This window comes from Vanessa tameamea, chromosome 3, assembly GCF_037043105.1.
Source record: "Vanessa tameamea isolate UH-Manoa-2023 chromosome 3, ilVanTame1 primary haplotype, whole genome shotgun sequence".
Taxonomy (NCBI): domain Eukaryota; kingdom Metazoa; phylum Arthropoda; class Insecta; order Lepidoptera; family Nymphalidae; genus Vanessa; species Vanessa tameamea.
In genome coordinates, this window is record NC_087311.1 from 8697528 (window position 1) to 8769616 (window position 72089).

The 72089-nt window shown below is 30.8% G+C and overlaps 5 non-coding genes across 5 annotated transcripts; 2 read left to right on the plus strand and 3 right to left on the minus strand.

The window, feature by feature from the left end:
- Positions 1-4868: 4868 nt before the first annotated feature.
- Positions 4869-4957, plus strand: Trnay-gua (transfer RNA tyrosine (anticodon GUA)). Its single transcript is given in 2 exon segments — positions 4869-4905; positions 4922-4957. It is a non-coding gene; the product is annotated as a tRNA-Tyr (tRNA).
- Positions 4958-17505: 12548 nt separating this feature from the next.
- On the minus strand, positions 17506-17591 carry Trnay-gua (transfer RNA tyrosine (anticodon GUA)). Its single transcript is given in 2 exon segments — positions 17506-17541; positions 17555-17591. It is a non-coding gene; the product is annotated as a tRNA-Tyr (tRNA).
- Positions 17592-18970: 1379 nt separating this feature from the next.
- Positions 18971-19059, minus strand: Trnay-gua (transfer RNA tyrosine (anticodon GUA)). Its single transcript is given in 2 exon segments — positions 18971-19006; positions 19023-19059. It is a non-coding gene; the product is annotated as a tRNA-Tyr (tRNA).
- Positions 19060-21577: 2518 nt separating this feature from the next.
- Trnay-gua (transfer RNA tyrosine (anticodon GUA)) lies at positions 21578-21664 on the plus strand. The gene is given in 2 exon segments: positions 21578-21614; positions 21629-21664. It is a non-coding gene; the product is annotated as a tRNA-Tyr (tRNA).
- An 8030-nt stretch (positions 21665-29694) lies between these two features.
- On the minus strand, positions 29695-29783 carry Trnay-gua (transfer RNA tyrosine (anticodon GUA)). Its single transcript is given in 2 exon segments — positions 29695-29730; positions 29747-29783. It is a non-coding gene; the product is annotated as a tRNA-Tyr (tRNA).
- Between the last annotated feature and the right edge of the window lie 42306 nt (positions 29784-72089).

The following is a 72089-nucleotide window of genomic DNA, read 5'->3' on the forward strand; positions in this document are numbered from 1 at the left end:
TTTTAATTATTTTGTATGTCACAGATTTCATCGATTGATTATCTGGTACTTAAAAGAATGACACCGTAGAAGTAGATGAAGTGGTGGCGACTGTATTAGCGTCGGTCATAGGTTGACAGTCGACATTGAAAAATAAAGGAATTATCAAAAGAGAGTAAAATATTATTTGAGTTTGCTACGTTATTTCATTCATCTAATTACGAATATGATAACGAGGTCTTAATTTACCTCCGTTACATATATATATATATATATATACATATGTATATAAATATATATATGTATATATATATCTCATCTGTAAATATTAACTATATAATACTGAACTGACAAATTACAAAATCTTCTAAGTCAACGGTATCGGTTCCGACAAGGTGAAGAAATGTTATGAAGAATCATTTTATTTTTGTCCACTTTTCGGATTCTTTCGCGCTAGATCAAGTAGAAGTTATATAGAGCATATTATATTGTATATTATGTTTTTTTGACAATTTAAATTCGTACCAATAATCGAATCGATAATCAAAATGTTATGTTGCCGAATCACTTCCTACAGTTCCATCATTAAAAAGTTAATTACTGTTGGACAGGACGTAATTCAATTAGCAAATTTTTATGTTATGTGTGTCTTAATTGTATTTTGCCTCTCGAGTCGGTTACAAATATTCTCTACAGTAACGTTTTCAAAAATCTTTGTACATAAGATAAGGAAATCATGTTAGTTTGTATAATATGCATACGCATAGTCATGTTCTCCAAAAAATATATTATGAAGGTGAATTGTTCCATAGAAACGTGCCTACTGCCTATGACTACGTTACACTTTGCAGAAGCGACCTGTTTGCAGCGCAAATAGCGATCCCGAACTATTGACGAATCCTATTTTATTTCTATAGGGATGTTAAGAAGCCTATCGACAACAACCATAAAAAACTCTACATATACTTATAATAAAAAAAAAGTAAATGGGCTATTTTTACGTCCGGATTCAGATATAGATATTTTTAATATAAATAAAATGTATAATAATTATTATTAATTCAGAGAAATATTACTCATTCGCTACGTATATAAATGCCAAAATAAAAGATAGCTTCGAGTATATAACTTCAAAATTGAACATTGGTATTTTTCGAAAGGATATTAGGATATGTTTCTTCCGATATAATGTTGTTCTAATAAGCCACTGGTAATTTGACTTGAATATCGAAGAAGACCACTTGGATTTTAACCTGAGGTCGTGGGTTCAATTCCTGGCGACCATCGCTGATTAATCATGCGGCTATATTTTTGTATAGAATTCACTTCAATACGGGAAAAAAATTGTATGAGTGTCGTACATATATATGTATGTCTGTTATTAGAGTAGCGTGGTCAAATAAGCTGCAACTCATCTCTTCAAAAGGCGGGGAGGCCTTTGCTCCGCCAAACTCATTGATGGGTTACTTTTTTTATCGTATATACAATAATTATACCATAACAAATATTAAATGAAAGATTTAACCATCTATCGATATTCGTCCATCACTAGCAGTTTGATTCGCGAGGCATGCGTTACATTGGATCACGGTGCGTTGGTTGCAATGAACGTGAGTCTTTTTCACAAAAGCCTGAATGTTGAATGGTGGTTTAATATTTATAAATAATAGATACATATATAGAATGTTTGAACTTTTGTATTGGAATGAAGTAGAGGCAGTTGAAAGTGACATTGTTTTAGTATTAAATATATTTTATGATAAATTTGAATTATCAGAAACAAAGCAACTTCATTTAATTGAAACATATCATAGATATAAAAATAATTAAAAGTATATTTAAATCCATTGTATTTAAATCTGTCTAGGTTACTATTTTTTTTTACAAACTTACATAGTTAATTTTATTAAAGTATTAACTAAGTTAAATTATATTTTGATCATGATTAATTCAATTATTGTTTTTTGTTCCCTTTATTATAAAAAGTAAACATATATATATATATATATATATATATATATATTTGTCAAAAAAAAAGTTGTTCAATTCATGTATATCAAAAGTAAATGTATTTCTTATGCGCGGTTTTTGCGAGGAGGAAGTGCGTGAAATTCGCTCTAAACTAAATTATTCAAAGTAGATCGTGCGTGTTTACGATACTCGACAACAATTTAAGGCTGATTCTACACGAGCACGTTTATTTTATTAAGAAATTTAGAAGTTACGCGTGAAAATACATACAAAGTATTGTTATACTTTGTGTGTATTTTCTTTATTAATTTACCCACAAAGTATTGTTATACTTTGTGGGTAAATTTATGTACTGTTTGTATCTACGAGTACATAATTATACAAGGCATGATAGGCAAACTTAGCTTATGTTTATGTTGTTATTAGTTACAAAAACTTTAGTTTATTATTAAAATATAACATTATCATAATGTAAACACTATAAAATATTCAAATACTATCTATAATAATTTATTTATTATATTGTATGGAATGAATAATTCATATATTATTAATGATCGTCCTATGAGTATATATTAGTATGTATAAAAATATTTGAACTCAATTTTATGTGTTTGTTTTTTAATGTCGCATGTAATAATGCCAGCTGCTTTTTATTTGTTTATATAGCGATGTGTCTTCTCTCCCTTAAGGCTGTCTAGCAGAAATGCTTTTTAGCAATAATATGACCCATTTTCACAATATATCTTCAAAGATTTCACATATTTTTTTAAGTTTATTTAGTATTTTTGTTTAAAGTTAAGTGTTTTGTCATTATTATTAATAACATCTTTTAAATGATTTCGTTGTGAAAAATCATTAATTATGCTTAGACAATATTTCCTTAGTTTAATTATAAGATCATCTTGATGGTAACATATAATTTAAACTAATATAAAAGTATACAAAATAAACACAACAGAACGAAGAATAAAAATTAAGAAAAACAAATTCATACAACTAAAGTCAAGCACGCGAATTCAAACCGCTATTACTCGGGCGACAACAGTGCACAACAAAAGGGCTATAACATTTTATAGCGGCAATCGGTGTCTGTAAACCGCGAGATAGTCTCCCGCCGACAATTAAACAGGGCTGATATAGCAATCCTCGACGACTCCTTTCGTTACAAGGATTGCTATTCATGATTTTATGGACATCGATCCTTATCGGATTTTCCGCTAGAATTTACCCGTTTCTCTAAGGCGCTAGGTGCTGTTTAAAATCGAGGTTATACTTTTTTAAATGTGACAGTTGGCGATAATAATCTTAGTATAGGCGGGTAGAAAGCAAAAGATACCTACCTATATGTTTTACAACAACATACATATATAAAATTAATACATTATTACTTACAACTACAAAAATAGCATCGTTTGTCATTATGGTGATGTTGATACATCATTTAAATGTTATAATTAATTTAATTTAATTTGCATATTATTTGTCTATTTCGCAATCATATCATATCATATTCTGATATGTCACGATCGTGTTCTGTGGTGAGTTTCGTTTTTGATCTTGTTCTAAAAACTGAGCTTACATTTACTAATAACAGAACAAAGATATTGAAAACATATATTTTTTAACCTCATTAAACATTGCCTCGCTCTGCAGGTACTGGCTACGACTGGATTTCAATAGATAAATTCTAATAAAAGCCTTAATCTATTCTTGTCCGCCTAATGTCGGACGTCTGGCAATTCTACACGATCGTAGAGAGATCACAGCGGCTTTACACGTTATCTGAGGCACGGGAGTGTTACAGCTAACTTCCAAACTTAAAGTTGATATTATGAGAATTCTGACAGAAAAAAAGATCTGTGCCGGGATTTGGAACGCTGCACATTAAAAATTATTACTAAACCAATAAGAAGGAGTAATAGTATATAGTAGGGATAGTAATTATAACATTTTATAAACACAAATAAGAAAATGCAAAAGAACAGAGAGGAAATAAACAATTAACGACTCAATTATTGTGAAAATAAGCTATACAGGTGATTGAAAATTTAAACCTGTTTTTTTTTAAACGTCGCGACAAGTCAGAGTTTCTGTTGGCAAAGCAATTACCACGGCTGTATAATTACAGCTTTGGCTTTGAAACGTAGTTATTCACTGTGCCCGGAAATTATGGTTTTTATGATTCCGATTGTTATTTTACGATATAGTCATTTATATTTTAGTTTCTAAACGATTAATGAAACGACGGTTATATTTACGCTCACCATTAAACGTATTAGGTCTTTATATAAAAATTAAGATAAAGATCTTAAGTAGAAATCGTAGTTCTTTTGAATGAAATATTCAATTTAATTACCAGGCATAGATGCAAAATATAAAAAACGTCTTAAATAAAAAACATACTCATCTTTCTACAGTATGTAGCTTTAAATTTGTACTGTTATAAAGATTATTTACATTAATATTTAAATTGATTTCTACCACGATTAAATTATGTTGTTTTACACTAGAAGCACCTTTTCGAATTTATCATGTGTATTCAAGGAAATAGTAACTATGGTCAAGTTATTATAAACAAACAAAAAAAATTTTGTCTATTTCTAAAAATCACTGATCAGATTTAGTCGGATACTTTACGTCTTATGTTATGTAAATAATATAAAGCTGCAAGTTACGTTGTTATACATATACAATATGTATACATGTTATAATATGTATAACAACGTAACTTGCAGCTTTATATTATTTACATATATATATATATATATATATTATATATATATAGTTTAAAAACATATATATATATATATATATATGTGAAGTCTAACAAACGAGACTAGAATTATATAAAATTGATAAGCAGTCACTTTCACTTTTGTTAAAAAACGTATGAGAATAAGAGTACACGTATCATACCTTCGATAGCTCAGTTGGTAGAGCGGTGGACTGTAGATAGCCGTTAGTTGTAATCCATAGGTCGCTGGTTCAAATCCGGCTCGAAGGATTTCATTTTTGGATTTATAATGCTTTGAACCTCGAGTTATTTATTATTATCTAGAATAAACGATAAAAATATTTGTTACACATATGACACAAACACAAAAAAATATTTATTTAAATTATACAAAGTAAAAATTAATAAAAAAAAAAAATCTAGTTACCATAATTATCATTTATTTATATTATATTGATTAACAATTTTTGTAGGTTATAAATAGTCAAGGGAGATAAGCGGTATTTAATACGTATTATTTTATCGCCTTTAACAATTTAATAAAGGTTTGCTCAAAATGATTAAATATAGTCGATTCTTTGATCGAGTACAATTCAATTTTAAGCGAATCCCAGAGTGAGTGGCCGTAATTAACAAAGAGATGCATTAAATCAATTACCTTTAATAAATTCCAACAGCGGAGGCCATTTACATGATCGGCTAATAACGCTAATTTCGGGTCGGTATTGTGCGTAACAAAATTTTATTAAACATTGTCTGAATCCTGGTGTCCCCTTTAATTGTGTATTTAAATGAATTGCTGATATCTGTGGATGTATTGATAACGTTGCTTTATGATAGATATTGTTCTATAACGTTGAAAAGAAATAAAGTAACATTTTATCTGTGCTGTATTTATCCATAAGGATTATATAGTTTAAAAACATATATATCCAATAATTGGACGTTGAATATTGGATGATACACGTAAGAAATAAGGCAAGCTGCATACATTTTATTATATTTACTTATATATTTAATTTAGTATACTTTAAAGCGGAATTTGTCCAAATTGCTACTAAACATTGATTTGTTTTCTATAAATATTTGTTATCAAAGTCGCGTGAAAGTATCTACACCTTATCACGCATTACAGGCAGTGTATGTAGTATATAATTTTATAATAAATTTAAAATTAATATTCATTTTGTAGTCCAATAAAATATTCTTTTACAATTTGTTAATTAAATTATTACGAATCCATTTTGACATAATATCCAATATTTCACATGTCTGGCGATGTTTGTTTCGTTTATTTAATTATAGTACTTTATTTTGCAAACATATTTATTAATTACAATACATTATTAAATTTTGTTCTCCATTTCCTTACTGAATCAATTATTTGATACACAAATATCAGTTGATGGCTTCCGTTATTGCAGATACATGAAAAATATGCCCGTTTCAAATCGAATCACCTATACTAATAATATAAATGGGAAAGTAACTCTGTCTGTCTGTTTTATACTATTTCAGGGCCGAACCAATGAACTGAATTTTATGATATTTGGTAAGTTTATGAGCTTGATCCTCGAGGTAATACAACGGCTACTTGATGATCAACTTATAAAACGCGGACGAATCCGATGGCGACAACTAGTAACATAGTAAACACTAAAAGCGTCATTAAAATAGGTTTCTACTAGACCTTTTATTTTGCAGAATGTTCGAACAAATCGTTAATTTATAGTTTTAATAATACAAATACCCTTAAATAAGACATACGTTTATGTTTTTATTATTATCTTCTGAACGTTACAATTAGCGGAGTAGATTGAGCGACAAATCCTTTCAACCCGTGTTTTCCTACAAGTTTTCCTAATGGGTGACTTTCACGCTCAGTCTTCTAAAGCGGCACGCACCCCCTTAGTGACACGGATTTCCAATAGAATAACTTCATTTACAGGGGGCTCGTTCTGGTTGTTGTGCACCCATAATTAGTCAAGTATAAAATAAATACACACAATCAGGTTTGTAATGATTATTGTTTAATTAATTCGTTTTTATTATTCTCAGTTTCATGTTTTGTAAAATCCTATAAACTTTATATATTGTTTATTTATTTGAACCCTTTCAATTAACTTTAAATACACTAATATATTTTTATTGTGTAATGAAATAAAAAAAAACGTTATTTTTTTACCAGGAAATTGGCTTTAAAACATGAGCGAAGCCCGGGATAACTATTAAGCAATAATAAAAGTAGAGAATGCTTTATAAAAAAGTTATCAGAAATTTAATAGCATTCCCGACTAGTAGGCACGGCCAGTGACTTTGATATTTTCGGCGGCATTAATTAAAAAATTATAAAGCTTCCCCTCTCCTCCCACGCGCTATTGTTCGACCCCCACAAAGCATTTATATCGGGGAAAAAGATAAATATGCGAGACGCAGGTAATTGCGCTCGCTTTTATTGAGCTGTTGTTTGATTTCAAAGGCTTTTATTGTATCACAATGCAGACTATATGTTAGTGTTTGCACTTTTACGCCCCATATAGCTTTCATAAGGGATGTAAAAACATTTATTTCTTTCCACCAGAGTGTATGAACAAGATGCTCGTACGTTGACATTACAAGAGAAGGAAGAACAAAAAAATCTAGTATCTTAACAGGAAAATGGAAATATCAATATTTTAAAAATCTCCGAGCTCCAATTTTATTAAATCATATTATGAGGGAAGGTGGTTGTGATTTTCTGCAACAATGGATCCCAGGATAGACCGCGGTAATTATGATTGAGCGGGAAACGGATAAAAATAAAGGCGGTATTGTCTCAGTCGTAATTAGGGTTTGTGGTCCCGTCGGGGCTCGGATTGCAAGTCACAGAACCTAACACGGATTTCATATTTCGATAATCATTAAATATGAGGATGTCTACTGGAATATATTATAGGTTATAGCTTAACAATAATATTTATTTCAGTTAAGAATAAAATACTTTTAATACATTTGAGTTGAATAATAATATTAAATTAGCTGTTTTATGTTTTTTATTTTATTTTAATCTAAGTATGTAGTTAGTTATTTAACCTGTATCAATAATTATAGGAACAAAACATTTATAAACCTTAAATTCCCTATCAGATATGCCAAAATAAATTACCATCTCAAGTCTCATCGTCGTAATGACATTCAAGGAGCAATTATGAATATTTATACGGCGGCGACACTCTAGGTTAGCGGCTTAACGCTAATTCAGACAGACAAACCTACGCTTGACAGTTTATGTTAAGTTCATATATAGCGAATATAGTATTAGAAGATGATATATTTAATTTATACAACATAAGATATATGACAATCGCTAAACATATATCGTTTATAAGTAAGACCTAGTAACGTATTTTATGTGCAAACCTTTGTCGTCTGGTTGATATTGACAAGATTTTAATTAATATTTGACGACAATTATAGTATTAGTTATACTGTTTAGTTTTGTTTTTAACAAACGTAATATATAGAGTAAAACTTTAACTCTACTAATTCAATCCGACTTGGAACTTCGATCCTCGTTGCTGCTGAGATAAAACCATAATTAAGAGCCTTCTCGATCGATTAAGTTAAGCCGAGTTTAAATAGACATTAACTCCACGCGAAAGGTTTACTCCGCCGTGAAATGGCATTAGGTTTTCGCGCGTTTTATGCCTTAGACGAGACGAGTCGCTAAGAAAAGGGGATTTTATGGGAGATTGACTTAATTAGGCCTTCATAAATTAGTAAAAGTATTTTTAATAGACACGCCTTTAAGAGATTTGTTAGATATTATCTTTCTTATAACATCCATGACCTTCACAGCTCTATCAATATTTAGACAAATTATGTTAGAATACATGTATATATACATGAATTTGATTCAATTTGCAACAAATGTTTAAATTAATCTATTCGTAAATGCGCAATTTAAGTCAAATTAATTCAATTGTTCATATTAGAATTATTATATTATTGATTACAGTTTTGCCTTCGTAAATATATTCGAAATTCGCCTCTAAATCTGGCGACTGATTTGACATATCGTTATAACAATGAGTATGATACGTTTCAACTACTGTTTCAACAACAAAATGTACGCTACTTACTCGTGTAGCAAAGTGTAAATATTATAGGAACGTTATGTTATGCTAGATCGAAATTCAAAGTGTAACTTGTACTCGCAACGGCGGTACTGCGTACTTGTATCTTGTAATATAACACTCAAAGGAATTCGTCGAAAACCGCTGTGAAACACGCTGTACTCGAGGCGAATAACTCAACTCGATATACTAATTAGATTCGAACGGTCATAACATTATATTCTTTAAACATGTTTAATTTAATACTTTATTACGTTTAAACGATACAGGTCACTCGGAAGAGAGTAATTAGAGTACTTTTTTTAGATAAGATTTTTTTTTTATACACATTATTAATTTAATTACTTCGTATATAGAATAATATACAAGGCATATAAGGCGATACCAATAATGAAGTCATTTAAGATAATTTTTCATTTAGTATTTCTTTTTTTATACGTAAATAAGTATTTCACGTGATGTAAAAAGATTGAAATTAAAGTATCTCTTAATGCTTAAAAAAAATTCGCTTTCCGTCGTCTGTACCTGATATTTTGAATTATACAACGAATTTTAATGTGGTTTTCATCAATAAAAAAAATGAATCAAGAGAATGGTTTATATGCATATACAGTAGAGAAAAACAGAAAATTTCATTTTTCCGAGTCGGTATTTTTTTCTTTTCTTGTTTGTTCTTCAATCTAAAAATATATATAGGCCCTTTTTGTACTCGTATGAAACCTGACCGGTTCTTAGTTATGTTATAAAAAGCTAATTTGATTTTAAATCAGAAAAAAAACCTCAAAGTTGTTTCTTATAACAGATATCGATGGGTCCTATGTATAACGGCCAATATGAAAATTGATAACTTTTCAGTAGACGCTCTCAAAGTTTCAATTGGTTATAATTTTTACATGCTTCAACTTATGTTATTAAAATTTTGCACAGTTATTATGACACCTAATGTTAATTTTTTTAGCTAGTTTGATTTATTTATGTATTATTAGTTTTTTAGTTAACGTAGATATGACTATATACGTGACTTTTTTGTATAGTAATATACTGATAAAATAATAATAAAAAGGCCAATCAGCCATTTTGGTCGATTTACTCGCCAAAAACTAATTTTAAAAGAACACGTATTTTAAATTTTTTAAGGTATACATATTTATAAAAAAAAGGTTTAAAATAAATAGATAACTTAAATTGATAATAATTATATAATAACTTTATGATATATTTCACATTGACACTTATACGTTATTTTATTTAGTGTTATAAAATTATTAACCCTCAGTTAGGTCACAAAAATAAAAACAAATAAAAAATATTAACATCTTTTTTTTTTAATCAATACTAAATGTAAAACCCTTTTCAAAATCACGTTGGAAATCAACAAACTTATAAAAATAAAAATATATTTAACATAATTAAAGGTTCTTAGTACACGGCCTAAGAGGAAAAAATAATAAAGTCAAAATTAATAAAATCCTTAAATGCAGAAATTAAACATTTAAAAAACAAAACAAAATCACTCGTTGTCATCATTATCAGTAGTAATAATCATTGAATTATATCTTGAAGCTTTCTCAATTGTGGCATGTATGGAATCACCCTCATTCTGTGTATGTCCTTTTTCAAGGAAAGTGTGTTTAATATCAATACTAAGCTGTTTAGCTGCATAGAGGTACATAAAAAACATTATCCTATTTCTATTTTGGTCAGTACAATTATTTGACCAAAATCTAAAGTCATCACAGCCCTCTTTAGTCTTAAGTTTAATAATATCGTAAATACAGCTAGCTATTTCCTTTGAACCCTTCATGGCTATTTGTTCATTCCACAAATAACAGGTACCAACCAAGTGCCCAAGATCTAGACAATTTTTTGTTCTTGATGTGATTTTCAAAGTTTTCTTGTATTTCCGGCGTTATTGGATTGTTTTTATAAGATAGACAGACATGACATTGATCCTTTTTGGGTTTGTGAAATGACAGATTGATATTTTTATTCACCACATCTCTATACTGCCTTAATGACTCGCATTTGCTACCATACTTAGTTGAATCAAACCACTCTTTATATAAATTAAAAACTTAATGATCCGTCTAAATAAAGTTTATTACTTTCTTTACGAAAATAGTGTGAATCAACCGGTTCGAATGAGTTCACGTGATCACAAATACTTTTGATCGTATCTGGGTCTGTAGATGTTTTATGGTGACTATGCCTACCTCTATTGTCTACTAAAGCAAAGCTACCGGTGTCACTTGATTTAGATATTGCGGTTCTTATCATCTTGGGTCCACAGCTAAGAGTATTTAAAAACATTTGTTTGCAAACAATTAACTTAGAATTTTGATGGTTTTGAATATAAGGTAAATGATAAATGTATGTAAATGATCTCCGAGATTCACCGTCTGTAATTGTTCTTTTTTTATTTATTTTAACAACATAGTTACTAATAAAATCGTACTGTTTTGAATGGTCACCGATTTCCCAAAACTTATTCAAAATTTCAATTCTTGTGTCGTCATCTAGCTTTTGAAAACATTTCAATTTACACGTGTTTTGACATGGTTCTCCCAGTTTTTTTCCTAATCTTATCTTACCATTTCGACTATAGTAAGACTTTCCTGTATTTTTCAGTCTTTTTCTCTTTGAATCTATACATTCATGACAAAATGTTTCCCGTAATCTTCCGCTGTCTCTTTTTTTTGTAAATCTTCTTTTTCTGGAACTTAATGGAACAGGAACCTCTCCGGATGAGTATTGTGAAATCGGATAGGACACATTGTCATCCGTTAGTAAAGATAGAACTGATGGAATTGTTTCTTCATTACCAAAAGGGTTTATACTGCCATTGGGTGACGGCATAGGAGTATGTTCGCTACGGATATCGCTCATTTGTAATTTCAATTAGGTCTTGACTGTCACACCCATGAGAAGTGTGACTAATTTCATCCAACGGGTTAGTAGTTGTTATAGGTCTATTTAAGGACACATTATCGACAGTGGGTTCATTTGGCTCATGGTTATTTAGGTGTGACATATCAGTATAATGTTGTTTATCCAGGGATTGAGTTAGTTAAACAGGTGCTATGGAAACATTTTGTGGCAGTGTGTTGTTTTGATGGCTTTGATTTAACTCTTTATCGTCATTAAAGATATCTTGCAACAAATTTAGATTTCTATAATCGTTTAATATCTCATCAGCTTCAAATGGTAATGGAGAAGCTGAAAAAGAATATGTTTGTACACTATGTAGTAATGTGGATAGTACTAAATAAACAGTAAGCTACTTAAATCTCTTTCGGTGTGCAAGAATGGTAAATAAAACAACTCAAGTTAACTAATTTGAACTAGAAACTGAAAGAATAAAAAATAAAAATATATGGCCAATGTGTCTGTTTTCAAATTAAAACAAGTATAAGGGCCAAAGTAGCACATTGGCCCTTCTACCCAGAATACGGGATTTTTTTTAATTATATGTACAATAATTAACTATTGATTAGGTAAAAATCAATATTATTAATACATGATAATACTATAAAACAATGAAATGCTTACAAAGATCAGTGTGTTTATTTTCGTCGTTTTTATAACCTAGTTGCTCACTCGATTCACTATTATTTACATTACCAATCGCTAAATTTACTAAATTCCGACTTCTACTATACTTAGATTAATGTTTGGACGTCATGTTACACTAAATTATATCTTATAACACACATAATATTCACTAAAAAATTGATAAATTATTATTACAGCACGACATCGTTCCGTGTTCGGATTTCCCCGCGTATACGTCTCGAATTACCGTTTTGCCTTTATACGTTTAAAATTATGTCACATAAGCTCTTTTACAGTAGAAAAAAATAGTATTTGCACCTATAAATGTGTATTTTATTTTAATGAAACTTGTTAAATAGACTAAAAGGAAGCATTTGACACAAAAAAGTGAAAATACTAAAATTGTTGCATTGGCCCATGTACGTAGGACCCATCGATATATGTATTATTATTTAAAAACCAAGAACAAGAAACTGTTCGTTTTTATAAAACAAAAGTAAGTCCATGCCTGTGTAGAATAATTTACTCAATTCAAATGTTTTTAATAAATAGAAAAAGAAAAACTTGCAACGGAAATGGATTTCGTGATTGCATATATTTATAGAATGATTGTCTGATAAATAGACTTGCCCGATTAAAAATCCCACAGAGAGTGCTATAAAAACTCGTATCATTCGTGAAGATCTCGTTACAACGTATTTATAGAAGAGTGGGGCGTATATTAAATGCGTTTCATGCCAAACAGCAGTTAGAATGACTGTAATAATTAAATCAGGCATTCTTCCTAACTCAAGGATAAATATTTTAGTGTTGGCTACGACAAGGCAATTCCGTTTGTAGTACTACCCTTTTATTTAACGCCAAGCATGTGACTATTGAAAGATATCGATAAAGTGTGCTTGTTGAAAAATTCTATGGGTAGCTTTATCATTTTAATTGAACTTTATTTTATTATTAGAGATAAAAGTGTATTAATCTTATTGGAATTAAAGGTAATAATAATTTTATTTATTGTTTGTTTTATTCATTGAAAATGATATTGTATATTTATACAATATTGTTAATACATATATGTACTTTATATTTTATTAATTAGAGGTGCCAATTTCCTTGAAAATCAAGTGGTTTTTGGGTGAATGTTGAACAATAAGTCATATATATAGGCTGTATTTTAGGTTATACTCATAGTAATAATCATTGCTTGGACCGATTACCAAACACTCCAACCATAAATACAATGTAGCAATCTTGACCTCCAGGGAAGGACATAGGCTATGCATAACATCTAAAAAACAACCCCTAAAACGAGCGAAGCCGCGGGCGACAACTAGTATAATATATGTCTTTAAATTAATTTGATTTGAATTTATATGTGTGGACGCCTGTTAATTGAATGAAACCGGCAATTTTTTTTAATTAATATTATATTAAAATGATTATATTAATTAGGGGAATCTTGTAAAATGCTTCGACATTTAATCATTGTTTCAAAAGATGTACGTTACATCTTTTGAAACAATGATTAAATGTCGACAATCGATAGTTGTGTGTGCCATTCACTATAACCAGTCTCGCGTGACGCTTGTTTCCGTACAATGTTATGAATTGGCGTCGACGTAAATGTTGTTCGAAATGTCAGTTTGACCTTATGCTAAGTGTTGGGCCCTGCTGAATTATTTGGCAAGCTCATGTTTGATCTTTGCAGTGCCCTTTACTATGATTGCTGTCAATTTAGCGCGTAAATATTTTATACATATTCAACGATAGGGCTTTCAAAGGCACATTATGTATCACGCTATGTCATTTAGAACTTATATTTATTTCGAAATAACAAAAATACATTGAAACAGCTGTTTAATATTTAATTATCGCTATATCTTCAATTACATAACTATATAATATAGAAACCACCAGAAATATGTATAATATTTTTGTATTTTTTTTTTATGTCAGTCAATAATTAAGTTAGCATCTAATCTAATGTTTGGAGGACAGACAGACGCAGGCAAAGGAAATCTTATAACGAACACGATTTTGCATTATATGCACTATGTCAGCATAACTGAGGATAATAGGAGACTACAACGACTACCGTGGCCTAATTCGGTCTGAATGACATTGACATCATCATCGTCAAATATATTTGACATCTTTCGTATGCGCTTGACAGATTGAGTAAGAAATTATTAAATAATCAAATGATTAAACGCTTACATTATTTATTGTATGTTTTGATCAATTCTGTAATAATAATAATTAATATTTAAATTAATTTTGAATTGTATTGATGGCATTGATATTAAATAAGCCGCTTCTTTGTCACGTCTGTTCATTATCGTAGAGTAAATCATGTGATTTGTAGTGAAGTCTATATAAGTGAAGGAAGCTCCTTATAGAACACTTTTTCTTGGACCAGCAAGGGATTAACTTTTAGGGTATGATATTATTTTGTAATAAAGTATGTTTGTTATTACTTGTTAAATTATTGATAAAATATATGAATTCCTTTGCAATTATCAAGACACAAAGTTAATATTAAGGTGATTAGTATTAATGTAAATATTAATTAATATAATATTACGATTACTACAGCTATTATAATGGTTAAATAAATATCTGTACTTCATATAATTTAAAGTAATAAAGAAATATAAATTCTTCTTAAAATATTCTAACCTTATGTGTTAGTTCGTTCAAAATAAATCTAACACGCTTTTGTGATATATTGTAAATTGAGTGATCGAGGTAGGCTTTTTCGGATATTATTTTGTACAACATTAGATTTTCTTGTACATTATTAAAGGAATTGCATGTAGACATTTCACAAAATTTCCATTCCCCTCTAAAAGACCTAAGCAGTGCAGGATGACGGGCCGGAAACCCGCTTATCGCGATGCGACAATACTATTCAAATTAGGTACCGGTATCTTTAAAGCAAACGATACTTTAGATATTTGAACGTCCAATGATTCCTGTAATAGTAATGAATTATTTTCATGTATAAGTCAAGACGTAATGTATTACTTAAATGAGGTAAATATCTATATGGGGTTGAATAGAAAGCTAAATGACATGACACGTTTGGTTACTAACGAAGTCCCCGTTACTAATTTAACTACTATTATATAGTAGAACCTTATTTGTTCGTATTTTATTTATAAGTTTTTATACTATGGGCCTGTGTTTTGATCGTTGTGAATAGCTGTGCTGCGGTTTGAAGAGTATGACTGACAATTACAGGTATTAATATTTAATGGTTGTTGGACATTGACGGTGTAAATAGTGAATTATAATAGGAGTGAATATGTCTATGGCTGAAGATAACTGCTTTCAGTAGATCATAAAATAAATTTAAAAACATTTTACTATTGTACTTTTTAAATAAGTCATTATTTTTATAAATATATATCTATATTTCATAAATTCAACCGCTACTTAACTCTGACCTAGACAATGATAGACGATTAACTGATTATATTCAAAATAATTGAATCATTAGTGCACCACTCAGTAACACTACGCAATCCAGCCGTGAAATATTAGTTGAATAAATCAAAGTTTCAAAATGTATTGTTATTAATCTTGTAAATTTATTAAATATGAGAAGTTTATTTATGGCCAATGAGAATATGTAGTTTACATTTTTATTTGTATAATATGAATTATGTATTTTTTACCAAAATTGTATATAAAAAAAATATATAATTTTGTTAGACATGCTATCCAGCATTTTATTATTGTGACTCGAACAATAATACGTGAAAAAATAAAGATCTCTGACGTCACTTTAGCTCGGTGTAATGTTAGGCTATGAACTGCGGGCATGTATTTTGTCTTTCATTGTTGGCGTTGTATGCAAACTGAATCGAAATAATATTTGACAGATTTTTACGGCCGGCTGCCTGAGTGACGCCACCTCTCCTTGTATATGCTTTTATTGTTGGGCTAGTTTCCCGCCAATAAATAGAAATAAATAAAAATGAAATTCTTTAATGCTTAAAGCTTTAACTTCTATTTGGAAATTTAGTGGTCCAATTAGTTCAGTTCAGATTCAATTATGTACTTCTGTAAGGATGTATGTACCTGTGTGTTGATGTTTTCATGATTTTTTCTTTCATCTAGCATATTTTGAAATCAATGATGATATCAATTTTATCCGACATGTAAAACCATAATAATCGAAATAATCTATAATTAAATTCATAGTGTTTCATAATTATTTAGCCACAATTACAGAAGTAAAGCATTTTATTGGATAAAATATCATCAATAAACATATCAGAATATGGTGGACCATCTTATAATATATTATATTTCTCAACATCTCGAGAAAGTTACAGCGCATAAAATAAGTATGGCCTAGATCTCGCCTTATTTATTTATTTTTTCAATGATTTCCTAAAAACTATATAAATTTAAAACATACTACAACAGTAGCCCCTGGTTTTACTTGGTACCACCTACTCAACATATAATCTACCGCCAAACAGCAGTACTCAGTATTGTCGTGTTCCAGTTTCGTGAGTGTGGGGTGAGTGAGCCAGTGTAACTACAGGCTCAAGGAACATAACATTTTAGTTGCCAAGGTTGGTAGCGCATTGGCGTTGTAAGAAATGGTTAATATTTCTTACAGCTTTTATTATATCTACCCACATTAATTATCTACCAAGGAACGTAGAATTTCTAGATACACAATGCCAGTCAATCTAACTTCAATTCATAATGGCAAACACCATATAGGTTGTTAATATTGGTAGGTCCACCGTTCACCTAAATCGCACTTGATATGATTTCTTCTTATTTTTAATCACATATTTTTTGATCGACTTGACATTTCCGTTTATTGTGGTTATTTACTAGGATTTTTATTCATAAATTATCTTCCTACACCATAATGTGTATATGGAATAATAATAAGCAAGAACTGCGAACAGTCTTTCTTCTAACGATAAACGTATTTATTAGTTAAGCTTGTAAGTTAATGAGATATACTAACACAAAGTTGCATTAAAGTCTATTCTGCGGTTTCCGTGATTCGTACAAACACTGTGTATGTCTATCTATATATACCTATATAATCTATATACAAAAAATATTTTACTGATACCGGTTTTAGAATTGACGTAGTTTTACATTTAAGTATCAAAAAAATCCTTCGAGCCGGATTTGAACCAGCGACCTATGGATTACTTTTCGCTTTCTACAGTCCACCGCTCTACCAACTGAGCTATCGAAGGTATATGAACTGTGACAAAATTAAGTATCAACATGATTTTTTATTATTTCAAATAATCAGTTACATAATATCTTGAATGACAACTTAAAACGTGATAATTTAAATATTACTTTCATCGAAAAATTAAGTAACAAGATTTCTGATAAAGGTGAATCAAATATTTACCAGTATAATTGTTACTTTCAAATTAATATAATCAGAACAAATATCATATTAATCCATCCATACTTAATATTATAAATGCGAAAGTAACTCTGTCTGTCTGTCTCGCTTTCACGCCAAAACTACTGGACCGATTTAAATGAATTTTGATACACAAATAGAGTAGAGCCCGAGAAAGGACATAGGCTACTTTTTATTTGGAAAAAAGTGCTGTAAAGGGTTGAAAAGGGTGATGAAAGGATGTAAGTTGTTGAAAGTATTGTCATTTTTAGAATTAGAAGCATAAAACTTTTATTTTAGGCTGTACATTTATAAACTAAAATATCATGACACCCACTAATTTTGGAAATTCTACCCCTATAGGGGTGAAATAGGGGTTGAACGTTTCTATGGAAGTCCGTAATTTTTTAAGGTAGAAACATGAAACTTTATTTTTGGGATACTGATTAAAAAGGAGTAGATACTTATTTAAGTATTTCTGCATATTCTATCCCTACGGGGGTGAAATAAGGGTTGAAAGTTTGTATAGAAGTCCGTCATTTTTTAAGATAAAAACATGAAACTTTATTTTTGGGATACTGATCAAAAATGTGTAGATACGTATTTAAGAGTTTCTAGATAATCTACCACTAAGGGGTTTGAAATAAGGGTTGAAAGTTTTTATGGAAGTCGTAATTTTTTAATCTAAAAATATGAACTTTATTTTTGAGATACTAAAATACCGCTGAAATAATGGCAAGCACAACAATAATATCCGATAACTCATAATGATGTTTTATTTCGTAGGTCTACGAAATTGGTCTTATATTGAAACTCGTTGTTACCCGCGGATTTGCTCGTATTTTAAGGGTTGGTCAGTGTGTTAGGCATAAAAATTAGCATATGTCCTTGTTTAGAGTTCAAGCTTACTTCATAGCAATTTAATTTTTTTTAAATACAAAGTATTACCTACATATTTATTTGATTTTGAATAAGGAGCAATAATACTAATCCATATTGCCTCTCCTGTGAATACCATTATTTCTAGTGGAAGTGGAATTATATCTATTGGTGGATCAAAACTCAGCTATAAAATCACAAAATTTTATTAAGATCTTCTCAGTGGAATCTCCAAGATTTGTTTAAAGACTGAGTATGTCTGTCTATATATATAATAAAAACGTTACAAACATAACGGTTTTAGAAATTGTGTTGTAAAAAAATTTAAGTTTAAAAAAATCCTTCGAGCCGGATTTGAACCAGCGACCTATGGATAACAACTTATGAACATCTACAGTCCACCGCTCTACCAACTGAGCTATCGAAGGTATATGAATATTGGTGAAATTAAGTATCAACACATTTTTTTTAATGAGAATAATTAATTTATGTAACCAGTTATATAATATGTTGTTTGGCCATATAGAACATAATTCAATAATTTTATCGTAACGTAAGTCAGATTATTCGATAATAAAATAAAGATCAATTGAAATTAACTTAATAGGAAGATATATATTTCAATTTTTAAACTAGATTTCTGCTTAAAACATCCCAGTTTTGGCATTTACTGGGAAAATATTAAAAAAATATATAATTATAATTTTAAACAGATAAAATATAATTCTTCGTGAATATTGATATTGAGGTTTAATACTTTTTACATTTTTAAATGACATTCGAAAAAAAATTCGTACAAAAGTATTGCAAGGTCGCCTGCTATGAAACATCTTGAGCAATATTTATGGTAAAAATACAGCTTGATACAAATATTATCTCAAATAAGTTTAAAAATCCAATAAATATCGAGAAAGATAATTAATTGAATAAAAATATTCAATATTTAACGCCGATAAATTGATAAATAACATTGACCTTCTTAATTCAAATTCACACATTAATTTATTAATATTAATTGGAATAAAAAATGATTGAATAATAATTAATAATTTCTGAATTATTATATTAATTGTTTTAATTCCAAAAAGTATTAAACGCATAAGCTATAACGGTTATGAATATGAACGAGGGAGTTTCTGCATCTTGCGCTCAATGCAACGTGCACCGTCTAACCCGAATATATTCTTACATTAACATATTAATTGGGAATCGCTGCAGGTTAACGTGGTAAGCTGATTTGCTTCCAGAGAATGTCTGTAACAGATTATAATTGAAATGCGTATCAAATCATTCATGTTATAATCTTAAAGAAACATATTATATAATTATTGTCATTGTATCTATATACATAAATATGGATAAGGTTTGGAAGATGTTTGGCCCTCAACATGAATAATAAACAAACTGTTCATTATCGGACGTCTGATGTTACAGAAACATACCGAAATCATACAAGTGCAATGTAGGTATTATACATAGTTTTTTGTTCAAAAGCTCTTTAACCATACGATACATAAACAAAAAACGTACGAAATCATGGATCGTTAAATTGACATATCAACAAATAGATGTAAGAATATTAAAATATCGAAAAAAAAATTGGCTTCTAAAAAACTGTTATCCTTTATTAAGCACGATGACTCAAAAATAGTTTATATTTTTGCACTTCTTATTTAAGAATAGATACACTATTCTTTTTTATTTTAACTTCTATTAGTGTGTGCAACACTAATGAAGGAGATACTTTGAGATGAGCTACTTTTTCAATTAACCCCTTGAGTGGGTAAAATGTATAGTGATGGTTTGTGTGCTATAAGTAAAGTTTTACAAATTTCGCGCGGTTAAAGCTACTATAGAATATAACATATACTGAAAAGAAAATAAAAAAATATAAATAGTTACTATTTTACTCATGACTGCGGGATAATAATAAATAATCAAAATATACTTTACTCACGTAGGCTTTTACAAGCACTTTTGAATCGTCATTTAACAAACTATTCAACAACAACAAACTAGTCAAATATAATTAAATCAAACATCTACATCATTAAAAATATCTGTTTAATGATAATAATTATAGTTTTAAGATTGAACAAAGAAATATTAAGTTATTGCAACATTGTGTACAAAGACAGATAATTATGTTATTATTGTAGATCACAGAAAATGGACAATAGCGTTTTAATCAGTATTGGTTCAAGTGTGATGTGTGAGTAGTCCTCGACATCATGTCAATTTGTTGACATGATGTCATTAAAACAAATGACATTATGTCAACAAATTGACGTGATTGTCTACTGGCTAACCTACACGTCTGCAAGACCTGGATTAAAAATCACGTTGAGCTACTAAAAAACTATAGAGTTTCCTTGTCACGAATTTAAAAAAAATCTGTGGTAGTGTCAACACCCTCCTGTACCTCGGAAAGCACCTAATCCGATGACCTTGCTCCTAAGCCGTCTTTGGATATATCGGATGGCTATCTCTTTGGATTCTAGAAGTGTTCGTGTGTCTACGTTGACTCGTTCACACTTGAGCACTATAAAATCTCCTGCGCAGTTAGCCACAGTCTCCATTTCTAATAGCCACCGTAGATTAAATGGGTCCGGAGGATATCATAAGTAATAATAATAACTGATTTTTTTAGCCAATAAGCTATAATTATTAATTATATTATTATAACATTTCATTATTTATTGATTAATTTTGAATACAACAGAGATTTTTTATTAACGGTTGCCGTATGTAAATGCATCCAGTGGATGTTATTTTATTGGTTTATAATAATATACTAACATTGTTCAACAAATACTTTAAACTTATTATACTTGGTATTTTAGTGTATACATCGTGTAAATATTCGTATAAAGTAGAGCGCACCTTTCACTTTTGCTTACATAATCAGTATGTAACATGTTGCCACAAATGGCACTGTCTTCTATACCTTCGATAGCTCAGTTGGTAGAGCGGTGGACTGTAGCTGATGTAACTGTTATCCATAGGTCGCTGGTTCAAATCCGGCTCGAAGGATTTTTTGTGAAGATTTTTTTAAAAAGATGCGTAGTATTTATCGAAAGCCAAGTCTTACAAATTTGTTATTATTCAACGATATAGTATGTGCGATAAGTAATCATCACAGTATATTTTGACACGTATCATCGTATTCAATTCTATTATCTACCGAAGCACACGCAACTAAATTGTACAGTCAGCATTGTCTGTCAGTAAGTTACGCGACAGTTTCTAAACAATAATAGCAGTGGGAACGAAACTATTTAGCGAAGTTTGCTCCGTCAATAGAGGCGCCACCTCGGCGGGAAATAATTCATTTAACAAGAGTTAACTCGCGAACTCTGTGCGAATCTCGAGGGTGTTACGTCTACTGACATTGTTGAATATGCTCATTTAGTCTTGTATTTAAGCAGTGCATAAATTAACGCGATAAACTATAATAAAACGTTTCTTGGTTTCCCTTGTTTCTTATATTTTTGGTCTTATGATACATTACTTAAATAGCTATTCATTAAATATAATCTTGTAATTCGTACTCACTGGATTCGTTATTTATAACATTAAAATAGTAGTTTTGCATTAGCAGTTGCCAGTTTGGATATATCGAAGGCCTTCGATCGCATATGACACAAAGCGCTTCTTTAGAAGTTTCATTTCTATGGTCTTCATGGGAAATTATGCAACTGGATCACCAGCTTTTTGGCAGATCCGAGCATCAAGGTCGTTGTCGACAATGGATACGCCGATTTAAAATTCGTCAATTCCTGCTTATCAATGATATGTTGCAAATCAGCGATATTCATTGAAAGGTAAACGACAGCGCCGTAAACACCTTATATATCGGCCGCGCTAATATATCTCAGTCGTCGTGGAAAAGTGGAACCAACTTGTATCTGAAATAGAGTCTTTGTTAAACAAAGTCTCGGCTGGGGCCGGCTAAATCTGGTCTAATTTAACCCCAAAACTACTAAAAGGTTACCATTTGTCGTACTACCTTTTCCCACAGCCAGTATCGGTTTACTTAACGCTGATGGTTCGAGGATTGTTTAATTCCACAGTCAATTGGGATCTAAAAAAAAAATTTATCTGAAACCTACTGACCTTGACTTCTCGAGAACTGCAGTAATTTTGATATTAAGAATATTTAAAGCTGCGCTAACAGGTCATTTCCAAATTTGCCCAGGCAGAGAGGGCAACGTGAACATCGAAAGTGAGCGTTAATGTGCATTGCAATGGGCTTAAACCTGCACCCAACTATCAGGAACTGCTCAGAGTTTCAAACCTGCTCAGAGATTGGCGAATTTATGGAATACTAAGAAGTACGTAAAAATAAAATAAAATAAAAAAATAAAATAGTAAAACTTCATAAACTTTCATGAAGTAGTCTCAAGTCTCATAGTAAAACTTCATACTTACTACATACTACAGTTTTCCTATGAGACGTTGTTATTAGCTACTTAAAAATTAAAAATGATAAAATCTATTGAATACGGCTGCCGAGTTTCTATTCATACTTACCCGTCAAAGCCCCGCGACTCGACTATGAGTAAACCCGCCCTGACACACACTTAATTACATAGATTACAAGCTGACATTTTCGTTTGCAGCGATTTAAACTTGACTGCTATGGATTAACCATATCGTTGCAAAGAATAAAATGTTTTTGTATTACGTAAAATAATAAAATATGTTTATTTTACAATGTAGTTTTTTTTTTTATTAATACTATTACAATATTTGCATTATTAAGAATTATAACTAAGACCAATAATTTTTTTTGGTCATTTACCAAATGAGCACATGAATTTAATTAGTTACAAAAAAAAGAAAAATCGAAAGCGTAATGATACGTATTTGTTCATAGCTCAACTTGCCCAACGACGGTAAAATGAATATATTCGTGTCAGTTTTTATGACAAAGAACTGTCATAACCCATATTAATCAAAGTCTGAGTGACTAGTCATAAGAACATGTCAGGGCTTTTTAATTATAACAGCGGTAATGATCATTTTTCATTCTTAATTGCCATTTTCATGTGGCACGTTTACATTGTGGACAATCATCATTATTAAAGTAAACAATGCATTGGGGCTCGGTATAAAGAGGTGAGTTATTTCTGGGTAGTTTTATGGCCGTACAGTACAATAGTTCCATAGTTGGAAACAGCAATAAAACGAATTCTGGCAATTCGACGCGTTGATTTTCATACATGAATATTCGGAGCTATTTGGAATTCACACCGCAGCGGTTGTATCTAAACACCGAGAGTGCAATAAAACTAAGCACACGACAATCCGACGAACGATAAAACTTGAGAGATCTCAGAGTTTCGTTACTGTTTGCCAGTCGAATTTTGTGACGTCACTTCGCTTTCATATCACGAGCCTAAACCCGCTTACGATAGGTACGCATCGTGTCAAGCGACGCTGTGTCGCCGAAGGTATGTATGCTTAGAGATGTGTTTAAATGTATCGATAAATTGATCTGGTATTAAAGCAAGGGATTTATAACGCTATTCAAATGTTACCTATTTTAATACCAATTAAAAATATATAGCATTTAAGAAATTTACTGCGAAAGTGTTCTGGTTTTTGTTTTATTCAAAAAATATGGTATAATATATAGCTATAGCAATAAATCTTAGAAACATTTTAAAGTATTTTGTAACTATCTAAATATTTCCTTGGTGGAGTGCAATATAATATAAATACATAAATTATATTTAATAAACTATAAAGATGTTAATATGTTTATAGATGAAATAATGTTTTTCTTTGTATTTTTTTTTATTTTACAATAAAAAAATACATTATTGTTAGGTTGTCGATTTTTTATTAATTTTAAATTTAGGCAGGGTAAAACTACCTTGTAGTTCTACTCATTTAAATAAATAATATACAAAATCGAATATTATGGTAATCTAAAATATCGATATCGATAAAATAAAACATTGGTCCTCCCAAGTTTATACACAGAGAAGGAGCCCCATAGAACAACACCACCTGACACCATTATGCTATTATAATATTTCGCCGCTGATGTCTTCTTGACGACGTAGTGAATACCAAATTCATATCGGCGGTACTCCCTGAAAGCCCTGTGTTTGATTTCGTTTGTAAAATTTATTGACGATTGTATTGGTTTTTGATATTGCCTGTTTTCCTAATGACGTTGTAAACTTTCTTTATAGTGATATTATTTAAATGCAGAAACAAATCTTGAAGTTCTCGTAAACAAGCTTGTGGAATTGCATCTGAGATGATAAAATGATATCTGTTTGTTTTTGTTATATGTTTTGTACAATGAAATCTGTAATTATCGTAATAAACATAAATATTTCGAAAGTAAATTTTTGTTGCACGTAATACTTAAAAAAATAATTTCATTTTTATAATTATATTTCATTTTTGATCTAATCATTGTTGCAATAAACAATACAAGCAATCTCGATTACGACATTCGACTACATATATAATTATTTCATATTTAATCTACATTAAAAAATCATAACATGAACAATGTCCTTGCATGCAAGTCTAGCAGAGCATTTTTTTTTTATTATGAGGGTTCGAATCTTACGAGTTTTTATTTAAAATTGCATTTTTATATTTGGAACGCGATCTGCGGCCGACATGGCGGGTGACAAATACGCGCGCCGCCCTCATGAATGACAATTGAAGAGATGTTTTTATAAAGACGGGCCGATTTTTACATTTATGCTAAAGAAATTGTGCCCATAAAAATTGTGTTCAAACGATGACTACGATTTTTCACTGTCGGCGAATTGGGATTTTATAAGGCAATTGTGTACCAATGATAAAGAAGGTGCGATAGATTTGACACCGAATGATTAAAACGTTTAAAAAGAAATTTTATATAATTTTCGTAATTATATATAATATATTATAATATATTTTATTTTTATCAGAGCTACAAATAAAATTTACCAACCATAACTTTGTTTTTTTTCTAATCTTTATATTTTTTTTATTGAGTAATGTGTTATATGAATTCGATTCATATGTTATGTTGAAGTATATAGCCATAGCTTATCCTATGTGTATTCAGGTCGATCAAAGTAACATTAAGCTTATTTCGTTGAGTAAGCAATATTCAGACAACGCGCAGTAATTCCAGGAATGCGCTTATATGTTCATGTCGATGCGAACTGCCGAGCACAATTTTATAAAATATATATTATTTATTTACAATTAATTTTATATTGTTATATATATATTTTATCGTGTTAAGCTTGAGAAATATTAAACATAATATATCTAAAATAATTATATATATTAATTTTTATGTCTTAACTGATATATATGATATTACAATCACCATTTGAATTTTAATAATTTAGAGTAACATTTTTTTCTACATATTATCGTTGTACGTACATTTATTTAATTTTAATCTCTTTCAAATATGAAATATTATTTTATAACTGTGATGTGATTTAAGAATACATTTTTATTTTTATTTATAAATATTAAATTAACTTCCCGACTGTACCTAGTGTATATCCCTAAACCCCAGTGGATACATTTGATTAACCTGACTAGACAGGCTTCATTGATTTACCGTTTGGCATCTACTTTAATCCTTGGCTAATGGTTATCTGGTTACGTGAGGTATAAATAGTGTGCTATATTAATATATATATTATATATTACGTTAAAGTTAATTATTTATTTTATGATAAGCCATAGATATCGTTAAGAAAACAAAAGTCGATAAGCTGTTTGTGCCAGTTTTCTCAGGTCTGAAGTATTTATATCCGAATGACTGGTAGATTTTTGACGATTAAAGAAGGAGAATGATAGTTCTACAATAAAAAAAATCTTTGACTTTGTAAAACTAGTATAGTTGGATGGTTAAATGTCTTTTAACATACATCATACTGTGTAGAACTTATTCTAAAATACGGTTTCAATAAAATAGTACCTAATAGTTGTAGTAATATAAAATAATATTTTTTTATAATATAATAATAGAAGAGGAAGAAAAAGTAGGAAGTCTCTCAAGTAAAAGTAAGGTCGAAGGAACGGTTGCAGCCAAATACTTTCGGGTGTCTCTCTGGTTCATAATCTAACCTGCTTGCTCACAATCAAGTTTTTCGACTACATAACGTATACATATGATATCGAATTAACGAAAATTAAAAAAATAATAACTTGCTTATAAAATTTACGTAAATTGACTATTTTTAGGAGGTCGTTAATTTGACGTATACGATTTTGGGATAGTCATGACATCCCATAGTTTCGCCCGCAATATGAACGGTATTTGCCTTCAACGCCGAACACACGATAAAATAACAAACACAAAACGTGAAAATGAGTAGAGCTTGCCAAGATTTAAATCCACGATATTCAAGCGTTCCATGACTGCCATCCCGGTTCATACCTAAGTATTAAATTACTTATATAATATATTAAATTTAAATTTGAATACATTCGTTTATGATGACTTCTTGTTTTTATAAGCTTCGATATATATCGGATGCAACGTAAAAACGGTTCGACTGATGTCTGACGTTAATCGCCCGTTAGAGACGTATTATTCACGGGCACGCGTTGCACAGTGTCCGCCACCCTGTATCACCCGTTGTGTGACACTAACTATTATTACCTATACTACGATACTATAACAAACAAAAATAAACCTTATAAGCTGATAATAAAGATCAATGTTCAATAGCCATTAGGCTAGTTAAGCTTTATGAAAATTGGTAAAATCGTTAAACTAATCCAAGCCAATATATTCTCTATTTCCCAATGAATAAAATTAATATCCTTTTAAATTCACCGTGTACGACCGTTCAGAACTGCCCATCCAACTGAACCAATACTTTAAAATATTTTGAACTTTATAATTATGTATATAGAATATATTTTAGGTTGCTGCCGTTGTGGCTTTTTAGTAGCAATATATTTATTTCTATGGATATGGTATTGCAGTTATTACGCCAATATCAACAGGCGCAGTTGTATTCGTCGATTAATTATTTGTAAACAATACCTCTTAATGTTTTTCGTGTCATGAATCAATGTAAGTGGTAATAAATATGTATAATCGTTTTCAGTGCTAATATTTATTTTAATAAACAATGAGTATTGCTTCACACATTACGTTTTACTACGCAAAGTAGTAAAGTAGCAGTCTACTCGCCTCTTGAATTTTGAAGCCTATTCCGTGTTACTGTTCCAACGCGGATTTGTGGATCCAACAAATACAGATATCCTCATGATATTTATTTATTACACGTTTGTATACAATGAAAAAATTTACTATATAAATAAAGCATTATTTTCAGAATATCATTAAAGTTCATTAATTTTTATTATTCATTTTAATAAAGAAAATATGAAAAGTCCTTGAAATGATTTGAAGTCATTCCAAATAGAATATTCTATTACATTAATAATATTATATATTTTTCTCATTGTAATTTTTTAAACTAATATATTTTCATATTGATATTGAAGATTAATTTAGACCATTCCACTAATTTATTAAAAAATAAATAAGAATGAAAATCACTTTTAAAATAAAAAAATAAAAACGAAAAAGTAGAGGGTAGCTTAAATTTTTTAGTTTGCGAAGTGCGTAGCTGTTGTGTGATGAAGCAGAAGGCTTCCACTCGGTCGAGCATGAAGATACCACGATAGTGCGCTTCGCTACCTCACTATGGGTAGTGTTGACTTCATTACCTATTATAGAGTGTAGTTTTTTAGCTAGCTTTTACATGCAAATAGTGCCTTATCTATAATATAAAATATACTTTGTATTATTTAACGCAATGAATACATTTTATTTAAACGACCTCCGTGGTCGAGTAGTGTGTTCACCGGTTTTCATTGGTACGGGTTTCCCGGGTTCGATTCCCGGCAGAGTCGATGTAGAAAAAGTTAATTAGTTTTCTATGTTGTCTTGGGTCTGGGTGTATATGGTACCGTCGTTACTTCTGATTTTCCTTAACACAAGTGCTTTAGCTACTTACATTGGGATCAGAGTAATGTATGTGATGTTGTCCAATATTTATATAAAATAAAATAAGATTATTATTATTATTATCGTTAATTATTTTAGTTTATGTTTTGTATGAGTTTTCGGGTATTGAGTAAAAGTTTGAAAACGCTTTGTTTTAACTTGAATTTGAAAGATACGTGAGATTAAAACGTGTCTATAATATAGTCGACACATCTGCCGCTAAAACAAAACGAAACTCCCAAAACGGCCCTCGAATTTAATACTCCTAAAATGAATATTTATAAAGGCGTCAACTGTTAATCCAGCATTGTTACAATTTTCGCTCGTCGAGTCGTGACTGATGGCGTCAAGACAATACGGGGCTCTTATGGTGTTTGTACACTGTAGGAAAGGCAATAAAAATATTCTTGTGAGTTTAAAAATTATATATATTTTTTGAGAACATACTATGGCATCCGGAAAACTTAACGACTTAGAGTTAATTATGTTTTTTTTCATATATAGTTGTTTTATGTTTTTAATATATTATTATTAATATGTAGATGTAAAATAAAAAATAATTTAGAATGTAATTGTATTTTTTTTAATTGTGTTTTATTTATTTAATAAAAACGTTTCCTGCGTCGGCAATGCACGGCAGTGTACGCGTACCAAGCAGTGTTCATCTCAGGAATTAGAGAACAAAAGGCTTAAGTGAGCTTCGACGCCTCCGCGTTGTTTCAGAGCTTCATATAAAAGATCTCGTCTAGCAGATGACGGCCCGTCGTTTACAGATCAGAACTTCTTATCTGTTTGATTTCGTAATTATTGTACATAAATAATTAGTTAGAAGACACAATGCTTGCTAATTTGAATGTGTCAATAATGGAGAAAATTCAATATAAATCATATGCAAACGGTACCTTGTACAATGTACAGTCAATGCAAATCTGCAATAAATAAGAATTAAATCTAAAATATTTTTATTTATAGTATCAATCTAAATCATTAATTTTAATCATTATTCAGTTGTTACTAACATATTTTGTATATTATTTTTGGTATGACAAAAGAATCCTTCGAGCCGGATTTGAACCAGCGACCTATGGATTACAACGTACGGATATCTACAGTCCACCGCTCTACCAACTGAGCTATCGAAGGCTTGACTATTTCATTCATTTTACAAGACATATGTATCTTTACCAGTTGTATAATGGATCGTCGTACGCGTAAGTGAAAGGAGGATTTACATGTGTGTCTGTATATATATATATGTGTTAACATTTGCTTAATATTAATAATTTTATAGTGAAATCCGATTTGAAAAAACTAGCTTATTTAGCTTTAGGAATAGTTTCTTCTCGAGCAAATCCAGGATGTAGAATCAATCCGTGCTTAACATAAAAATGCGTTGGCATTGGAAATGCCGCAAGGTGAAAAATTTCAACGCCGTAGGTTATAAAGCATGTTTCGAATTTAGCTTGCAGGATTTGACTTAAGCAAACCTACATTCAAAAACGATGCTCGCTTTATCGAACAAAGTATTATATTAATATTAAGACTAAGACGTTATCTTTTATTCTTCATTATTGAAAGGAAATATTATGTTGCTTTCTTCAATTACATATATTTCGATCATAATTACTTTTTAATGTACTTTACAATTTTTAACATTAACGGCGTAAATAACTACAAATTGAATATTAAAAAATAAACTAAACAAATCGTATAAAATTACGTCTTAATATAAAAGAGAATATACAGAAGTACTAAGAAAAGTTATTTAATGAGGTGGAATGCGAAAAATGTTTTTAAATACATTAAATTTTTAAGACAATGCGATGTATAAATTTACAATAAGATTTATGTATATAATTACGTGTACTATATTATATATTGTAAAGTAAATATTGTACAGTTTTACAAATTGTTTTATTCAATGTATTGTAAATTTATTGATTTACCGGAAGAGGAAGCAGACTATGAATAAATAGTAAACACACTCGTTTTATATTTGTATTCTTGTTTTTTTACTTGGTTGCATATCGCTTGTTTAATAAAATATGTGTAACTAAATTGTTGAGCGTAAAAAACCTTAATTTTACATATATTGTAATACAAACGGAATATTATGATCAAAATATAATTTTGGTATAGACCTCTCTTTCGCCAACATATGGAGTTTTGAAAAAAAAGTGAAGGATAAAAATGCAGATTTTAATTGAAGACACAACACTTTGAATCTCTTTAAGCGTACACGCAAGTTGTGGTGTTTAGTGTTTAAAACGTTCTCCACAATAGGAGAGGAAGTCTTTACACGGTAACCCAGAACTGGACGGACTGTAACTTTTAGTTTTACATGGTCTGTTAAATAGTCAGATCTCATTAGAAATAATAAAATGTAATAATTTAAGTGAATTTTTCTTTTAATTTAAATGGAAAAAACGGTAAGATAAAAAATTAAAAAAAATCCATATCGGTACGTAAACGACGGAGTTCTAAGATGATGAACTTCTCTTCCCTGCCCGAGTCCCATAAACGCACATAGAAAAATATTTTTTGAAGTAGATTATAAATTAATTGTCTTATTTACTATATACCTGCGATTTGTATAATAATGTCATATTATTTATGTAATTTAATTTCCCATGGGATTCCGTACAAAATAGTGAGGATCAGCAAGTAGGTCACAGCCCATGGTACACAGCGCCCCATAGCTCTCGATAATATAATAAAGATTGATGGAATATTTAATTCTCCAGGCTAAACCTCTAGTATTATTACTATTGATTTTTTGCCAGACTGTGTGTGCATGAAACAGGGCACCACCAAAAAAAGAGTATAACATTTTTTAATTTCAAGAAGATAATGATTTCAAGAGCGGTAAATCATATAACGCGATTATATCTATCTATATCTATACGTCTTCACGCATACATACTGATGAACCGATTTAGATGATATTTGGTAAGGGGATAGTTTGAGGATTTTATAGGATAGGACGTTGAATTAATCATTTCTTAAGTAAGGAATATAAAACTCATTACATTTTCGACTAATCAAATTAATGCACTCAAAAGTTTTATAAATTCCGCGCGTGTGAAGCGAGTTCAGCTAGTGATTATATAATAATTATAAAATTGTTACGAATCAAAACCGAAATTCGGTTGTCAACATTTCACGAGTGAGATACGAAGTGAATTCTTAAGGAATTGAACTGCAGTTGTTATTTAACAAATGTTTCCTCAACCTCTGTATACTAAAGAATCGCAGACTATCTTTTAGTAGATAATAAATGTATCTTGGATGCAACACGTAAATATATAATGGTAACAGAACAATGTTACATTACTTAAGGGCACGCAAACTGTCGCGGACTTAGATCGATGGCTCGACCGACCGCAAGTCACCGGTGCTGTGCGTCGCTTAAGTGACTGATTGCTTTGACAATAACTCTTGTCCTTTATGTTAGGCATATATAATAAAACAAGCTAGCAGTGCCGCCTTCCTACGGAAAAAAATACGCGTCGAATATCTTAACGTTAGAATCTTAGAATTTTTAAATTTCAAAAACTTTTTTTTATTTTCTTAGCGGATCATTACGCTATAATATAAACCTATAGTTCAAAATTTCATCTTTTGCTATGTTGTGTTGTGGCTGTACGTTGATACGTACTGAGGACAAACGATTTTATAAAATAAATATTATTTATTTATGATTTATTATTACTATTATTTATTAATTTTATTATAGTATTTTCATTTTTTGAAAATGGAAATGGATTTCATTTCATATTTGTTAAGTTATAAAGTACGAAAACCTTTGACAAGCAGCAATTCAAGACTGCCAACAAAAAACGAAATTTATTATAATAAAACAATTCAAGAAAATGCCAATGTAAAGCATGTATTTTTTTTTTTTCATTTAATTTTATTATTGCATATATTATACATATATTTTAGCTTTCTACAGTCCTACAACTTTAACTATGTCACTGTTTTAAAATTTTATTCCATTTACGTTTATATCTTTTTAAAAGAACTAGTCTTTGTGAATAAGCCAGAAAAAATCTGTATTCATTTTGGTTAATGATTATCATGATTGATACTGATTTTGTATTTTAGATTTAATTATCCCTTCTAAAAAGTTCTAGTGGGAGTAAACTTAAGGAAAATATTTTTCTGAAATCTGATAAGAACAGCATTGTTTATAAAACGAGACAATACCAAGACGGCTTAATATGTTGACGGTTCTTGAAAAATTCTGAGTATAATATTAAGCAGAGCAAATAAATTGAAAACGTAAAAAATACATTTAGATAAACATGCACATTTATTATTAAATGTGACGGCCGGGAAAATATTACACTGCTGGACAACAGCCTTCTTCTTTTAAAGAAAGATCTGATATATTATTATATCTAGATAAATAATGAATTAATTAATACGCTTTTTATATCCTGGTCAAAATCCATAATAACTTCGAGGCACGTGTATAAACAAATCTCTGAATCAGTCGCGTCAGGTGACGGCAGTCGACGGGCCCAAGTGGCGTAAATAATTGATAAATTGCCACCGAGCTCCCCGAAGTGACCCGACCCAAACTTGGAATTTACGACCATTTAATTGTAGCTTAATTCACCAAGTCTTGCCTCTCGTGAAATATAGTTGGCTTAGCCATACTATATTACACTATTTGTGACATTATTTAAAGATTATTCTGAAAATATTTGTGATTTTATAATTTGATTAAATAAAATCATTGCCGATAAGCATGACATTTCGAAGCGATTCGTTTAACGAGGATGAATTTAATTTTCGTTTCTATAATTTTATGACACATAACCTACATCATAATATAATAATAATAATTCAGTATTTTAACACAAAATCTTCATAATAATTGCATAAAATGTTGATATCACTTGGAATACCAAGCTAATTATTTGAATAGTATTATCAATAGTGTTCATTTAGCAGTATTTGCTAAGACAAATACTAAGTTAGACGCCAAACTACTAATCATATTAGCCTTATTAATTCCTTCCCTCGGCTTTGTTATTACTGAATGAAAATGTACGGTGAAACTAAGCTAAGTAATTCTATTTTAAGGCACACTGGGATCAAAACTAAAGAGCTTTGTCGTTCCTTTAATAGTATACATTATAAGATATATTTGATACTAAGAGTGGCTTTTGATAAATACTCTTTATATATACAATTATACATCTTTAACTATCAAATGTAACAATTATTATGTGTTTTATTAATCAATCTAATTGTCTAAACAGAAAGTTAAAACATTTTAAGCATTCAAGTCTTTAGATTATTTTTTTAAGTAAAGAAAGCAATAAAATCTGTTTTTAATGTTATATTAATAGTTTATTGCTTAGAATTCAAAGTTATTACGCTTGGCGGTAATGTGGTGGCGGCGCTTTGTGCAAACTTGTCCGGGTACTACCCACTTTCGGATTTTCTATCGCCAAACAAGTAAAAAAAAACGTATATTGTTGTATACCGGTTTGAAGAGTAAATGAGCCAGCGTAACAACGGGCACAACACAACATCGTAGCCAATCTTGGCATTTTAAAGAGCCAATGGCTATGGGCTATGGATAAGTTACCGTCTGTTGGCCCATCCGCCTAAAAATTTGGTAAAGAATTACTCTCTTTACATCTGAAATTATGAACCACTAAATCTTCGGATCAGTTTACATAGTATTAGTGTTCCGGTTTGCATTTAAATTAAACGAGTTGTTACTGTGAAAGGTGAATTACATAAATAAATAAATGATTGAATCAGTCATGTAGAGAATGATAAAAATAAATGCGAAACGTACAGAAACTTAATTACCTATATATTAAACTGCAGGGTTTGTAACACACAGGTAAAATCATAATTAAAACAGCCGAGTTTTGGGTTACATTGTAATTGGTCATCCCGAAATGTGGTTTAATAACTGCATGATATCGCATGCACAGACGAATCACTGCATTTGACGCCGATTAAATTATTGTGACCTTTGACTGGAAACATTCAATATCAGACACACGACTATATTTTGATTGATATGAAATATTACGTAGCAAATTTATTTGTAAATATGAATACTTTTGTGCATTATTTAAAGTATTACAGAAGATATCATAATGTTTTAATGAACTAAACAGTGTTACTTTTTATTATTATATTTTAAAAAATGTTGCTGTACTTTATTAACAATTATGAAACATGTAATACGTTTTATTATGTATAAAATATTTTATAACATTCTTTTTTTAAACAATTTTAATCTAAATATATTGACCTAAATCAGTGATCCCCAATGTGGTCCAGGTGGATCGCAAGGGGTCCACGGGAGACTTGCTGGGGGTCTACGTAGGCGTGAATAAAAAATGCGGGTCCATAAGATGTTAACGGGGGTCCACGAAAATTTATCTGCTTTTGATAGTAATGAGCAAAAATGTAAGCATAGTTTTTATAAGGGTTACCTACATTGTTTTAAGTACCTAACTAAGCATATAATATTTTAATAAGGCAAGCGACTGTTATTTGTCCAAACTTGCGTATTCGATATTACGTACAATTTCGTGTACAGACTTGCAAAGCGCTATCCGCCCGACAATGCTTAATGCTTGTTCATACATGAACTTGATCACCATTATAAATACTTGATGCCAAAGGCAAACTCATTTATTTGTTTCCGGTTTTTCGAAAAAAAAGGTGTAAGAAAATTTATATCAGTGTTTGCTAGTGACGGAGAAAAATCTACTTTTTTTTTTGTTATGGTACTTAAGTATTTTGTTTGTCGTGTACTAGTCGGTTGATCACAACTGCTTGTATAGATGGGTAACTTAGTAACTTACAGATATTTTAATTGTCCTCTTTCGATTTGAAGACAAACACAGCAGGTTATATTCAATTGTTTTTTCACGAGAGAAGCACTACCTTTCTAAAAAGACCGAATAAGCAATATTGCAGAGCAATTAATTTTGTAATTTTTCTTCCAAATAACTACTAATTTAATAAAACAGTAATTTCACAATCATTTTAAATTGATTTTGAAGTAACTATTTTATGACCAGTATTCGATACTGAGTACACCAATTTTTATTTGTACTATTAAAAATTAGTGCTAAATAAGGTACTTTAAAATTGATACCGCTTTGTGATAACGTCTGTTTTAGCGGTTTATTAATTGGTCCCTTTACAAGTCGTAACTCTATTTCCGCGTGCTGACAAAGGCTGCGGTGTGATACCTATATTCAGAAAAAATCTTGGTTACTAAAACATTTTTTTTTTTACAGGTAAGGTAACTGACGCGAAACATGGTTACAGCAAAAAAATGTCGACAATATAGTGTCGATTATTTGAAATATGGTTTTGTTCCATCAGAAGTAGACAAACAATTGCCCATGTGCCTATAATGCAACAAAGTTTTGAGCAATGACTCTATGAAACCATCAAAGCTCGAAGATCATCTAAAAAGGTGTCATACTGATAAAATAGGTAGAGATTTAAAATATTTTTTAAACATTGAAGGAAAAATATGAAAAGAGACCCACCATGCACAGTATGTTCGCTTCAACATCTCAAAGTAACGATGATGGCTTGCGGGCATCTTACAATATCTCATTACTTATAGCAAAATCTGGAAAACAGCACACTATCGGAGAACAATTAATTTTACTCGCTGTTGAAGAGGTTTTAAAAACTGTTTTGCACAAATCTCCATTTGACGTACTAAAAAGAATTCCATTAAGTAACAATACTGTACAAAGACGCATTGATGAAATGAGCTCTGATATCGAAAGTTTTTTGTACAATCATCTGCAAAAAACTCATTTTTCTATACAACTGGACGAGTCAACGTTACTCGGTAATGAAGCATTATTATTGGCATATGTCCGATTTATTATGGAGGAAAAAATTTACGAAGAATTGCTATTTGCCAGAACTTTGGAGACTGTCACTAAAGGCGAATCAATATTTAATGTCCTGAGTAATTTTTTACGGAAAAATCGATTTCATTTACAAACATTATTTCAGTGGCAACAGATGGAACTCCTGCAATGGTCGGGCGATATCGTGGGTTTATAAGTCATCTCAAAATAATTATACCAAGACATACAGCTATTCATTGCGTAATCCACCGACAAACCTCTTAACAAAAAAGGAGCAAATTAAATATCACAGAGCAGGGGGATTTGCGATTATTGCTCACAAAAATAAAGCCAAACAGTGATCGTTTGCTGACACGTCATCAAATACATCCTTATTAATTTTTTCTTGTAATTCTATTCTTTTAACAAATAAAGTGTTATAAAATGTTCCATTTTTCGTTTTTATTTTACCTATCGGAATATAGGGATAGAACTCAGAAGCGACACAATTTTTATTTTTTGGCGACTTTAAGAATGTGGTAGAAATGTAGCAGCTAGGGGTCCACCGAGACCAGTAAAATTTTGAAAGTGGTCCACGAGAAAAATAAGTTTGGGAACTACTGACCTAAATGAAACGTTTGTTGCCTGCAAAAGTTACTGAAGCGCTCTCGCGGACGCTCGCGAGCGTCAGGTGCTGGTGTACGGCAGAGCGCGAAATCGTATTGCGTCGTGCTCACAGTCTGTGCGACTAATTACTTACGATTGGATGCGGTATTCCATTAAAGTTATATAAAATACGATTTTTTGTCTTCTTAAAAATCAATTGATATGACCAATAACCTAAAGAACAATGAAATGAGTTTGTATACTTGATAAATATACAAAGGTATGTTCAACTTTAATAAAAGCCATTATATTTTAGAATTATTTTGTTTCAATTTCGTAGCATATTGAGATGAATAGATTTTTTAAATTTGTCAGTCTGTCTAAAAATAAAAAAAGGTCCTGAGATAGTTATAATATCATACAACATTCATGTAGATTTTCTACATCCGCATGGAAACTACCTTATCATTAGTTTCCACTTCAATACTGAATTTAGTTGGTCCCTTTCGTTTAGCCCTTTGTGTTTGTATAGTTAAATTAAGTTGAAAATTTATTCCATATTAGTTTTGTTCAAAGACCCTGTGTCAACGTCGAATTTATAATTTTGAGGGTAAAACTCTATCAATTGTGTAATTAATTTTAGTTGACACTTATCAAGTTATTTGTTCATGCTTGGTTGTATATGTTTAAGTGTCCCGTGTGAATCACTCGTGATATTTTTTATTTTAATATAAATAATTGATTAAATATTCTAACGTTTTCGTTTGTTAATTCGCTGAGCTGATTTTTGGAAACTGATATTTTATTTTTTATACATATCAAATGATATATTGATGTCCTCGTATAACTTGATTACATGTTCCAATATGTTGATGTATGTCAAATAAAAAGTTATTTTGTTGACACCAAATATGATATTCAATTCACCGTCATTAAAAGTGGATACATAACAGTTTATTGGTGTTTAAAAATATTACATTATTACTATGATATGGTAGATAGTTAAACATATATTCAAATAATATGAATATAAACAAAACAATATCAATCACGTAAATAATTTTCCGTGCGCAATCTAGTCTGCGAATGAAATTCTGATGCAGCACTGAATTAATATTCCGAGTCACGTCACAAGCACTGTTCACGCATGCCTTGTCTTCCACCGGCCGCCACGGCCACTCGTTATTGTGAAGGCAATTGTTTCAGACATTTAAAAATTATATACATATTACATTTTAACTTTTAAAACTTTGGTATTCGTTAATGCATTTAAATATAATGTTAGTTTATGTTACTGTAATCACATGTATTTGATAGTTGGTGATGAGACGTTTTCCTTAATTTTGTTTTTAAAACGCAATATTATTGACTCATGAGGTAGATGGACCGAAGAAACGAAAGCGAATGCAAATTCCCAGTAGTGCGAAACCAGCCGTCATTTTTTGAATACGTCAACAATTAATCTATATATATACATATAATAAAATTGGAGTGTCTGTTTGTAATATTAAAATAACCGCTTTTTACTGAATGCATATGTATGTATACACGGTACATATACAAAATAACATTTTTAAAATGTTTGTATGTCTGTCTGTCTGTCTTTTTGTTTCGCCTAATCTCTGGAACGGCTGGACAGATTTTGACAGAACTTTCAGTGGCAGATAGCTGATGTAATAAGGAGTGACTTAGGCTAAACAAAAATTTTTTTATTAAATTCAAACGCGCACGAAGTCGCGGGCGCAGCTAGTACTAAATAATAAATACATTAACAGCCTGTAAATTTCCCACTGCTGGGCTAAGGCCTCTTCTCCCTTTGAGGAGAAAGTATGGAGCATATTCCACCACGCTGCTCCAATACTGGGTTGGTGGAAGTAAAAATAATAAATATCGATACTAAATTCTATAATGACATTGGCTTCCTTTATATTGTAACATGAGATCTTGATTACGTTATTGTTATTATACCTAAGTAACGACTCATCTCGGCTTCGTACGGGTGCAATTTATAAATAAAGAAAATTATATGTTATAAATTTAATTTATACCATATAGCACTCAGGAATAACGTAGCACACAGCTAGCTGCAATTTCTTTTTTGAATTGGATCATTAATTCCAGACATCACATACATAAAGACAAACAAAGTTTTTGTCTCTATAATATTTGTATAGATTTAACATTGCAATACAGTCTTCAATACAAGATGAGATTTTCACATTGTAATAAAATTATATAGTACGGTGCACTTAAGATAATTATTAAAGTTAAATCTTTATATAGATTATTGATCTTATAATATCTTCACAAAATACCTGTTTATTTCTATTGTTTCGCTTGCTTACAGCACCTGTTAATAAAACGACTACTTTGTTCTGCAAAATTTCTGGTCGTGGATGTCTGTAATAATAATTTGAATTTAATTAGTTGTATATACATTCATATTAAAAACAATGTTTTTATAATTAGCCCGTCAGTATGATACTACTTCTACTATTTACTTTATACAATTTTTATATATGAGGTAATTAATTTTGAATATTTTTCGAATTTAATCAGTGTATTTATAAAATGATTCGCATGACTTTGAATTATTTTTTAACGTTTTAAAATGTGATTTATTCATTTCTTTTTGATTATAATATTGAAATAAATGACATTAGGGAAGTATACAAACAAACATTTTTATAAAAAAAAGTACATAGTTCTTCTATTTAGTATATTTACAATCGTTTTTGTTCATAATAATGCAACCTTTTCATTTATGAATGCAACGAAATGACACGAAAATTCACTTTGCGGTAGGGCTCTGTGCAAGCCTATCTGATTTGGTAACACCTTTTCATCAGATATTCTTCCGCTAAACAGCAGTACACAAAGTTGTTCTGTTCCGGTTTGAAGGGAGCCAGTGTCATTACAAGCACAAAGAACATAACGTCTTTGTTCCCAAGGTTGGACGCATTATCGACGCATGGAATGCTTAATATTTTTTATTTACCATCGGATGGCCAATTTGCCAGTTAGCAGTCATTAAAAAAATAATTAAACTTTATTTATTAGTTAACTAATTTTCTAGTTATTAGTTAACTAGCTATTCAGTAGTACACTAGTTAGTCAATAGGCTTTCACAATTTTGACGTCTATTTGTCTATTAGACTTATTAGCAAAAAAAATTTGCTTCCGTTTATATATCGTATGTTAATCATAAACTGCGAAGATCTACTATATGAAATATATTTGTATATTTCTGTAAGAAAAATAATTGTATATTCGGTATTTGTAACAATTTAACAGTAAACATTCGACCATTTCTAAAACAGAGTATCTTGAGCGTTTTGACGGCCATCAATTGTCAAAACGAGGATATAAATTAAGCCCCTCGTAGCTCGAGGCCTGGCGGCCGAGATTAATGTTGGTATTAATCGAGTGACCGCCGCAGGTCCTCATGCACCTTGGATTTACAGTTACATGTAATTATGTAAAATACATCAAATAAATGAACGAAAACAGATCAAAGAAGGGATTACATATGGTGTACAATACAATAATTTAGTGATAAAAAAGCAAGAATGAATGCCATTCGTAATTTTTTGGTCTATAATAAATTTATTCGTATGATAATTCGAAGTTTTGTGGGACGATTGTCAACCTATCTAAAATTGTAGTTTCGAGACATTCTTGAAGTTTTGAAAGATAATATTGAAAATATAGTAAATCTATCTATTTTTAGCATGATACATGATGTGAGTGATAATCAATTAAATAAAAAAGAGACTAACGAATTTGTAACTATTATATTTACAAATCAACAGCACCATTTAACTGCCAGAACACCAGAACAATGACAGTTAAAGTAATTAAATTTCCTCGACAAACCCTACTTTATCGCCGGATTATTTGATCAAAGGGCTAATCGACTCAACATACCTACAATTTAGCCAAAGATAAACTTGCGACATGCGGGCGGCTGTGCGTGTTTAACTAATGACCGAGTCATGGGGGCCGAGGGGGTGAGAGGTGCCCGGGGGACGGTAGTCCGGCGATATCATTAGCCACAGATGCCGCTGCCCGTTGCCCGATATAAATACATTAAGTGCGCCGTAAAATCATTAAAGCCCAACACAAACTATGGTATACAACAATATCATTACATTGTAAAAACATATTTATTTCGAAAGAAATGCTAATGTAAATATATTTGAATATACAAACAGTTTAAAAAAGAATGGACGCATCAGAATCAATAAACATTGAAAAACAGCGGCCACTTCATGGATTATGACGCCATAAAATTCTATAAACCCAATAAAATTCGTGCTCCGCGTTAGAACGTCCACATAAAATCTCAAAGTACATAAACATATCATAAGAGGGGATAAAGAGCGAGTTATCCTCACAAAGAGAGTTTTTCTAAGGGATAAGCGGCGGTTTCCACAGATGGTTATTTTATACAGTGAGGCAAACTTAACCGCTCGAGTCTTTAGCATTCTACGCCGTAGACGATCTACGTCTCGTAGCGAAATAACTACAGCGAATATCAAAAATTTCCGCGTTTATAAAAATATAATAAATTTTGTTGATTATGGCATAGAAATATGCGGACGAAGATATTTTTATAATTAAAATAGAATATGTTTTGTGTTGATATAAAAACGAAAAACTAATTTGAAATATACGATCGTGTAATAAAGAGGCATACAGAGTTAAATAGTATTTATTTATGGCAGTTTCTCCCTGTTTATTGCGATATAAATCGGCGACTAGATATGATTTATCCTCTCATCATTCCTTGTTAGATGTGAGTAATGCCGTGCCCGTTATTGCCTTATGAATGTTACTGTTTTATGTTACAAATAAATTTTACCAAAAATTACACTTTGTAAAATATCTAACGTATCACAATATTAGCTTTTTGTTTACGAAACATTTTAAACAGAAACAAAGCAAGTTACGCTCGAGTTAAAACGAATTACCATACGCCGGGGACTCACCCTTTATGAAGAGACATCGGACGCCGAAATTGAAATGGATCGGATTTGAGAGTCCATCCATCACGGTGTTGCCCCACATCTAAATGGTTTTTTAATAATTTCACTTTGGTCTTCAATACGTCGCCCCTCATTAGCAAAAGAAGACTGATCGAGTGCCGATTGTCGGCAATATGACACTCAATTGACAGTTCTCGGTATAATTCAATAAAAGCGGCGAGACGAAAATATAATGGTGCGGTTATTTGAATATCAATATAATTATTGGAAGTATAATACTCAATAAGAATACTTTGGTATTTTGTAGGTTTATCAATTCACCCACATAAAAAGAAAGAAATTGGTAAAAAAGAATACTGGAAAATGGTTAGTTATCAATTGTAATAGCGAGATATTGCTAAATTATTAATTTATAGAGTTGAAAAAGCAGTTGGATTAAAATAATTTTAGAATTCGCATTAAAACCGCATTCATTTGTTTAAAAATAAAACTATATAAACCTATTTATAGTTATAAAACTTAACCTAATTTATAAAACAATTGAATATTTTGGATGTCATAACAAAATTGGAAAATATTATAAAGTTAAAAGTTAGTCCGAAAATATTAAAACATTAAACAGAATATAATATCCCTTTGTTCGGTTATAATAAATATGCTTTATCCAACGTCACGAGCGGAAAGTAAGACAATAAAGGAACTAAGACAGGAATGCGAAAGGGGAGAATAAACAAAACAACGTCTACTGACCGCCATAAACAAGGCGAACTATGTGCGGTCACCTTTATATTTCATGCAAATCGTCCGCCGTTCAGGAAAATGTTCGAAATAATCGCCCGCCTGATAAACTGTTCAGTTTTTTAATGAATTCTCTTTACATGTTTTCTTTTCTAATTCTTGAACTTTGTTTCTTGGTCTTCGGTTATTATGTTTTGTTATTTCAATACTCTTATTATATATGAGGTTAGTGCCTGCAGTCTATTTAAAAAAAAAAAACTTTCTAGTAAGGTGTCTAAGTGTAAGTGTTATCAATCCTAAAATTTAGGCTGTAACGATCTCCGGCAATAAAAAATATAAAGGCAATGATTGGTAATTCGATTCGATGGGGGAAAAACTGCTAGCTTTCCTAACTCGGTCATGATTTGAAAAGTAACTATTTTGCCAATGTCACGTGCGACGGAGAAGACAAGATGGAGATTGACCGGTATGGTCGGATTACAGGTTAAAATAACATAATTCAAATTATAATACAACAAAGACATTGACGACACATCTTTATAAAATTACTAAAAATTAAAAAAAAAAACTATGTGGTCTGTGTTCAGGTGGCATATTATACAAATGACAGACAGATGTGATTTATTTTTTTCACCAATAATAAAGGCATTCAAACTAATAATTGAATATTTAATTTAAATTTCACGTTCTAAATGATAATAATATTTTAGTATTTAATCTGTGGACCCGAGTCTGACAACGTTTTATTACACATGAAATTTATTCAACATTTCCATTTATATTTTATATTTTCACTATTACGCTAATTATATTTAATATTCTGTAAATAATTTGTAATATCAGCTTAATATCAATAATTTACTTAATGTATTTTTCATAACCAGGCACGAAAAAGTTCAGTTTATATTTTTATAGTGCAATTTGCTATTAAGTAGGCAGTATATTAAATATGAGCTAAAAATAAATAAACGCTTAAAAAATATTACATGATAAAAGTGACTATTCTGTATAACTCAGAAACATCTTACAAAAGAGACTGTACTCGAATTCGATCTTGAAATTAAAAAAAAAAAGATAAACAAAAAAACACATAAAAAATAGACATACACTAAAGTATATACGATATACAGTTTCCAATAAAAGGCCTTATCTAAGCACCATCATCGAACGATCTAAATTCGCTATAAATGTTACAAATAACCGCGAAATGATGTGTCATTAAATTACACGGCCGAGATAAGTACCGATAGATTAATGCGGCTTTTTATATCGAAGCACGGTATTCAAACCCCCTAAGACCATTAAAAAGCGACACTGAACGATATATGAGATTTAAAAATGCGATATTTTGCTATCACAAAAAACGTTTAAAGCGTCGAAATTGATGTGCCATATCTGTACGTAAGTATCGATTATTTTTACTATTCAATAAAATACGAAATCAAATAATGTTAATAAGGATATAATTAAAGTATTTGTGCAACCAGGTATCGATATGCAGCATAAATCTCATACATTTATATGTTAAGAGTTAAATAAAAACTATATATGACACTCATATTTCATAGCAATCTCATAGGTTTTACCTACATAATATCGAAAGGGCAGGCATCTGTGCAGAAATCACCCGGTCACTAGAATATTGTTTTCACTATATTAGAAACGTGATCGCAATTTTTAAGAGCGAAAAAATTCTATTTCAACTCGATTCTGATGTTCGCCGTATTTGATTATACGTCGAGTGTGTATTCCCTTTTTAGTGTTATAAAGTGCACGATATTGAAGAGTTTTACGATTCGATTTACATGCAATATTGAAATATTCACATGTTGGATTAAAATTTTAGGGTCGACGATATGATATTATGTGAGGAACGAGAATTAAAAGTGTACGATGAAACATTAATACGAGTTTTTTAACGCATATATTTTATGGTCTTTCGTTGTTATAATTATGTTTGGATTAATTGCAAAACTATTTTAGCCTTTATTTATTAGCCGATGCTGTCCGTATCTAACATATATACTTAAAAAGATATCATGGGTGAGTATAATTTGTATAGATATATTTGATACATTAAGGTATTATTAATAGAATAGTTGCGACTTATGTAACGTTCATATCTCACCCTCGCGTCAAGAAACATTGATTGAATTGTTTACGCAGGAAATTAATACAGATAACTAAGAAGGAGGAAAACGTGGGCCTTCATTGTCTTATACTGATATTCGTTTAAGAGATGTTTGGAGATAGATAGTATGTAATGCATTGAAGTCGATCATTGCTATAACTAATAATAGTTCTGAAACGTTTATTAAAACATCTAATAATTTCAAAATCAATAACAATATTTTATAACGTTGATGTATATGGCCCATACAAATGTCAGTAGGATTTTAATTTTTTTTTTTTTTTTATAATATAGGTTTGCAAGCGAACAAATGGCCCGCCTGATGGTAAGTGGCCACCACCACGAATAGACAATGGAGGTGTAAGAAATGGTAACATTACAACACCAATGCGTCACTAACTTTGGGAACTAAGATGCTGTCTCTTGTGCCTGTAGTTACACTGGCTTATTCAGCCTTCAAACCGGAACACAAAAAAACTGAGTACTGCTGTTTGGCGGTAGATTATCTGATGAGTGAGTGGTACCTACCCAGACGGGCTTGCACAAAGCCCTACCGCTAAGATTCATATTGCATGCCATTTGTTAATAATAATAATGATCTTCATTCATATACATATATTTATGTATAATACAACAATATTCTCCTCATATCAACTATAACGTATTTTTGTTATGGATTCATAACAAATACTATAAATTATTTTATATTTCGACCAATGATCTCATATTAACTTAGAATATTTATTATAACTAGTAGGTCTCCCGCGAAACTTCGCGTTTATTCAAAAGATTTTTTAGGAACAGGTTTTATTATGATTTCATTTCATTGTAAACTGCAAGTCACTCATCTACATTTTGCGCCAAAATTATGAAACCTTATTTAAATGTAATTTTTATTGTGAAATGGTATACATTAGTTCATTTAGAATTGGAGTTTGTCGAAAACAATTTACTTTAATTTTGTTTATGTTTTTCTTATGAAGCCGTAGCACTGCTTTCTAACCGGCTAGTAACATATTTCCGCTCTCTAAATTAATTCCTTGTTAAATTGTAACAATTTAGTAAATTGCATTCAAGATCTTCTTAAATTTTCTGCACATCTACGTCCCATAATCATATGGGATAAATATTGGTTTACGCTATTAATATAAGATTTTAACTATTCCTGCCATTTGAAATAACATGCTACAAGATATTACAACATATTTCAAGATGAGATGTTAAGTATTTAATATTTGTGGTCACCATTTAATATAAATATATCTTTCTATTACAACTGTTATTTAAAGTGGTCATCAATTCCCATCTCAATATCCGAACTTAGGCAAATTACGGTTTATTATATTGTTAGATAAACTTAAATCAATATTGATTGTTGAACCGGATTGTTTATATAATGTTCGCTTGTTGTAACTTGTTTTGTTTAAGTTTTGTTCTCTTGTTTATTCAGCTTGTTAAGTGGTTGTTCCAAATTACTTAGGATAAAATATATTTACAGATAATAAAGGAATCAATGAAGTTTTGAATATGGAACAACATTTTAACAAATTGAATTCGTTAATACTATTGACTGATGGTAATTTTTTATGGATAATTCGCTTTATTTACAGGACTTACAGGATAGTAGGATGTATAAAAATATATTTTGTATAAGACTATTATTATGTTTATCTTTTAATGACGTTCGAACTGATTCTTATTGTGATAGTGAAATATCAAATGAATACACTTTTTGTATTAGATTTTACTAACTGCTAGTCCTGACTTCGCTTGGCAGATGCTGTCGTATATGATTTGGCTCTTATTGGTCGTAGAGTGGTTGTGTATATCTTACAGTCTTCCTCGATAAATGGGTTATCAACACTGTTACATATTTCAAATTAGTCCAATAATTCCTGAGATTAGCACTTTCAACCAAACAAACCCTTCAGCTTTATAATATTGATATAGATTTATTCCTTCTACCTTCAATGCGTTGTAAACCATGGGTACTATTAATTTGTTGTCTTGCATGCCCATAAAGCTCACTGAAACTGATGTCCTTACTTAGCGGTAGAATTAGTCTTAAGTGGGTACAGATTCCTACCCTATGTAAATTTTATTTAAGGTATGAATACATGTGAAATAACTTTATTTGAATTACCTTGATTCCTTTTTTCATGGTAACAGTTACCGGAAATACTAAAAAGAGGTGTTAATGTACATCACATGCATTTATGCCAATAAAAAAAAAAACTAGGAGTAATAGAAATGAATTGTCATTTGTTATTATTACCATTTTTCTTAGGCTGACTAGTTTGGTTTTATTTAAATTGAAATATTAAGCCACATAATTAAAATTAAGAGGAAAACTTCGTCTTATTTTTTGCAGAATATATTTTTTAAATATTTTATGAAATTTTTATAATTCGTTGTTCTGAACGAACTTGTGATATTTATCTCCGCAAATACAAGGCAAAGTTTTCTGCGCGGCATGCGGCCTAATTGAGCAAGGTCAACGACGTACGTATATCCTCCTTCTCAGTGAAATGCGCGTTAAAACTAAGGCCTGCCTTATTTTTCTGTTGTTGACATAATTGATCGATGAATTAGGAAGAAAAAGACACGCTCTTGTCTAACTAATAGCCCTCTAAGCAACATTTATACTCATAGCCCTATTTTACGAGATTACGTTCAAATTTACATAAAAAATACATGATACGTTTTTTTAAAACATAAAAATTACTATTTATATAATGAGTGAGAAAAGAATGACTCATAATACACATCTAGAGTTTAAAAAGAAATAGCAAAACCGCTAGTCTACGTGCAGTTGCATCCGACAGGAAGTCGTTTGCGATTCCGTTTTCTTGTTCCCAGGAAATTCCGACTCGCAACTCCGAGACCGATGAAAGAAATACTTCCTAAAGTTGTTCGACCCGCCTTTATTAGTCTTTTGATTTCTTGCTAGTTTTTATACAAAAGATCTGAGGTTTCGAAAGTTATATTTCAGTTATAAAACCCACAATAAATTGTTCTTTATTTTCGGTAAACATTTATTTTATTTGAGCATAAGGATTTATTTCTTGGAAGATATAATGAGCATTATTAATTAATTTTATTTATTTATTTTTAATAAAAACATAAAATATTACATGTATTTTTTAATGATGAAAATTAATTATTTATTAAGTATTCAATATATTTAATATAAAAAGTCTTTTTTATGATTAAAAATATTAATTAATAGTTATCGCCCGCGGCTTTGTTCGCATTTTATGGTTGGCCGTTAAATAAGCCTAAAAAGTAATAAAATAAGCCTAAGTCCTTCCTCGGAGTTCAAGCTTGATTCATACCAAATTTTATCAAATTCAGTTCAGTGATTTGGGCGAGAAAGAGCAACAGACAGACAGACAAACAGACAAACACAATAACTATCGTATTTATAATAATATCAGTATTGATTAAATATATTTCCACTAATGTTAAATAAACAGTTGCTTAAATTCGATAATTAAATAACATTTATACCAAGAATTCTGAAAGCTTAAGAGCAAGGAAACCGGGATTAAAGTTAAAACTATGATCCCACCGGTATTTAGAAATAGCTTTCAAATAAATCTACAACGAGCGTCCGGGGTTCGATTCCCGGCGGGCGTCGGATCCGGTACGTATTAACTTGTTAGCCTTTGGTTTGGGCACTGACCATCGGAAACTACGCTAACTCTCTAAGTGAGTATTTAACTCCCAGAGTTAAATGCTGCCCTGCAATATTGCAACATATACAAACTTGATCGTCAGAACCTTTGTAATAAAGAGAAACATATTTACAAAACACAGTTTTTATATCTCATCATATCTGTTCAGTAATGTAATTTGTGAACATTTTAATTATTTACATAAAGTACATTTGAGATTTTAATTCAAGAACAAAATATTTTTAAATATCTTCTTCAAAATATTATTAATAAATAATTTAAATCCAATAAATATATTTGATAATAAAATGATTAAAATCAATATCTAACTATAATTACGCAAGACGATCACGTCTGGCCACGGATCGTCAAAGACGAACTAATCCGAACTATGATTAATTGAATTTGGAAGTGGCTCGTGCAATACCAACACAGCTTCGAATCTGTTACTTCAGTCGACGTCTGATACAGTCTAACTATAACTCGGTACTTTGAAATCTGTTCAACTTAGCTAAGTTCCACCTTGACAGGTTAAGGATGTAGATACGTTTGAAGAGAAACTTCTGGATTATATATTATATAATTCATATCCACGCGATTAAACTTGAAGTATATTTTATATAATTAGCTAGAGTTCATTTATTAATTTATTAGACTTGGTAATTTTTTTGTAATCAAATCAAATCAAATCAAAATATACTTTATTCGAGTAGGCTTTTACAAGCACTTTTGAATCGTCATTTAACAAGCTATTTAAAGTAAAGGTACCACCGGTTCGGAATGTAGATTCTACCGAGAAGAACCGGCAAGAAACTCAGTAGTTACTCTTTTTCAACATCTAAAAATACAGTCATGTTAGTTAAATACAATTACGTATCTATGTGTAAATCATTGACACCGATATTATTTCTTTAAAGTAAATAATCTGTTAAAATAGTAATGTATTCAAATTTGCAAGCTATTCAATCTCTCCAATTCGAGTTATGATATTATTCTAATATACATATCGTACACAGAAAGCTCATTTAATGAATGTATTCATTCCCAGGGCAAGGGTCCGCTGTTGTTCTTGTTTTAAACAGGGGTCAGCCGCAAGTGGGAATAGTCCTTAAGTTTTTGATAGTTTGAGCGGCTTCGGTATTTACTGCTTAAGTTTAAGGGTCAGTTAGAGAAAGTTAGGACCTCGAGGGACAACATTGATTTACGGTATTAAACAAATTTCTTATATACACGTTGAAAAAAATACACTAAAAAAGAATTAATAAGAAAACACCAAGTTAAAGAGAACATTTAGAGTTTTATATTCTTAGTGTGAAACGGTATCTATTATGGTAAAAATAAGTAAAAACAGAAGAATACATTAAAAAGTAAGTTTTTAAAAGATAGTTAAATGTTTTAGTGTTCTTAAGGGTTCGTACTATTAAATCTTTCAATGAATTGAGTGGTTGGTATCTTAAAATTCACTTGCAAGATTTGACCCATATAACTAAACGGTGAATAAAAATATATTTTTTAAAAGACTTACGTAGCAAATGGTGTAAAATTAAACATAATATATAAAATTATATTCGTTTAGACTCAATTCCCATGGGTACTAGGTGTTCTTAATATATTTTTCTTTATTTTATGTTATATTTTCTGTAATATATTTTAAATTGCGCTTTTTAAAATCAAAATAAAATAGTCGTTGTCGTAATAAGCATTTGATAAATAATAATAATAATAAAACAATCTCTGTATTATATTCTGAGCAAAACCTACTGGGTCAGACGGCTAGACAGACAGTGAGAGCGATTCTACGAGGATATCTTTTTTATTTATGTACCAAACCGTGTATGAGCAAATGCATTAAATGTAATAAATGCTTCAATTACTATTTTATTTTACAGAGTAACGAATATTTCTTATACTATGGTATAACTATGCGCCTAAATATTTTGCTTGACTCATAATAAGTTTTCAATAATATTGATTTTATTTAATAAGTTGAAAATACTTAGAAATAAGAAGTCACTGTAGTTTTTCTTATGTTAATAATTTATTAACGTTGTGTTTTTTTTTAAATATATTTATTTTTAGGGTTTTTATAAATGACTAGCATTTTATGTTATGTATTATGTAATTTGTTTAAATTCTTCTGCAGCTTTTATTTTTGTGAAAATATGCTGAAACTTAATACATTTTTATATGAAAATAATTTTAGTTATATTCGAGTGTGAAACGGAAAATATCACTGCATTTTGTGGGTAGGCTACAGTCGCAAAATATGCTGCGAGTGACATGTGCATAGCAGTGCAGGCACGTGCGCGCCATCAGTCATGCGCCGCGCGTCGTCGCATCGGTACAGTGTACTGTGAACCGAGCGGGTACATTCTGCATCCCAAATGACCCATGTTTGGTAAAACTGTTTTAAAGCACTATTAGAACATAATAGAGGTGTTATGTACTTTTTTTTATTTATCTATTTAAGGACTGCACTGCACATGAATAACAAAAAATGATCTAAAGCAGTATCAAATGTGTGTTCCTCCCATTACAGGAAAAAATATATACCTTTTAATAATATACGGGTCATCGTCCAAAACTTGACTAATGACTCCATTGTTGACACTAGTCTTCCCATTTACGTTTTCAGTGAAATCGAACTGGTTCTGAGATATTTATGCCTTTTATGCAATACAAAGAATCGCTAAGCTTATTAGATAATACTATTTACTTGGAAGTGCAGCCATAAATAAAAATAAAAAAATAACTCCGATAGCGATGATATATATTCTTAACGATTACACAGATTTAAAAATCCTAGTATATTTTGGAGCTTATAGCAGGGATTAGATTTCCACGTAAATGGAAATATATATCTTATTTACCGTTGATACAAGCGGTATAAAACAATGTCTATAGAGCTGGTATAAATGCATATTTATTGGATGCGATCATTTACCGCGATCACGTTCGGTCACGGCGCGGCGGTGTTGCAAGTAATGAGTGTTTGTTTAGGCTCGTCCACACTGCGCGGCAAGCGGCGTGTTGACACGGTGACATTAGCTAAAATCGACGTGCTTTAGATGTGCAATCCAATTTGCTATTTTCACTATGAGTTTCAAAAACAAACTTAAATTCTAGTGAAAAAATGTTAACGTTTGAGATATATTTTGTACGCCGAGCTTAGATTTGTAAGAAACTCTTGTTTAATGTGTGTTTATCAACACACTTTCTACAATAAAAAGCGGTACTTACGTAATAACGCCACCGCAGCAAAAAAAAAATGCTGCGAATACGCCGATATAGGTTAGGTTAAGATTTATTTATAATAAATAAATTAAAAATAAAACTTAACCTAAACGGGCGTACGTTTTTTTGCTGCGGTGGCGTTAATATGAAAGTACCTAATAAACGATAAATTTTATTTCGTTGAACAATCTACATATTATTGAATCATTATCATATTTCTACTATTAATAATACCTTACTGCGAATAAAGTTCAATAATAACATAATCTGACCAATATTTTACATCGCAATTCATTTGAATATTATATTTTTCCATTAACCCTTTCACCTTTCGCTACCCCACAGATAATAATATAAATATATTACAAATGTAACATGAATATAAATATAGATAAACATCAGCAACAATAATATCTTTATAGACAAAATTAATTCGTTGTATTAATTGCACAAAACAAAATATGAAATGAATTCCTTATTTCTTCATTAACGCGTAGTCACGTATGAGTACAGTTAAATACAAAAGTTCTGTATTGAATTTTACATAATAAACATTATTTCGATTTTATATAATGACAATCATATAATGTTTAATAACTATTTACTAGTAGGTAAAATCATTTTTGAAGCGTTTGGGCATTGGAAGGGTTTTTAGATATTTTGTATGTGCATGTACAATGTTTCTGTTGAGTCAGCGGATGACCGACAGTAACAAATTTAGTCGGTGGCCGCAAACGCTGTTGTTTTAGGCCGTGTACAAACATACACCGTGACCGGTGCTAATACTTGTTTGCTTTCTGTATTTATGGTACAGTCGCGATCGTCGTGTTCGCACACCGGAATAATTAGCTCGTTATAAAACACGATCCATGTTATTTTTTGTGTTAAACAGATTTGATTTCAGAGTTTCCTTTTAAAATTTATGCTTCTTTATAAGAAAATCGTCAAAAAAAACGTCTGAGTTAAGAGGACAGTCCTTGCGGAACGCCTAAATAACGCTTACTATTTTCAAAATATCTTAAAACTGGAGCATTGATTCTGGATGAAAAAAAACATTCAGTACCTTAATAGATAGATCTCAAGTTTCACCGGATGATATTTATAAATTTTGTATCAATAACGTAGTAAATTCATCGTCAACATCACTCCAAACACTGAAATCGACCTTTTCTATTAACATTTTTTAAGCTATTTAGCTGCTAGTTTATACATGTATTTTTGGTTAAATGGGGACACAAAAGTGTAAATAATAAGTTCACCGTGTTAAATTTCTATTATATCACACAATATTATAGTAATTTTTATTTAAATATTGCTTACTTTTTGGCATTCGTCGTCCATACTTTTTAGTATGGAGAAAATAATTTGACGGTTTTGACTTATTATTCGACATCGCTGTCAATAAATTTTCAGTCCCTCCCCAGAGCCAAAGGTGGGAGCACGTCAATTTTTATTTCGAGCCGACTCTTATAATTTCGCGAATCGTCTACGCACACATAGACAAGTTAGTATAAGGGTGGGGCACGAGTGTCGTGGGATGCAATTGTTAATTTTTACTTTTCAAGATTTATCGACTATTAGTCAAGTCACATATTGTTAAATTAGTTCTTTGATAAATAAATATTTTTGTAATAATTAATAAAAATTTAACGATTTATTTGGCTTTTTAATTACCTTGTATGAATCTACCCCATGGCGTACGAATTTACCGCATTTACTGTACGAACGTACCCCTACCATACCATACCATACCAATACGTGGGGTACATTAGTACAAATATTTTATGTAGAAAAAACCTATAACCCTTTAACCTTTTGTCATAATAGTTTTGGACTTTTTTGTAACAAACTATAATATATTTGTTACACTTAAGCACATAAACTAGGTAAATACGACAATTAATCACTTAGTAAAAAAATAAAATCTGAAAAGTGTACGAAGGGTAACCACTTCCCCTAATGTCGAATTAAAAGTACAAAATTGTAAGGATGAACATAGTGAATACCTGAATGTACCTGAATGTAATGTAATTTTTGCACTATCCTGCTTATTTTTTTCTCTTAATATGAAATTTAAAACAAACGCCAACTCATACCCATAACTTATGTCGTTTAGTTCGTCTGCTTAATTCCTAATTATTTAAATGCTTAATTAAAATAGTGCATAGTGCTAAGCAAAAACGGTTGATATACATTCCATTTTGTACTGATGCTATACTTAGTTAGTACCTTTCATGACCAGATACCGTCAACGGGCCGCCCCCCTGATATTTGTGGAATATAAAAAAAAATTATTTGACTTGTTTAACCAAGAAGATTTATGTCTTTAGATTTTAGTTAATGTATGTGCATATAATTAAAAAAAAAACTGATTAATATTTACCTCCATTATTTTTATTTATAAAATTTAAGTATGTGATTATTTAATGTGTCTTAACGCCCTAATTCGTTATACCTACCAACCTTAAAATATCCAGAAAATAATAATTATTTAGTTAGTGGAGAGCAGTAGAATCAATAAAAATCATAATGTATATGAGGCATCTTAATGCACTCTGACCGCACCCTATGCTAACAAATAATTTATAATTATGTTTGCGAGTGTCAACCTTATAGCTAATACATTACTCGTAATTAAATGTATTTTTATAAATCCTACATTATGAACGCGCAATGAAAATTTAATTTATTCGTTGGACCTAAAACAAGCAACTAATTGTCTCCGAGGATGCGTACGATACACTGCACAATGCAACTGTATTATTGGAAAGTACCTATGTGTGTGTTCTAAAATAAATTCCCACGCTTACAAACTACGCTCTTAAGTGTTTATTTGAAAAGTCTCAATTTACACCGAACGATATAAACACAGGTACGCTGGGTAACATAGTCGTACCTAAATGTAAATATCTAGTGGTAGGGACGCTCGATTTTCATTAAAAGTAATTGAGTTTTCTCAAAAATTAAAATCAGGTAAATTTTAAACGAACGTTTTCCTATACTCAGGTGAGAATATGTACTATAATTACCGGCAGCGTGCAGGTTACAGTGAGTTGCTTCCGGCTGAATCGATTAAACGATGTAACGAGATTACTGACCGTCGGCTAAGTGCCTCTGACTGACCACTCAATAATCGATTTTACGTCGCATCTCTGATAGTTGACATCGTAAAAAGCGCTATGAAACCTTTTTGCATTCATTTTGTCGCATCAATGATATTGAATTATGCATAAAGCATAGTTTTTAGCGATAACTTAGTTTTGTAGTGTTAGTATCAATCGTTTTGATAAATGCGTAAATGTTTAAAATTAGAATATGAACTCATTGAATTGAATTTTTCATTGAATAGATAAAGAAAGTTATGTTACTTTTAATTTAAAAGAGGCGAAATGAATAAAATTGTCTATAGTAAGGACTTGATTTAAGTTGTAAGTAAAAACTGAACCTAAATAATTATCTTCCTCGACGTGAACAATTTCCGCCGCTGTAGCTTACTCGCAGATAACTTACTCTCGTGTAACTCAGAGAGAGTTTCTCTTCTGTAACTTACTTGTTGACCTATAGTCAAAATTCTTTCAACTTGTTTCTTTTTTTCTTGATTTTGATTGACAATAAAATCTGCAGTAAGATAAGCGTGAATGAGGCGTCCGTCATATATTGATTTAATAACATATATTTTTATATCAAATGAATAAATTAGAATTATAAAAAGTTTTGCATACACATTCGATGAATATTGTATATAAATTCTGAGACCGAAGGTATAGCAGCTGCAGTATGTATAACTTTTACATGCATTTGTTTTGTGCTGGACGGAAAGTAAGTGTAATAAAAAAATATGTAATAAATTATATTAATACGCAACTACTACATGCTTCATTTTCCATGTAAATGCTGTTTGAGAAGCCGTAATCAGTGAAGGGCTTAATGATTTCCCTTCTAATTGCAACCTAACATTTGAAAGCCATTGTCTTACATATTCATAAGAGCTGAATCCCCAGGTAAATGTAATTTATTCAAAGGCAACGGTCATGCAAATTGGCGAATATCGGTCATGTTTAAGTCAGATTTGAGTGAAAATTATTGCGAATTGGCTTTTGGGTAAGCACCTCTGTCTCAGACCGTGCTTTGAATTATTATATTGCTCAATACTATATCTACTATTATGCTAAATCTCAGTAGATGTAATTAATACATACAATATAACAATCTTATATTTTTACTATCGTAATAAATATATTAATTCAACTTCTATAAAATTAAGTCGATCTTTTACTTTCCATAAAAATATTAAGATCAATAAAAGAGTTTTTTTACGTAATTCGTTATATAATATTGAGTTTTACTTAAACAATAGTTAAATTGCATCTGTATGTATAAATCTTTTGTAAATGAGCCCGTGGCACGGTACTACATCACCTTGGCAGGCCCAGATAATTGCTTAAGTGGGATCTCACTTAGCCCTCGTCCCTTCCAAGATGGCCCTTTCGCCGAACTCCTTAGATAAGCATAGTTTATTGTTCAAAGTAAATCTTCTTAGGCTTATGATAACAAATTGCTATTAGCATATAGGATTATAAAGGCTCTACATGTATCACAAAATCACATAACTACCTTAAAACTTAAATTTTAAGACTTCACATAATAATGATGATATTAAATATTTATTTGTATATTCTTTTAATTTGAGAACTTCGTTTGCGTATTGAATTATTTATCTGTGCTTAAATAATCTGATATATCCTCGTTCGTCTTTGTTTCGTAACTTAACACGTAGTAGGTTTTATAACGCTTTAATTATGTATTATGAAACCAACACGTGGAGGAGGGGTCGCCTCTTGATGTCTTCACTCAGCGTTTCTTTAAGATCTTATTAAGAATTAAAGCGTATGTATTCAGACATTTAGGAATAATTAAAGTGTTTCGTTGATATTAAATTTTCCTTGAATTGTTTCATATGAACTATAGAAATGAATCTCTTAAAGGTTCATGTCTTTTATATATATATTTTTTTAATATTATAATTTTCTAACTCACGTACGTAGTTTAATACTTCCAAAATAATTTGAACATATAATATTATTTAGTATTATACATATTATGCATAAAATTTATACAATTTCAATTTAATACCAAGTATTTAGATTAGGAATCTATAGTCCAACGATTCTCCGCCTAGCAAGGAATGGCAAGCCTTTGTAACTTAGAGCAGACTAAACTCAGTCGTATATTAAGAGCCACTCGAGTCGTGGAATTCTCTCTCAACATCACAGGTAACTCGACTAGATTCGATTTGCTTGTCTACAAATCTACTGACTAAAACTTGTTGTAAAACGAAATTGAATTTAGCAAATAGTTGGGTACTTACCAGTGTTTATATAATATTTATGTTATATATAACCAATATTTTGTTATTATTATTTAGGGTTTCTTTTATATAGTGGTATAATTTTTATGTTGTTTGACTTTTAAATAAATCAGTTTAAATAATACATTTCGAACACATAAATCTCTATTAAGTGTCGTTTACGTAATTGTATGTCTTCTATAAGACTATTAAGAAATATCCTAAGCGACTAATACACCAATAATCTATAGAATTAACATCCAAACAAGATAATTTTCTTATTTATTATACTAAAATGTATCAAGTTTTCAAATGAATAAAATCTTCATATAAAATTAACTTGTTCCCAATTAATAATCATTTAAACAATTACTTTTCAATGGTACAACTCACAATGGTATATTTCGAGCCACTTGAAACTTTTCCTTTGACGTAGTTCGTGGCGTACCTTTCCAAATATCTAAACAATCGCAGCGTTATAAAGTTTTAGCTTTCCAACTTCCGACAAGTTGAGAAACTGTTCGGCTTCACTTATAAAATAACGCAAGCGGCTTCACTCGCAAACGTGCTGTGAACTTATATAAAATCTGATACCTATGTCAAATTTTGTAATATTGCATTATAAAATAATATAAGTAAAAAATTAAAGAAATATTTTTTCATATGATCAATGAAAAGTAATAATAAAATAGTGCCCGATCATCAATATTTAATTGATCATTATGACTTCCTGACTGATTTTGGCCACGAGAGCCTATCTAAAGGGAGACTAGTCAAAAGCTGAGGACAGGTTATAGTGCAGAAATGTGTGTGCGAACATACGTGCACTCTCTATTCCCTTATTCCAATCCGTTATGACTGTAAAGAGTTCAAACGCAAGTTGATCCTGTACCCGAATAGCTGCACGCGCTTCCGGAATCACAGGAGTTTTAACACTACCAATGTTAAATATTCAGAGTTGGTACTATTTCTGTGTCCTTCAGGTATGATGCCTTAAGCCCGGGATCTCGGTCTGCAGCCTTATAAGTTAACCATCGGATCAACAGCACAGGTAGTCGATTTATAACAATGATATTATAGAAACATAGGAACAAAAAATAAAATAAAATAATAGTGTTTTTCTAAATGTTATCTACAGTATAGTTAAAACATGACACAAAATATAATGAAGTGCCTTAATTATGTATATAATATAATTGTTTATTTATGAACAGACGGAAAACCATACTATCAAAAGTTCAAATAATGGTATGAAATTATAAAACCTATACAAACCTTATATTTTCAACCAAAATACCCAACAAAAATGTCTACGGTATTATTTAATGTTAATACTTTGACTCACGGAAGATAGCATACATAACCAGTATTGACGTTTATGAGTAAGTGATTTCTATGTAGACCCTTTTTCACTCTGTGTCTCAAGCCGTGTCTTTCACGACAAAGACATTTCAGTTGATTTATTAGATACATACTGCACAAATACGTTTATAAACAGTAACACTCTATGGATGCCTCATTGTGGGACAAGTGGCCTCCTCTGTTCTCAAGGAGAAACTTTGGAGCTCGTTCGACTACGCTTGCCCAGATTGAATTGGTAGACACAGATGTGGTACAGCTTCATCAGACACATGAGATTTATCCTTACAGTGTAATCCTTCACCACTCAGAACATGATGAACGAATTAATAGAGAACTTGAATATCGGTTAAGAGATAAAAATTACGCTTAATTTTTAATTAATAACGATATTATAACACAGGAAGAAGAATATAAAATGTTTCTTTTTTTATCTAAAACCGATAAATTACGAGTGATTAGGTTAGTTTTAGAAAACACGTTCCATTGAAACAGTCTCAACGTAAAGTTGAAAACAAATCAGCTCTCGTGAAGTGACAATTAATTTCTGATTGATTCACAAAGCTGGCATTCCGCAGCCTCCCTCACCTGCCCCCACGTGAGCATCAGACAAAGATACCAAGTTAACGTCAACTAAGGTTTGCTCTACAAAATTTATATGAAACTTCGCTTCAGAATTTCTAACGTTAACGGCTTTATACGGCGAATGCAATTGAAACGAATATATGTTCAATAATACAAATTTTATTTAACGTGCCAGGTTAAATTATAGTTTTATATATTTTACCATTACATAGTAGTAGTTATCAAGTAAATCATATATAGTAATGAGATAAGATTCTTCTTATATAAATTTATTATTATACTAAAAATTAAAGTTACATAAGTACTGCCCTGTTTTGTATTAAATTAAAATAATTCTTAACACTATTATAATTTAGAAATAACAATACTTCATTTATGTTGAGTACTTAAATAAGTGGTTGCACAAATCGTGACCGCATAGAACAAAATATAATCATTTTATGAATCGCCGTAGTAGTCCCTTCACTACAAAAGATTGACGTACTAGCGGTACAACTACTAAGATATTCCGAGACGTTACGAATGTTCGCGGCCGTCGTTCCATTATGCACGAACTACGTTCTTGTTCCTCACTCCTCTTTCATACCTTGACGTGTATTCTGGGTATAATTAAATTAGCATTGCTGAAACTCTAAATGTTTAGTATGTTACCAGAATATACTGATAAAATCATCACAATCATTATTAAGTATAAAATGTAAATCAAATGTTAATTAAAACCAAATATATCATGATATTACCTTTTACGATGCATGCAAATTTATTCTATTTTTAAATAAGGAGTAAATATATTCTTTATTAGATGTATACGTAATGTACTTATACATCATATGCATTAAGCCACAATAAATAAATCAGGCAAAGTACTTTCCAACATGAACCGCAAAAGTATTTAAAATCCAACTTATAACGTCGAGAGTACAGTAAAAAGCTGACATCCGCCGCTGTATACGACAGCACAGGTGCTTGAAAAACTCGAGTTTTGTGTAAATGAGCAGAAGGGACACGCATATGGCGTTCACTGAGGAAGCGAGGCGCATAAATCTGCGACAGTGGCGCCGCGGCCGGAAACGGAAGCGCTGGCGTCGTTTGCCGCATTGTGCTATCGGTCGCCGGGCCGCGCGGACGTCTCTTTGTGAACGCCACTTTATGGATACTCATTCACCAGATATCGCATAAAACGCCATTGTCGCGCCACCTTCACTGATAACTCGGGCCGTTTATTCTTATGGCCATACCTGTCAGGCTATAAATGTTGTTTACATTTCGTTCTTGTTTGGGCAACTTCGTCCAATTTAATGAACAAAGAAAAACCATCGTATTTATGGCTACAAAGAGACTAGTTTTAGTTATTTGATTATTTTGTAGACTAACGTAAAATCTACAATTCTAATTATTATAAAAAATAATCAAAAATGATCATAACTTAAGGACCTAGAATGTCCATTAATATGTATTAATATGGTTGCATATTATATGTTGTGTTCAATGATACAGAAGTATTTACTAGTAGGCTAAAAAATATTCCTGGAGGTTGCTTGGCATACAATGACAAATCCAAAAAAATGTATTAGGATGACATACATTTTAAATATATGAACGAGACAAAAGTTTTGAGGGTAGATACGTATCTACCCTCAAAACTTTTGTATGTAATAAGATAGTCAACTATACCTATAGTTGATTAGCTTATTTATTAGTTAGGTTAGAAAAACTGGATTTTGGATACACAATATTTTGAATAATTAGGTAATTAATATATTATATACTATACGAGTATATATTTTCCATTCACATACAAGACAAGTCATGAAGTCATCATTTTTATGTACCTACTATATATAGCAATGATAAAATCTTTTGGTCCTCAAACAATACATTTTTTGCTTATGTATATTTAATAGTTTCGTGCGATGTGAGCATCGCGGCTTCAGCCATTGATACTGTCGTCAGGCTTAGATGAAACCAACACTGTGCAGCGACCTAATTTCTATGAAATCAGATTATTTTGTACGATTATGTAGAATTAATATCTAACGATTAAATAATCAATTTATAAAACGAACTGAATAATGCTATATTTTTTTTATTTCGATACGTATTATATTAAAAGAAGATCTAACGGTATCAACTTCAAATCCATTCCATATAACTCGTAATAACATTCTAAAAAACAGATTTATTAAATTAAAGTCAGTAGTTTTTTTTAATTAAAACTGATATAAATCTATTTACTCAAAAAGGTTCCACGCTTAATCATCGGGTTGTATTAGTGTGAGTGATATCATGCTTACAAGATGGCTTAGTGTGTATAAGGAGTCTAACTATAAAATCTAGCAAAAAAAAAACAATTATATTATATTTGTAACACAAATACAAAACATCAAGCATCAATTGGGCAGTCGACATTACCTATTGTAGTAGAATATTGAATAAAATATTATTGTTTAACTAAGAGTATTGCGTGTATCGAGCTATAAAGACAGTATTTGGAGAAGCATTCAGTTATTTAGGAAACTATTGCGCAGCGTGAGTTCGCGCCTCAATATTTATGAAGCTAACTTTGGGTTCAGCCGTCATCAATCACAAAGTTATAAATAAAACAATAAAAGGTAAAAACTTACTTCCCGTGAGGGTCGGCTACTTTACTCCCGAGCAATATTGGCGCAGAAAACCCACTTATTGGAATAATATGTAGATTACAAGAATATTAAAAGTGTTATGAGGGATCATTCGATACTTTATTACAGACCCTTGTCAGTAACTCTTTCTGATATTTTGTAAATACTTTTATCGAATAATGTTCAGATAATATTAACAAAACTAAAAATTTTTGAATATTAAAGTCAATTCAATTCAATCAAAAGAATATTAAACAAAATTCAAGTCAATTATTGAAAACAGTTAGAAAGCATTTATTTATTAAACACTCGCCACGTTTCGAATACACATTAAAGACATTATTTGTTTTATACATTGTTATTGTTAATAGAGATTGTGTCCCTCTATTACACACATGTACCTACAATCACATCACGCACACATGTATGATTAAATCTCATATACTTTACAGAATGGATATACCGTGAAGTGTATTGGTCGCCTCCTCAGTAGAAATTATTGCATTTCCTCAGGTTGAGCCCGCCGTCTAAAAAAATGCAAGACAGTCTTTCACTCCTACTCTATTTAGAGAAGGCTCGGGACTACCATGTGTTATACCGATATATGCGATAGCGTTGCAATGGAATGTGTTCACTATCCCGTAAGGCTTTGAAAACCGCTGCTGCTGTATAGTTTTTTTGGTATCTGAGTTCGGAATCCTTTATACTTTCGTGGCTGGAACGCATAAAGTATATTCCAACGTTTTATTTGAAATACGTGCCGTGTCCAAAACATGCAAGTATCTAAAGAGATAACAAACAAGATCATTAATTGGAGATATGCCTGATTGAAGCTAGAATAGTGTCAAATAATGTTTATACAGCACTGATTTGGACATTAAACTTAAAATCCTTGTTAATATTCCACACACAATATAATTTCCCCTCAGCTAAAGCATCAAAGGGATCACATACAGAATAGTTTTTTTCACCATGAATCGAAATAAGTTATTTATGATAAATCGTATAAATCATTTTTACTAACGCGCTACAGTTCCGCGATAAAAGCGAACGAATAAACTTTTGTGTGATTCCTAAGCGAGATAGCATTTCGTGGGTGCGGGCGAAAGTTGGCACTGTACGACGATCGCCGATTGAAAAATGAAGACCTACCCAGGTTGAAATATTTTATGAACATTTTTTTTTAATATTGTTTTATCTATATTATTTTATTCTATTTTGCTAGGAAATTATAAGATTGAAATCCCGAGTTCTGTGTTTGAATTTCTGACTGGACGAAGTAATAGTTATTAGTGTTTTCTGTCAAGAAACTTCAATAGCATTTAGGCTGTGGTACACTCCTGTGCGTCGTATAATATTTAAAGTAGATTCGAATTTACCTCGTGTACAAATTTATGCACACTTTACAAGTCCTTATTTACAGCGTATTTTATTTTATGCTTTAGAAACTGAAAATATAAATATCAATAACAGCAACACTCACTACATTGATTATTAAATAATATTAATAATATCTGAATACAAAGTCAAGTATTAACTATACAAAAAAATAGTTCCAAGAAACTTGGTTAAAGCTAAATAATAAATATTTTTAAAATCCTTTCAATTCTTTCGTACACAATTGAAATAAAAACGTTTTTCTTACCTCATCTTTCGTCCTATATGCCACTTGTAATGCGTTTAATATTTCATGATACCGTTGGTGGCGTATCGATATCTATGGGGTCATAAATTACCAACAAAAAGCGAACAGGGTCGGGTGAAATCAAACCTATCAATGTATTATTAACTGTGGGCTGCTGCGCTACGTTAAATATTCATTGAAAACTTACTAAGTGACAGATATAAGTTTACAAGGAGTTTGAATGTGTTTGAAGCAACTCCTTAAAAATAAGTTTTAGGGAGAAATCAGATTTATAATCTTAATTTTGACTAACTTTAAGAAAAACAAAAAAAATTAAGATATATAATTAATAAATTAACATATAAAATGAAGAAAAAAAATATTCAACCGTTTTTTTTAAAATATCGAATAAAAATAATTTAGGTGATTTAAATATTCAGGTAATTTTACTAAAATGTAAAGTAATCGTATGATACATAAAATATGTATCATACGATTATGTGATTTCATGAAAATATATATATATACATTTTGATTATTTTGATAATCAGAATAATATTAAATTCATCTGCAATATATAAGTTTACATAAAGTTGAACGGGGCGGTTAGACCACAATAGTTAACATTGTAGTATCCAAATTGGGCGGTATTTGAATTCAAAAGCGCTGTGCGGCAAATTTATCGCGTGTTTCCGATTTAAATCGTCGAATTAACGACATTGCAGCCGCTGCTCCTGTTTATTGGATTTATTCGCGCTCGCCCAGCGCCCTCGGCGACGTGCTCGTACTATTCCATTTTCCTCCTACATAGAACGTCTGCCAAAATGTATGTCCATATCATACAAATATATGCACTCGTTTCAGTAAATAAATATTTTCATGATCAGAAAACGAACTCCCGATTAACTCCCCAGCCAAGCCTAAGTCAACAATATAACATCGTTTTATTCCGTTCAGTGTAAATATATAAGATATAATTATTTAATATATAATATTTTTAATTTATTCCTTATCCGATATAAATATTAAAGTTAATGAATGTTATATGAGTAAGCAGTTTAGTCTTAAGCTATACGTTATCTTGCTTACACATTAGTAGGTTTGAATAGAGCAGTCGCTGAGCAAGTCGGCGCTGAATTAAGCTAATTAAAGTTGGTACTTTTGTATTATTGCATTAACACATAACAACGATCATAACTACTACCTCTTCAGACATCTTAATTTTGCTCAATGCCTCTGTTTAAGTTATTCGAGTATTTTACTGAATAAGTTCACTATTAATTTGAATTTTATTTCTAATTTTATCTACAACGATTATATATTTTGCAGTCTTTTTCGATTGAAAATCACTGCATTCAAATATGTTTAGTTGTAAATCAATAAAACGTTTTCAAAAAATTATCATCAATTATTTTGAAAATAAACGCCACGCTGTTTCAGCTGTGTGCCTGACAAAGGCTCATCTCGATTTACGAGCACAAATCAAACATTTAGTTGGTGGCTGTAAATCAGACTGGCACGGAATTTATGGCGGTATTCGCGGATTTGTTGCTTAGCACGTGACGGAAATATGCTTTAAGGGTATTTACAAACAATTAGGCAAATAGCGGTACCAAGTGTAGCATAGTATGTTTAAAGTTGAAAATAAATACAAAATAAAATTATATATATATATATATTTTAAATTGTCTATTACCTTTTATACTACACCAGAAATCCATGTTAGATTTATTATGACGGACTTTATAACGACATGGTTATTTTCTTTGTCTGTATCATATTTAGTACAGAGAATATTATGAGTAATCAATTTCTAAAAGTTTCCATAATGAATTGTTACTTGTTAATAAAATATATGTATTCAAAAGGAAAACAATTAGATACAATACAATCTGAATTTTTCTATACAAAAGCGTGCATTTAATGGTTTTTTAAATATCGCAGAGAATGGTACGGCTTCCACACGTCGGTGAACAATAGCACGGATAGGGGAAAATATAATTTATTTTCGAGTTAAATCTTTTGTGGAAATAATATGACATTTCTATTTGAAGTTGGTCGGTGATTTATCGGTTGCCTTGTTGCGGTTTTGAGCAATCCTTTCATTCGGAGGTATCGCGAACAATCAAATGGCTGCTTCTGTTCAAAGATCGATGGATTGAAACACACAACAGTATATCGATCTCCTAGTATTATATCAATTTGAATAATGTTTGTGTTTTTATTTGCTATCCTTTCTAATTCAACGCATTAAAAAGAGATGGCAATATTTTTGTTTATTAGTTAATCAAGAGGCGATTCTATTACTTTATGCCTCACAAAGTTATTATTTGACATAAATATAATAACTCGAATGTGCATGCTAACATTTCAGTAAATTATTATAAAACGCACTCGAACATGACTGCAAATTAAGCCTCTCATATGTGAAGCTAAAGGATTTTAAAGCGGAACGTTTTTTCGCGTAACTTCAAGCTCGATACAGGAGTTTTATATTTCAATGGAAAGTCGAATGGCAAAAACTCCATTGCGACGTTAATTCAAAAAGTTGTTTTCATTACGGAACGCTCTCGCGGTACACTGCGTGCTACGAGTGCGCGAAAAAGTTACATAAAGCACTACGAGTGGAAAGAATTTAAAGTAGAGAAAAACAAATAAAATGACGACGACAGTCGCGGAATAAAGCCGGTCGCAACAATTGCTGCATTCCAGTTACGAAGCGCTTTTCTGTTCTTAGTGGTGGGACAATGCTCGCCAACTAATTGTTTTATGAGGGAACATTCTTTGATGGTATTGTCTACCGGATATAAAATTACCAGAGAGACAGAATTTTATACGTACGTTCTATTCCGTTTTAAACTATCATTATAGTTTTAATAAATGTGCGGTTCAATAATTTAATGTCTATTGTTAATCAGGTACGACTGTGATGTTAAAAAATCTGTTTTTATTTTAATAGGAGCGAACTATTAAAACACTATATAGAGTACTTTTGTAATATTATTCTGATGATTTTTTTATCGACAATATAACATACATTCATACGTTGGTTTTAAAAATGCATTTTTCCGATGATAGTTAATATCCTATTGTATGTATAATATTGTATCAATTACCAATTTTCCTCTAAATCAGATGTATGTTTTTGGTTGGTGTTGGTTATTGGTATTTCTAGAATTCAGGTCGTAAAATTAAATTGTAATTTAATTTCCATATTAAAAAATGTATTTAGTAATTCTTTCGCCGAATTTAAATTATTTATAACATAAACTGTAAATAATTTATACAAAAAAACTATAAATATACCTTAGTTGTATATAAAAGGTACATTTTTATACTTAAACTATAGAAATTTCATAACGTTTTTAAAATTAATGCAATATTCCTATTAGTTTTAAAATTTATTTTTCAATTATATTTTGAGACTAAACTAGGGTAAACCCGTAATTTAGCGTTAGTGCCAAATCCACTATAAAATAAAATAAAGAATTAGTACAAAAATATCCGTCCTTGAAAAAAATGAACATGGAGATTGACAAAAATAAAAGAACAATAATATTAAAAATTTAAATTTATATACTCTTTAAAAATGATATAAACAATGATGAATTAGGCACATTGTAATAATATACATGTTTAAATAAAACCCTTTGTGAAACGTCCCTTTTTAACTTTTTCAATTATTGTGGCAACAAAATATAAAATTAGAAATGTGAAAATATTTTCGTCAAAGCTACCAAAAACTGCAGGCGGACAGCGGGTGAACAGCGGGTGAACTGTCACGCAGCCGGCCCGAAAATTAAAGGATTCCGTCCGTCCAAAACAAATACGAATATTTTTATATTTTATTTTGTTAAATAAAAAAACCCTCCGGAAGGTAAAGCAGGAGCTCGCAGGTGGGAATTTAAATAATCTGACAGGGATTAAACGGAGAAATATCAGCTTTTGACCGTCGCGGTGAGCTCGCCAGATTACGAACATTATGTTACGTTGGATTTGTATGTAGTCAACCTATTATAATTTAAATGAACGTTAAAAATACAGGTCATTTCCATTGTTTTGATTACATTTTTTCATTTTATTTTTTACAATACAAACAACTAAATTGTTATAAGCAGTAAAATATATTCGTGGTTGTTTTTAAAGTTATAATTTTTTAATCGCATTGAAAGTCAAGTTTTATAGAACGGAAATGACGTCTAAAAGTGACATAGCGAAGTTAGTTGCGAACCATTTTCCTCTTAAATTAACCCTTGTTTCGACATTGCCGGGATTAGAAGCTCAACTATCTTATTGTACTCTCCCCACCAACCTTCACGCGGCTAAAATTAAGGATGCAAGATTTTTTTTTAAATATGTAGTTATCAAATCATAATAATCATTTAATTAATATTGCATTAGTTCAATGCTCAGGCATTCGTTACCTCTGTACAAGATTAGTCACTATAGAGTTCTTATAAATCTTATATGTCCAACTACCAAAAAATGTATTTACTTGACATCTGAGATATATCATTCATTTGTGTTTGATAAGTCAAACTAAACTAACTGTTACTTTTAGATAGAGACATTATCTAAAAAAGGTAAATTAATGATATTTTTTATATATTGAATATATCAATATATGTACTATGATATAATGATGATGGATGAATTTCTCTTCGGCTTCGTTGACATAATGAGATATAAAAAATAAACATATAATTCAAGCTAGAAACAAACTCTACAGCCTTCACCCGTTTTCATATATGTTGTCTTTTTAAATATATGTTTATATAATAACCAAAACATATCAACCGTATTGCTGATTTTTCCAATATCGGCGAATAAATATAAAATAAAAACTAAATTTTTTATGTTCCTACTTGATTTTAAATTAAAGACAACTATCGACCTCAGAATATTTATAGCAGCTTAAGTACCAAATCTGTTCAACAATGCCTCGGTCCAAATCTATGCATAAAATTGTCTCAACCGCAGAGGTTAGTTTGCGGTGTCTAAACGTCAAGTTGATTAATCGTCGTTTCCCCCACGTTATTAACATGGTAATGGCCGCGAATCGCTTTCTTAGCGATACTTAATGATACGGGATTTGCGGGATGATTGTGCGGGATAAAGTTGGACAACTTGGTTCGGGTTATCTCGCGGCTACAGGTTGCTTGGTACAGTAATCCGTATTTGCTTACATTACTGGCAACTTCAAACCCTCCGTAGAACAAATTGGTGGTAATATTTTTTTTTTAAATTGCGTGAAAATATGACCTTTGTAAACATGTTGAATGGCAAAATAGAAGTTATATGTATAACTTAAATGTATATTTGCGTCATTCATACGAGCTAAAAGGTGCTCGAGAAGTCAAAATATTAGTTCACCTATCCAACGTCCCGTAGGACTGTTATTTCTATGAATAAAATAACAATTATAAGTGATCCCTGTCCCAGCGGCGCGTGCCTAATTCCGTTTGAAACAATATTCATCTAGCAATTTACTTATATGACACACGAACATTAAATGAAAACAAACTTTATATCGTTTTTCCGAGACTTATTTTTTGTTGATTGTAATACAAACCATGGTGGTGAAGTTTTTTAAGCTATAGATTTTTTAATAGTGTTATCGATATTTTCATATGCAAGTTCGTTCTTACAGGATCGTTAAAGTATGAACTACCACCGCTAATTTTTGCAGGCACCTTATTACTGGTCATGTTCATAATTATACTCATGTTTTGTAGGCGTAATGTCAGTGATTCATACATTGAAGGAAAAATTCGAAAGAACACTTGAACTGAAAGCCGGATGAAATTCTGCTACATGTATGTACATATATATAGGAACAGTAAAGAAAAGTGGTACAATAAGCACCAAACAGAAAAAGGTTAGTCGTAGTTTCCCCCTCATAATTAATCAAGTAACCTAATATCACTTTATTTTCAACAAGCGTAACGGATAATCTTTGTTGAAATACAAGTTCACTGATCTATTCAACAGTGTGTCCGTGGTCTAAAACGATGTTAGTTCTGCACGTCATTTCTCCAGTTATTTGATATGGGATTGCAACTTGTTTCCCTTTAGTTTGAACCATTGTACGGTGTCCGTGACGATAAGTGTGGAATGTTTCATTATTGTTTGGAGTTTTTGCGAATAATTTGACTACTTTAACAAAACCAATGAATTTTCGTTATCACATACTGGGTAGTAAGATTTGTGAAGCCCACTTTTGTAAATACCATCTCCTCGTCACATATTACGCCAACAAACAACAAAATATAGTATTATGTTCCGGTTTAGAGAATGAGGTGAGCCAGTGTAAATGCAGACACAACGGATATAATATATTCGTTTCCAAGGTTGGCTCATTGACCGTGTAAGGGGTGGTTAATATTTCTTACAGTCCTAATGTCTATGGGCAGTGGTGACATACCATCCGATGGCCCTTCTGCCAATCTAGATACATTAAATTTAAAAAATATAAGCAATTATCATCAATGAAAGAATTGTATGTCAAGGTTTTTTTTAAATGTGGACGGGCAAATGGGCCATCCGATGGTTAGTTGTCACCACCGCCGTAGACGAGATTTAACTATTAAATGTTCCTAAAAATTATCTAGGAGAGGAGTTGTTAGCTCAGCAATGGCACATAAAGCTTCCGCTTGAGATTAAAAAGGAAAATCACGATAATTTTCAATTGAAAACAAATAATAGTTAAATAGTATAAAAAATATTCTTTCATAAATCCATACTATTGATTTATTAAAGAGAGATACGATCTCGATTTATATCCTTTTAGGTTGTTGTAATACACCGCTATATAAAATAAAACGATAAATCGATAGCTGTAAAGTTGTTTTTACTTAGAGTTGTATTTATGGGGGAATAACCGTAAAGAGTTCGAACGATAGGGGATATCGGGACATTACCCATCTGTCTTTATCGGAGAAAGTTACTGCGAGAAATGCTTAACCGTGACAACTGGGACATATTACTTAACTTAGAATGTAAAATAAAACTGAATTATTCCCTGGTAACAGTTAAGATCAATGAATAGAAATTTTAAAAAACAATTTGTAATCATCATTATTCAATAATCTTTTTTATTTGTTAAGCTAATACTTTACTTAGTGGTAGGGCTTTATTCTAGCCCGTCTGGCTAGGTACCACCCACTCATCAGATATTCTACCGCCAAACAGTAGTGCCCAGTATTGTTGTGGTCTGGTTTGAAGGGTGAGTGAGCCAGTCACACACAAGTGACATAACATCTTAGTTCCCAAGGTTGTTGTCGCATTGCCGATGTAAGGAATGGTTAATATTTATTACAGCGCCATTGTGCGCTGGCCATTTGCTTGTCCGCCTACATAAATCAAAAAATGAAAATAAAGAAAGTTTTGTAAAACTATTTGCTTAATTTGTAACGAAGTATAAAGCAACGAGCTAATTCTTTGCACACACGTGACATGATTCCATAACATTTAATGAATCAAAGCCCTGAATCAATTTTGCCCATACTATTTACCGATAAGCGGTAACGATCAAAAGACCGAATATTCTTTTTTTCTCGTCAAAATTCCACCCCTCGCGGTAAATGATCGAGTCGCTTATTATTTGGCGTGTGCGCAAACATTTAACGCCCTTATCGCGGCTATTAAAGATATGGCTTCATTACACGCCGGCGAGAAGGTTGCGGAATTCTACAGCTTTTGTGCCATGTTTTGTTTGCTGTTTCTCTTTTCGACAATTATTTTCCTCGTTTACGAACGTTCGTTTTTATAGACCTGTTCCATTTTCAATTATGACTCCAGGTAATTTTATTTTGATTTATAAAATAGACTTCTTATTTCATTGCAGTAAAATTATTAATATCTTAGATTTTAATAAATTAGGAATACATCATATAATCGTAAATATTTAACATCATTTTACGATTACGGTCATAACTTGTACCACATTAAGCATCATGTGGGTAAAATTTTTATTTCATTATTTATTGTATCAAACGGGAATTTTACGCCATTTTTACGTCCCCGTACTCCCATTTAGATAAAAGAGCTGACGTTCATTTCCTAAACGACGACCGACGACCGACGGCACACCGCTGATACTTATATTCGGTATTTATGTTTACATAATTGATATCAGAGAATTTAAATGTTTGTTTTTACATATATTAAACGAATATATTATCACTTATCACAGAATAACCCGTCTTTTCTTCTATCTGATTAAATAAATTGTTAGAAAAAATAAGCCGAGTACTGTATAGTTTCTTTTAACAGTCTCATCCCTTAGTAACACAGTCATTAAGCGCGCAAATCACGTGACATGTAGGTATATTACTACTAAAAACATGCATAACATGTATGTACAATGTACATGTTATAATATAATACTGAATAGAGGAAGCTATATTTATAATGTGTGACGTCATGTGCGGGTCGAGGGAAATGAAGTGGAATCTTTCAGATAACGCACACAATTACACGCACGTATTAACAAGGACGTTACGCACACTGCTATATAAATAGCTCTTAGGGTTGAGTTCACACAATGTAATGTAGGTGACATCAATAATTTTCTGTAATGGGGTGTAAGTGCCAAATTGAATGTGTTTAAGCACAAATCGATGGTGGATTCATTGTGACGTCGCCTTAATGTACGGTGTATTTAATGAATTAG